This window comes from Simochromis diagramma, unplaced genomic scaffold (assembly GCF_900408965.1).
Source record: "Simochromis diagramma unplaced genomic scaffold, fSimDia1.1 OVJJ01000516.1, whole genome shotgun sequence".
NCBI lineage: Eukaryota > Metazoa > Chordata > Actinopteri > Cichliformes > Cichlidae > Simochromis > Simochromis diagramma.
Window position 1 is genome coordinate 693,817 of NW_024386938.1, and position 72,089 is coordinate 765,905.

The 72,089-nt window shown below is 42.4% G+C and overlaps 3 protein-coding genes across 4 annotated transcripts in view; all 3 read left to right on the top strand.

Moving 5' to 3' along the window:
• Positions 1-4,639, top strand: part of gspt1l (G1 to S phase transition 1, like) — a 17,492-nt gene extending 12,853 nt beyond the window's left edge. The window contains exons 10-14 of the mRNA XM_040037247.1: positions 115-195; positions 449-622; positions 856-945; positions 2,415-2,583; positions 3,979-4,639. Coding sequence (XP_039893181.1) covers positions 115-195; positions 449-622; positions 856-945; positions 2,415-2,583; positions 3,979-4,031 — 567 coding nt within the window. The 3' untranslated portion in view covers positions 4,032-4,639. The remainder of the gene's footprint in view (positions 1-114; positions 196-448; positions 623-855; positions 946-2,414; positions 2,584-3,978) is intronic.
• Positions 4,640-9,588: 4,949 nt separating this feature from the next.
• On the top strand, positions 9,589-12,707 carry si:dkeyp-72e1.6 (transmembrane protein 238-like). 2 transcript variants are annotated; one of them, XM_040037323.1, is made up of 2 exons: positions 9,589-10,455; positions 11,337-12,707. In XM_040037323.1, exon 1 carries the CDS (start codon positions 9,912-9,914, stop codon positions 10,425-10,427), a length of 516 nt encoding a protein of 171 aa, XP_039893257.1. In that variant the 5' UTR covers positions 9,589-9,911; the 3' UTR covers positions 10,428-10,455; positions 11,337-12,707. The 2 variants fall into 2 exon arrangements, with proteins under 2 accessions (XP_039893257.1, XP_039893256.1); XM_040037322.1 differs by having other exon boundaries at positions 9,598-10,439; positions 11,339-12,707.
• A 14,819-nt stretch (positions 12,708-27,526) lies between these two features.
• On the top strand, positions 27,527-48,935 carry rrn3 (RRN3 homolog, RNA polymerase I transcription factor). The gene is made up of 17 exons (XM_040037288.1): positions 27,527-27,835; positions 28,065-28,121; positions 28,194-28,283; positions 30,264-30,393; positions 31,187-31,246; positions 31,387-31,450; positions 34,274-34,343; positions 34,870-34,968; positions 36,463-36,558; positions 37,973-38,096; positions 38,506-38,636; positions 41,697-41,827; positions 41,927-42,114; positions 43,248-43,356; positions 43,662-43,814; positions 44,494-44,578; positions 48,291-48,935. The coding sequence occupies exons 1-17, from the start codon at positions 27,740-27,742 to the stop codon at positions 48,438-48,440; spliced, it is 1,833 nt and encodes a 610-aa protein (XP_039893222.1). The 5' UTR covers positions 27,527-27,739; the 3' UTR covers positions 48,441-48,935.
• Positions 48,936-72,089: the final 23,154 nt, after the last annotated feature.

Genomic DNA, 72,089 nt, shown 5'->3' on the forward strand with positions numbered 1-72,089 from the left:
GCCACATTGAACTTGGACATGATGTCCTGCTGCAGTGGAAGTGGAGACTTGGTCAGACTGATAGATGCACAGATTCTCTCTCAGCTGCTCTGTAACACTCTTTGTCTCCACCAGGACATGGGCACTGTGATTCTGGGCAAACTGGAGTCTGGCTCCATCAGTAAAGCACAGCAGCTGGTCATGATGCCAAACAGGGTAAGAGATCTTCTTCCATAAGCCGGAGCCAGGTGAAATTATTGCTGCTGCTCACTGGCTGTTTGCCTGTAGTTAAAATTATAATTAGAAGCATGTATTCAGATGCAGATGTAATAGGCTGCATGAAACTAACTGGTATAGAGTTCTTAAGGAAAACAAACTAGTGATATCCCACGTAGGTCCTTGCCAGTGTCACCTGTTTTGGTGTGGGGATGTGGATACACGTCTCTGTTCTGTCTCTTTATATGTGCAGCATGTGGTTGAAGTGTTGAGTCTGCTCTCTGATGACGTGGAGACGGACGACGCAGAGCCAGGTGAAAATCTCAAGCTGCGACTGAAAGGCATAGAGGAGGAGGAGATCCTCCCGGGCTTCATTCTGTGCAATGCCGAGAACCTGTGCCACTCAGGGCGCACGTTTGACGCGCAGGTTAGTGCACGTGGACGCTCTGCTGGTATTACAGGGCCCATCGACACAACATTCACAGCAAAACGCTACGTCCACGATGATTGAGCATGCATCGAGACAACGTGCACAGCAGCTGTTCACGTGGTGCGCAATGAATCTCAGGCTTGATGCCACAAGACAGTTGTTGATGTTAACGGTGAGAAAATGTTGTATGGGCAGCCTTATCCTGATCACCGGAACTCTTTCCTCTGCAGATTGTCATCATTGAACACAAATCCATCATCTGTCCAGGTTACAATGCAGTCCTTCACATTCACACCTGCATTGAAGAAGTGCAAATTACGGTAAAACCTGATGCCAGATTCACTTTCTCGATGGTCTTGAGCCCCGACTCATTTCTTTATATTTAAAATATGGTCTGGATCAGTAGCTCTCCAGGCTGATGGAACGTCTTTCAAAGTTTTGGACATTGGCTGCTTTTTCACTCAGTGTAAATACCTGACAGTTTTCACAGGATTTGTTTTTGCTTAAGCCGTTTAACACTGACCTATGAATCATTCAAGCATAACAAAGATTCTGTATCAACACAAACACCAGTGTAGTGGCCTCACAAAACAGGCAACTCACCAAGGAACCAATTTGGGCCTATTTAGCCTCCTTTTCATTAGTACCTACTTGGATCGATTTCAGGATTTTTCCAGTTGTACCTGTTTGGCCAGAGTTTCAATCGATCCAAACAGGTACTAACATGCGATGTCGTCAGACTGCACGCCACCAATTGGCTGGTCAGTGGCGTCACTGACTGCTCACAAGCCATGAAAGCATCTCGTTCACGAAAATCCAAACCGCCATTTTTTTTTTTATTCTTTAAACCAGGCAACAAAAGAACTGGCTACAAAAAATAACACAGAGGTCCTCAAGTGTGACAAAAAGCCACAGACCGGGATCACACCGGCCGTGTTGCTATAACGACAACTACGCACATTAAGTGGTACTCGATTGTAACAGGTAACTGTCAGTCTGAGTCGGGTAAAGGCGAGTGATCTGAGCAGGTACTAATGGAAAAGGGGCTTTTCTTACTAGCAGTCTTTAAAAAACCAAAAACCCACATAATCTGTTTCATTATGAAGAAGGCCAAAGACAGCACGGTTAGACAGGCTAACAAGGTGATCCCCAAACAGCTGTCAGCTGAGAGCTTGTTGTAAAAAAAAAAAAAAAAAAAACTGCCAATGATGAAATGCTGAACCCAAACTGTTGTCAGAGTTCAGGAGAGAGAGGTACAGCAGTGATGTTGGTTTGGGCTGCACTGGAGATCTGATCAAAGTTATTGGAATTGAAAAAAGTACCTTCAGATTGGCAGCAGCTTCTCCAGTGATCCCAGACACACTGTCAGTGCAGCAAAAGCATAACACACAGTGGAAAACCATCAGTTATGGACTGGCCTTCCCAGAGCCCAGAATTCAACTTTATTGAGGAAGTGTGGGATCATCTTGACAGAGAACAGGGGGAAAAAGGCAGAAACGTCCAAAGAAGAGCTTTCAATGTCCTTCAAAAAGTCTGGGAAACTGTTCTTGAAGATAAGAAATGACAGAGCTGCCTCAGAGTGCATGTGCTAAAGAGTAAAGGTGCTCACACCAAATATTCACTTACATTCACTGAAATTCTGCAGTGTGTTTGCAACAGTTTGTCTTTATCCTAGCAAAATCTAAATGAGTGGTGGCTCAAGACTTTTGGACCATATATCTTAATCTGTCCAAATGTTATACATGTGGTTTAAGATTGCTAAAAATCCACATATGCTGCTTGGGTGCAGGCCTTAATCTGTCTGGTAGACAAGAAGACAGGAGAGAAGAGCAAGACACGACCACGGTTTGTGAAACAGGACCAGGTGTGCATCGCCCGTCTGCGCACAGCAGGGACCATCTGCCTCGAGACATTTAAAGACTTCCCTCAGATGGGACGGTTCACCTTACGGGATGAAGGTGTGTGTGCATATATATCTATAGTTCTATCTGTCTGATAATGTAGACGGTAACGAGAAAATCACTGCAGCTTGTGACCAGATCGAAGTCATTTTAATGATTGAATGGTCTACAGTTGTAACTGAACAAAGTCCCAGTAGATGCAGTTCAACAGTGTTGAACAGCAGATTAGGTTCCAGCTGATACAAACACATTGCAATTTGAAAATCAAAGACACAAACTGTGCTGCTGTTACTGCACAGCTGGCCTTCATTCAGATACAACTCAGTATATGATCTCAGTAGAACCATACCACACTACAGAACACTGTCATTTAAAACATTAAAGAAAGGAATCTCTTTTTTAAGTCAAACTTTGAACACGCATGGTGGTCTGTGTCGGCAGAGAGAGAGCTTTGTTTGTTAATTGAAACCTTTGACTTTAGTCTCAGCTAACCTGGCTTTCTGGGCTGTAGAGTCTGTGGGATTAAGACAAAGAACTTTTAAACTAGGCCTTAAGCAGCCCTTCAGTTCAACCACTGTCTGAAAGACCTTTTATGGCGACATCATCACCAAACAGATGGAGTCGGGCACGCTGGTTTGTCCTCATTGGGTTGGGTACACTGAGTGGCACAATCGGTTCATGTCTGCATCATGTAATCGGCACTATGTTATGCAATAAAACACTTTTCACCACATGCACCCCAACAGGTGCATCACAAACATAAGTGATTGGGAGTCTGGCATTCCCTGATACGTCTGCAGGAAAACTAAATTGATATGTGCAAAATAAGTTTCAGAGAGAGACACCCCCCCCCCCCCCATCTATGAAGTGAAGCTCATTTGGGGGGGGGGGGGGTGGATGTTCCTGCTCATGCTTCAGAGAGAAACTGTGGTGTGATGTGCTAGTGACAACCAGCTATGTGGTAAACTGGTTGGATGTGCACAGAAAACCACTATTTTATTGCTGATTGCGTCGTGCAGACATCAGCTCTGCCATCTGATTTACTGCTCGGTCCAGCGAGGATAAATCGGGTGTCCCACTTCAGGGTGCGGGTTCGGTGATGCAGCTCAATCTGCATCCATAAAAGGCTCTGTAAGCAGCTGGTTTAAAGACTCATCAACAGTCATGCTCGTTTTTACTATTCGACTTGCAGCACAGTACACAGGTGTACAGATATACAGAGCATCTGTACTCGCAGTCAGCCCTGTGTGCATGAGGCAGCCACATTAGGATTTCTGCTTGCCTCAATGTCACTCACAGCAGGAATTACTTGCATGTATATGGAACTCATTTTTCCCGGTCTGAGCATCCTACATATAATGAAGCAGAACTCCAATAGCAGAGCCGTGTTAAGACTCAGATTGGTTCTCACACAATATTGAGGAGTGTTTTCTTTGTTGGTGTATGTTCCAGGGAAGACCATCGCGATCGGAAAAGTGCTGAAGCTGGTGGCTGAGCGGGACTGAAGATTGACGGCGAGTCTAAGAGTCTGAGTGAGGAGGAGCAGGCGGAGCTTGGTCTTAACCCGCCCACACTGTTATCAGTGGTGACAGCGCCTCCCTGCACGCCCCCTTTCTGCGTGCTGAAGATCAGCTTCAGAAAAATAAACTCATGTGAAAAAGAAACATGTTTTTAAGCAAATGACAAACCAAGATGATGTCCACACGAGTCGGCTTTCTCATATTGAGAGCTCAGCTATGCCATTCTGGGTTAGCCCTCCCTCCACCTCTCCCCACCTCCTTACTCTGGTCTGCTTATCATACATGATTTTTTTTTTTTTTCCCCTCCACTTTTTTTTCTTTCCATAAATGACAAATGGCAGAATTTATATCTGAAAACAGATGTGGACCAGGATTCTGCTCGGAGTGTAAAATGATTTTCACAGTAACTTGCAAAGGAAATTGAAAGAACTAAACAGTTGAAACCAAATGTTGATCTTGGGTGTACATGTTTCCCTCTGCTTTTACCCAGTTTTTGGTTTCTCATGTGGCGTTCTGGCAGTGTGCTTGAGCGTGTTCAAATGTTATCAAAGCAAACAAGTATGACAATAAAACCATAAATTGGGGAAAACTAAGCTTGTTTGTCAGGTGTTCAGTTCATGCCACAGTGGATTGTGTGTTCAGCATCTTTGCTATTGCTTGACTGAAACTGCTTTGAAAGTGTATATAGATAGAAAGATTTTATTTTGTTTAATTACTGCAACATGCAACACAAATCGACTCCTGTGGACCGAAACGTAGTCAGTGCTTCCAGTATGTACACAATGTGAACACAAAGCTCTGGGAATGTCGATGTGAAGGCTTGTCTGTTAAATTTGAGTTCGTATCATGGGTAACGGACGGATTTAAAAGCTGAACAGGCCTCTGCTGTTTTGCCTTAGCCATGGCTAAGTTTGTGTCGAAGAGTGAAATAACCTCCTTTTGTGAGTGTGCAGAATTCCTGGGTTAATATAGAAGCTTGTGATGGAACAGAATAGAATATGCCTTTACTGTCATTGTATGTGTACACCCAGATTGTCTGATCCACCAACTGTGCAGGTATAAAATATAAAAAGTAAGACAAAGGAGCAAGAGACACAAGAACAGGTTGGAAAGTGGTGCAGTGGATCTGGGCTGGGGGGGCGGGGGTCTGGAGGTGTGGGACCTCAGTGAGCTGTGGTGGGTGAGTACATTTATCATTTTCATTTTTAACCAGTCGCAAATCAGTAGTCTTTGATTTTGATGCTTTTTTTTTAAATCAGAATTCCCAAGAAATGATTCATCATTGGAGATCAGCTTCATAGTTCAGTCTTCAAAGTGGATTTTTAATCACGAGGTTTTAATCCAGCAACATGAATGTTGGTGCTGCCCTTATGAAGCACAGTGATAATGACAGTAGGTCACAGGAGACTTTAAAGATTGCAAAATTAAGATTGAATGCAGCAACTGTGTTTACAGAGAGTGAAGAAGAAACGCTCAGTACATCATAGGAAGGCCCCAGCAGCCTAAGCTTATCGCAGCAGGGATGGTCGCCTGATCCAACCCTGACTATAGTCAGGAAAACGCCCCACAACATGACACCACCATTAGCCTGACTGATATAAGGCAGGATGGATCCATCAGACCAGACTAGTTTGCTTCTATCATCCAGTCTTGGTGAGACTGTGGATCTGACAGGAGTGCTGCCCAGTGTGTCTCCTACTGCATCAAGGTAACAAGTGATCCTGTCAGTCCTGTCAGCTGAGCCGTGTCTAAATGCATTAGATTTCTGCCATATTATTATTTAGGGATTTGTGTTAGCTGTGACTAACAAAGAGATAGATATATAGAGATATAGATATAGAGATATAGATATAGAGATATATATAGATAGATAGATAGATATATATATATAGAGATATATCTAGAGATATCTAGAGATATCTATATATATATATATATCTATATATATATATATCTATATATATATATATCTATATCTATCTATATCTATCTATATCTATATCTATCTATATCTATCTATATCTATCTATATCTATATCTATCTATATCTATATCTATATCTATATATATATATCTATCTATATATATATATCTATCTATATATATATATATCTAGATATATATATATATATATATATATATATATATAGATATATATATAGATATATAGATATATATATGAGAGAGAGAGAGATAAATATGTATCACAACATAAAAATTGCATGTTTTGAAGCATCAGATTGGACTCTTCACTTCTTAAATACATTTTTTTAAATGCTGGATGTTACACTTCTGGCTCTGTAGAGCTGCCCTGCCACCTATAATATCTCAGCTGCCAGTGACGCTAACCTGAGGCACCATCTGAAGGGCAGTGGGTCAAACAGGTGGTGAGCGGGGTGCAGGGGTCACCTGTGACGCCCTGGTTTTCCTGAGGCAGGAGGAGCTGGCAATGGCCTCCAAGGGTGGCAGAAGGCAGCCAAGGATCTTTTAGGCAGCCTTCTTGTTCTCAGTTGTGGCCCCTGCGTACCAGCACCCAGGCAAGGAGCGTCAGAAGGTCAGCAGCAGCTTCTGGTCCTCAGCACACGGAGGAAGTGCAGCTGCTGCCAGGCCGCCTTTACTGGGGTGATGGTGTTGTGATGAGATTGGCAGAGATGTGGGTGCCCAGCAACCTGAAGATGGAGACAGATTCCACTCATTTTCTATTTACGATGTCAGGGGAATGACCTGTCTGTCTCCTGGAGTCCATTACGAGTTACATTCAGTTTCAGGTTGTTTTCTGCCCTGTGCACCGTCTCACAATTTTTAGGGGCGACCGTGGCTCAGGGGGTTGGGAAGCGCATCTGTAACCGGAAGGTCGCCGGTTCGACCCCCTTACTCTCTGTCCTTGTCGTTGTGTCCTTGGGCAAGACACTTCACCTACCGCCTACCGGTGTTGGCCAGAGGGGCCGATGGCGCGATATGGCAGCCTTGCCTCTGTCAGTCTGCCCCAGGGCAGCTGTGGCTACAACTGTAGCTGCCTCCACCAGTGTGTGAATGTGAGAGTGAATGAATAGTGGCATTGTAAAGCACTTTGGGTGCCTTGAAAAGCGCTGTATAAATCCAATCCATTATTATTATTATCACAATTTTTAACCATATTTTTGTGATTAATATTTTTATGCTACTTTGTAGAGTTTTGGAACACAGTTTTTATTCTGTGAATGATGATCCTGTAAGAACCTTAAAAGACGATAAAACATGGTGCGATGTGACTTTGATGGAGGCTTTACCTTGACCACCATGTGCTTACACGTACGTACGATACGTTTTTGGCCTGTCAAAGTTCAGGCGGATGGACGAGTGTCATCCTATCAACACCACTTATTTCTTGGCAGATGGCAGCCAAAGCAGTCTTGATGCTGAATCCCCATTTGAAACAATTTCAAACTGACTTGTATCATTCTTTTTTTATTATTATTTAATTGATTATATGCACTTGATTTTCTTCCTTTGTGCAGTTTTCTCTTATTCTGTTATTCAGACTCTTTCCAGCTCCTGTCAAAGTCGCTGCCAGTCTGAGCTCTTTCCAAAAAGATCCACTCATATCAGTCACTTCAGGGTTCTTTGTTTTCTTCTTGCCCTTTTTTTAGATGTAACGTGTTTATACTGTAGATAAAATTGTGTCTGAAAAGTAAAGCACGAGAGCCTTAAACTTGCATTTTCTGCGATGGTCATCAAGGGACGACTCATCTATCGAAAAAGCCCGTTTGGATAGATCACTTCCTCTGTGACTCCAGTAATTTACCAGTAATTAAATTTTATGGACTTGAGCTTAAGTGGAGAAATTTTATGTAACATTTAAATAATATGAAGGTCATTTTGTCAATTGTGGTTTATTTTTCAAAACTCAAAGAATAAGCAAGACGGGCACCTACCCAGCACTCAGCAGCACTGTACATTAGCTTTGAGGTGAAAATAAGAAGGCACAACCTCAGATTTTATTTAATTTTAAGGATGCACAGCAAACATGATGGGAGGTGTGGAATAATGGGTACAGGCTGTGGAGTGGATGTGGCTTAGATGGGAGCAGTGTGTGTCAAAGCATGGAACAAAGGTAAGATGGAAACTTTCTGTTTTCCCCCCCACAGCTAATTTTGCGACTGGCAGAAGAAAGAAAATCAAGAGCCAGCATTAAAAGTACTAGCATCCTAAAACTGATCCAGCTGAATGCAGCTTATTTTCAGTGAAAAATAAAAGTGATTTAAAATGATCCTCAGGCAGAACACTGAACAGCTGAGAACCCCTGACAGCACTCAGTGACTTCAGTCTTTAAGCATCAAGTGTTCAGCAGGTCACCCTGAGCTCAGCATGATTATGAATATTAATGTTGAGGAAGTTTTGATGTAGTTTCGGTCATTTGGGGCCATCTAAGTTCTTTTAGTTTAGTTTCATTTGACTAAACATCTAAAGTTGGTTAGGTTGCCTAAAGTGTTTTTACCAGTGAGAGTTGCTCCAGTTCACAAAGCATCTTATTTTCCTATTTGTCAGTAGGAGATCAAATCTACACATCTAACCTTATTGCACAAGGTTGTGTCTTCTGATTGGATCACTTCCAAACAAGTCCCACCTTTCAGCACAACACAATTAATACCAAGGTGAAGTGAAGTTTTTAGAAGGCGTGTGGTGACTCAACACTTTGTAACAATATTATTTCTGGTGGCACCGGGGTTCATCTCTTCATACCTCATATCACCTTCTGAGTTGTTTCCTGTTTTTGATGGACAGATGGGGAGAAGCTGAATTTAGGCTCATCTTCCTGACGCCGGAGACACAACAGCACTGATTGGCAACATGTAACAGTGTGAGACTTCTGACTGTATTTGCAAGCAAAAAAGGGGATACAGGCTCGTGTCTTCTCAATTTTTATTAGGTAATCATGTCAAAATTTGTATTGACAGTCTGCTCATACATTCTTTTTAAACTGTGGTCCTCTATGTTGCTATGAACCACAGAACTTGCTGTATGTTCTTATTTTCCCTGTCGTTTCTCATTATTATATTTATTTGATTTCTTTGCAAATGTGGATTGGATGGGATATTACTGACAGCTGGTTTCATGTTGGTAGCACCTTTTTGGTGACATGTTTAACATGTGCAAACAAGTGCAAAGACTAGGTGGGAGAAAACTTTCACCCATTGCACTGAAATCTCAAGTGGTGTGGTTAGTACATCTACTCAAGCAAAAGGTTGTTGGTTTAGTTCTAGACAGAGACACAAGTACTCTTTGGGGTTGTGTCAGGAAGGGTATCTTGCATAAAACTCAAACATATGGAGCTAATTGCTGTGGCTACCCCTTTGTGGCAAGAGGGCAGCTAAAAGTAGCAGCACACTACTGGTTAAGGGAGTGTTCCTGTGTAGCGATAGAGGGATGATTCACCCATAAATATAAATTATCTCAATCGATTTTGAAATATTGCAATTGTGCTTTTTTTTTCTGGTGGCCAGTCCTAAAAACAAGATGGCGAAGGCGGCATTGGTCAGGTCATCTGTAGTTTTTTTTTTTTTTTGTAGTTTATTAATGCTGGCCTCTCAGTTTGTAAAGCAAAGCCGCTCTCATATTCACGTTTAATGAGTCATACTTGCACTGCGTACCTGCACTGTAACGTCCGAAGTCTGGGTCCAGTAAGCTACACCCTTAAAAACGCTCATCATAAACGCACATGAGCGCAGCCGTCAGGTAGCGTCTACAGCCCCTCCTCTCAGGGGCAGCGCACCTGAGCGGACAGGACGCCACACCTGGCTCACATTGGAGCCGCGCTCAATGCCGCGGCACAGAGACGACGGGAAATAAACTGGCGTCGTGGGGGCCGACTTCTCTTTATGGGACATGGAGCCGGCCTATCGGGGTCTGGGTCGCTGTGTGTGCTGCTTCTGGCTCGCGGTGGTGTTTGACATTGTGGGACTGGCCGTGCTCCTCCTCGGCGTGTTTGTCAACGTGTTTTTCTACGACCTGCTCATCTACGCGGGCGCCATCGTCATCTTCCTCAGCCTCATCTGGTGGGTGTTCTGGTATTCTGGGAACATCGAAGTGCCCCCGTCAGAGCTGGAGGATGATGTGGGGTTACTGAAAAAGAACAAGGGCGGACTTGGGGGCATCAGCGGCGCCGTGAGGCGCCTCTCCAGCCGCGTGTCCACCGGCATCCGAAACTCGTTCCGCAGGAACGGAGAACCGTCCCATACGGCCCGCATGCCCAGGTCAGCCTCGGGGCCACCCGTGTCACCGCCGGAGCGGGTGACCGTAGCCATGGCAACGATGGGCAATACCACACAGACTGCTACCTCCTCAATAGCAGACTGTGGCGTAGAGATGCCCCACACCGCTACAGAGACATCACCTGCATAATGACGGGTACAGGTGAGGCCTGGCTCACAGTGCGGCGCACAGTGCGGCGCACACAGGCCCAGTTATTGTAGTGAGTAAAAAACAGTAAATTAGTCAAAGGAAATAAACGTAAAACCAAGACTTTGAATAGCGGGAACTAACTGAAACGATATTGAGCAACGACAAAGATGGCAAAAATTCAAATCGTATAAGAAACAACATACAGAAAATGGGTTTTAATACCTTTAGCCCTTTGATCACGTTTTTCCAACAGATTAGCGACACTGGGCTACTACACAGTGCGTGTGTGTTGGGGACAGGCAGGGATACATTTTTTTGTTAGTTTCTCATTTACAAAAATGTGAAATGTGAGAAAATCAGCTTTTTTAAAGCACTACGCTTTTCCCAAATCTTCTGTAGGTGTTCAGCTGACGTCATAGCATTCAATTTACATCTTCATCCCAATTTTTTTTTTTTTTTTAAAAGATACCCAGTTAGTGCTATTTGATAAATACAAAACATTATAAAACATATTACATTTTGGACTAGAAGTCCTTTTTTCAAATCTGTGCAATGATCCCTGGATTACAGTCGCATAAATGACCTTCACAGATGCTTTACGTAAGGGTAATGGTACAACAAAAGACAGGTTTCTGTCTAGCCGGGTATAGCTTTGTTTTTGATGGACTTTAAAAGCAGAAGTAAAAAAATGGCTGTAACTGTGGCAGTAAAACTCTTATCACTGCATAATCATTAACTACAGTTGGCTGGTCACTGAAAGACAAGCCCTTAGTTTAAACAATAGCAGGCTTACCTGAAACTTCCCTGTAACCTCGCCCTCCACATAATAACTGCTGCAGCATAATAAAACACACTCTTTGTGTACTACTTGTCAACTCAAACTAATACTTTATTCATTTTCTTCCCAATAGAGACTACAGACATACAGAGCCCTAAGCCATCTTCAGTGACTCCAGCTACTGCAAAGCCTCTTTATTCTTTGTTTTGATGAGAAAGTATTCATAAAAATGTGATGTCTGCATAGTTTTGTTTTGGGTTGTTGAGTCTAACATGTCTAAATGGATTTGTCTTTTTAATCAGTATGTTCAAATTGTGGCAGCCTGAATCCAGGTAGTTTGACATTGGTACAGATATTGTAGTTCAGGGGTCCAACCAGTCAAAGGGTCTAATCCAACCCACTGGATGGCCCTGCAGACTTTGAAATTTGAATGATAAAGTTTTTTATTATAATTCACTCCCATTCATGGTGTGATGATGTCAGGTTTAGTACACAGAGGTAGAAAAATGTGTTTAAGTTTCCACGTCTCATCTTCAAAGTTGTTCATATAAAAAAAAAAAAAAAGATTTCTTTTTTTGTGTCCATGTTAATATATCTTCTGATCTGTGAATAATAATATGACATCCATCCATCCGCTTCCATTTATTAATTTAAGTATAACAGGAGCTCTCAGAGGCAGTGTACACCGTGGAGAGGTTGTCAGTGCGTCACAGGGCTAACACAAAGAGACACACAACCATTCAGTTTGACAGCCACAGTCAGTCTAGAGTCACAGTTAACCTAACCCATGCATGTGTTTGGACTGTGGGAGGAAGCTGTACAAGCACAGGAGAGAAAGGCCCCAGACTGCATTTGAACCCAGGACTTTCTTGTTGTGAGACAGGACTTTAACTAGTGTTATGCCCTCTAATGTGACATATTAAATATAGATATATTTGAAAAAAGTGCTCAGGTTTAATTGCAGCACAAAACAAAAAAACACATGGTTGGGCTTACAAAAGGATCATAGATTGGGATAATATAGATATTAATATGCAGAATGAATCACTGATGATCTGGAGGCTCTCACTCCTGAACATCTGAGTAGAAAATAAAGACTATGGATAGACCAGCCAATCAATATCAAGCAGAAGCAGCTCCTGCTGTAAATTAGTTTGAATCAGGCTCTTGGTTCAGGCCGCTTATACGGTGACTCTTAATACAGACAGTGATCATGATTACTGTACATATTATGAGCTAGGATTTAGCAGTAGCCAGAATGTTACACTAGTGGAGTGTTTTTCCTGAACAAAACAGGACTGTGGAAAAAAGGTGTAACTGGCAGCTGGTCTTCTTGTTTCCACGCATGCTGATAGCAAGCCTTAGTGACTAACCTTTGGAACCAGCCTAGCTGTGTTTATGACACTGCTGCTTCATCTAACATTAGCTCCACTGTTTCCCCGTACATTATAGGTTCTCTAACCAGTACAATACAAAGAAATTAAATTAACTGGTTACAGCGTGAATGAAGAAAAGTTACTCCAAATATTGTGTTAAACTAGTATGTGCTATTATTATTTTTTTTTATAACTAAATTTCAAACAGTATGTCCCATGTTTCTCTGAATCATTCGTTAATGTGACTAACATTTTGAACATTGACAGTAATGTCTGTTTTCACAAAGTTGTTTCCATTCCCGTTTTGTACAAATGTTGTGCATTTCTATTTAACTGATATATATGTTTTCTCCATTTTTCTCTCATTGCTGTACAATGGCTGACACACTCAAATTAGATAAAAGATTGTGGGTTTAATCAAATAAAAGATTATTTTTCTTTTTTAAAATTACCTTTACTTTCAGTGTACTTTTCTTTGTTCTCTGAAAATGTGAAAAGCTCAATTTCTACATATTTGATCTTTTACTTTATTAGGTTTATTTAACTTTTTCGTGTATTGTGAGTATTTAATGTGACACATCATGGAAATATTACGTTTCCACAACTGTCAACATTGTTCATATTTCCAAGTACTACAGGTAATTATAGGCATAGAATAAGGTAAAGTGTGGCCATGAAAGCATCCACGTGATCAGCAACAGTTCTCAGGTTGTGGCATTCAGATCAGGGTTAAGTAGAATTAAAGACTACTGTGAGATTTGGTGGCACCTAGCAGTGAGGTTGTACAACCAACCAGATAGTCCAGTCACAAATCGGTCAGTTTCTTGACAATTAATAAGCAAATTGTCACGAGCACTGATCAATGGCCATGAGTACCATTCACAGAGAGGTGGGGAATGGCTGCAATCACAGCATTGTACGATGGTGACAGATGTACCCTTAGGCCCCCTCCTCCATTCAGAGATGGTCTTTCCCTTTTCACGTAAATGGCCTCCTTGACTCCGCCCTCAAACCAGCGTTCCTCCCTGTCCAGGATGTTACATCCTCATCATTGAAAGAGTGTCCACTGGCCTGTAGGTGTAAACAGACTGCAGAGTCCTGGCCCGACGAGGTGGCTCTCCTGTGTTGTGCCGTCCTCTTAGACAGAGGTTGTTTGGTTTCCCCGATGTATAAATCCTGCCAATCCTCCTTGCACTTAACAGCGTACACTATGTTACTCTGTTTGTGTCGGGGGACCCGATCCTTGGGGTGGACCAAGTTTTGGCGTTTTGGGGTTTAAAAGCCACAGAGACCCGGTGTTTAGAAAAAATGCGTCGCTGCTCCGATACTCCTGACACGGGATCACTACAGGTTTTCGCTTGGGCAGCGGTTGTCCTTCTCTCCTGGATCGGCTGGAGCTTTCTTTAGGAGCCTTTCCTGCTTTGACAAAAGTCCAGCTGGGATAACCACATTTACTCAGGGCCTTCTTGATGTTCTTCTGCCTCCCTGGCTGCTGTGTCTGTGGGGATGGTGTTCGCTCTGTGTTGTAGCGTCCTGATGACACCCAGTTTGTGCTCCAGTGGATGATGAGAGTCAAACCTTAGATACTGATCCGTATGTGTAGGTTTACGGTACACATCAGCTTTTAGATGTCCCCCATTACTGATGGAAATCTCACAGTCTAAGAAGGCTAACCTGCCACTTTTCATATCCTCCCTGGTGAATTTGATGTGTCGGTCCACTGAGTTAATGTGATCCGTGAAATGTGATATGTCCTGAGATTTGATTTTCACCCAGGTGTCATCCACATATCTGAACCAATGACTTGGTGGTGCTCCAGGGTAGGATAGCAAAGCCCTCTTTTCCACTTCTTCCATGTACAAATTGGCCACAATGGGTGAACCCATGGCACACCCATGTTTCTGCCTGTAGAACTGACCCTTGTATGTGAAGTAGGTGGAATTAAGTACAGAACAAAAGTGTTCTGGATGTGGTGTTTAGAGCTGACTATCATCGGTTTGAGGATCAAAGCCAGAAACTTGGTGATGTTATCGGTGACCATCCTGCATAAAGTGCTTTGAGAGCTCAGAGTAGAAAAGCGTTATATAAGAACCAGTCCATTTACCATTTACCAAGTTGTTCATATAGACAATTGGTATACCCTGTTTATGTATCTTTGGTAAACCACACAGACTTGATGTAGATTCCCCTGTGTTATGAGGTCCGGTCAGTAGCAATGTGTTGCTCTAACTGCTTCACACAACCTAACATCCTCTTCCTGTAACCACTTCCTGGGTCTCGTTTCAGGGGCTCATAAGTATTTTTATCACTAAGCAGTAACAAAATTTTCTCATGATAGTTGTGAAGCCTGGTAAAAACCTGAGACATTTGGTGTGTTTGTGTGGTTTCTTTATTACAAAATGCATTGGTTTTTACAGTTCCCCTGCTTACAGGTTCACCACTTCTCAGCTTTCCAGCTGGCTCCATCTCCAGGTCCCAGCATCACTGATATAGTGAAAGCATATGTGCTGAATGGCTTTCAGCTGCCCCACCAGTTTCCCTGGCACTGTCCCTCGAGCCCACTGCACCACCCCTCCTCAGACCACACCTCCAACACAATAGTCTTTCTTGTTTAGCAAAGCTGTGCACCTACCCTTGTTTGGCAGAAGGATGATAGTGTTGTTGTCGTTACTAAGCGATGCGAATGCCTTCCTCTCCTCCATGCTTATTTTGGATGCACTGCTGAGACAAGCCGAAACTTTCATTTGCAGTTACTCCGCTTCATGTCTGCTGTTGTTTCAGTTGCTGCGATCAGTTCCACTAGTGGGATTTTTCTCGGCGTCACAACAAAGTTCAACCCTTTTGCAAGGATGTTTTTCTCTGCTTGGGTGAGCTGTCTGTCAGACAAAATGTTTAACCCACTTGTCCCCATCCTCAGTGTGGCATACTTCTCTCTTAGGACACTCTCCATATTTTGGTGATGTTTCTAAAGCACAGATTTCCTGTTTCCTGGTCTTAGACTTCTCATGCTGTGCTGGGCTAACTTTGTCTGTGAATTCAAACACCTTTAGGAGTGTATTCTCATTTAGAAGCATTGTAAATTAATGATGAAGAAATGGACCTCCCAGCCCATTGTTCATAAGTGGTGTTAGTTTCAGTCATTATGCAAATGTACCGTTTATAAGATTGGGGAGCCCTGCAGTCAGCTGAGTCTAAAGACGTCACTTGGATGAGTGACAAAACATTTCTCGTTCTGAAAACGCTACGTCCAGATGAACAGAATCAACTTTTTAGGACAATGCTTCATAGTTACAAATTATTCTTCACTAATAAAAGCATGCTTAAGTAGTGCCAAGAAAACATTTCCCACACCAGAAACAGCCGGGACTGTGCCTAGTGTTATATTGACCCCAGTATCATTTTAAAATTTGCTCTGCTTGTAATGTCCACTACCTCTATTGCTCACTGGGATGCAACATATCTGATACATTACTTTAGTAATTTTCTTAGTGTTACCCAGTAAAACATAACTAATGGGGATTGAACACTTTTACACTGTTGTTCTAGGAGCTGTTTTGATGATTTTATTGTCGCAGCAATTTCTCCAGATTTCTTTACTAAAGTTCTGTTCCTTTTTCTGTAGTTTCTTTTGTTTCAACCCATCTAGGGGACAGGTCATAGCATGGATGAGGCACTTGCTGCCCCCAAGACCCAAGCAGCCACAGGAGACAATTGTCACACAGTGGAAATTTGTATTTATCTTGTATATTGGTTTTATTCTGAATTTTAGTGTTTATTTATGAGTGCAGTTTTTATTTGCATGATTTCATTCTGTTTGTATTGCATGTTTTTAGTGTGTTGTTTGACGTTGTTTTAATCCACTGTGGATTGGGTGCATGGGACAAATTAGCTGATAGAGATCACCTGCTGAGCTTTGGGTGTGTCCAGAGGTGGCCTATCAGCTGTTTAAAGACCTATTAAAAGGAAGCCAGCTGAGTACTGGAGAAGATAGGCCCCAGACATGAAGAGGAGTGCAGGAAGACCAGGTGGAAAAGAAGGACCCCGGCCAGCGTAACACGGCGACCCAGTTCCGACAGCTGATCTGTCAGGATTAGTTAACGGACTCAGGCGCAGACCAGGAATCCTTTTAGAGAAGACAGTTAATTTATTTATACAGACAACACCAGGTGATAATATATACAATGTGCTGGAGGTGGGGAAGGGGGGTCCAGGATCCGGGAGGGGAGGGAAGGTCTCCAAATCACTCTCCTCACTCCTTAACTGGGTCACACTCATTCACAGGATTGCAGGCAGGGAAAGGTCCGGGAAAGATCTGCGCACAAAAACTTCAATTAGAGGCAAACTGACGGAAAACGTCTCGCAGATTCTCAAACTACTGAGCGACTGATGCTGATCGCTCAACAATCCAGCAAGGAGTAGCACAGTGCTGCCATCTTAAGCAGGGCTCGGGATTATGAAGATAGGCAGCAGGTGTGGAGATGGCAGGTGGGTGGGGCAGGGGCGGGAGCCTGTAATGAGCACCGCCCCGGCAGGAGGGAGAGAAAGAGCAAAACAACAAAAACACATGTTGCCTAATATGGGTCAGCTGGTGAGGCACAGGCACCATGACATGATCAGACGTTAGGTGACGTGCGAGAACCTTTCTTGCTGGCAGCGGTCCAGACTTTATTTAAAAGGTGGGTCCTCCCGCTGGAACTAGTCATTCCGGAGCTGTACATTTGCGCACCAGCAGAGGGCCCCTGCCCAGTTAAATAACCATAACAAAGTGCACTGTTCAGACAACACATACAAGTGGTCGTAACACTTTCTTCAAACACCTTGCTTTTGAGAATGGGATTCATCACATATTTGCCAAAGATAAACAATCTTTAAATACAAATTTATTCATGATGTCTTTTCTATCCTCCTCTTATGACCCCTTGTTGACCTCATGCCTTGTAGGGGAATTCAGTTCAAGTTGCAGTTGCTTAGCAGTTGTCTGTTGCCCAACAACAAGTAAGTGATGAAGTTTGGCTGCTAACATTTTTCAAACACATATTATAAAAAGGATAATGGAGCCCCAGTTCCACCACTCCACGTGTTGAAGTGCACCTAGAGAAAATGCTGAAATCAAACTCCCTGACCTGGAGCGGGCACTCCACCCTTTTCCGACTGAGGACCACGCTCAAATTTGGAGGTGCTGATCCTCATTCCTGCCACTTCACACTCAGCTGCAAACTGCTCCAGTGCGAGCTGGAGGCCATCACGTGATGAAGCCAACAGAACCACATCATCTGCAAAAACCAGAGATGAGATTCTGAGACCAACTAAGTGAAAGCCTTCTGCCACTTGGCTTGGCCTAGGAATTGTCCATAAAAATTATTAACAGAATCAGTGACAAAGGGCGGCCCTGGCGGATACTGATGTGTCGGTCGCGAACGAAACGGGTTAGAGCCGGATCTTTGAAGTGAATGACGCGAGTCGGCACCTTATTGGGAGCTGTGTTTTTTTTTTTGTTTTTTTTTATAAACTTTATTTAACAAACAATGAGTATACAACATACGAACAGATGAAGTATACAAAACAACAGAACATGAACACACAAAGCCAGGGGTAAAAGAAAAAGGTAACAATTATAAGAATACACGCAAAAATTCACATACATATATTGTTTTGAGAACCTTTTTGTTGGTGGAGTCTGATATTGATTGTATGTACATTTCCACATCCTTAAAATAATGACAGAAATATGGTGTTTTGTTAGTAAACTTACATTTATGGATAAAAAATTTAGCTAAAAGGCTGTGAACAATGGTTGTGTGAGTTGGTGAAGAGCCTGAGAAGTTTTGTCTTCTACACAAACGGTTGTTTTAAACTTCTACAGCAGAGGTTCGAGGTACAGGCTGTTTTTCTTTTAGTGCTTTTTTAAATTCGTTGAAATGTATTTGATGTTTATTGTATTTTATGTTTCTAGTAGTGATTTTAGAAGACAAGCCAGGTGTGCAGCAAACAGTTGTCTGCTGGAGGTATGTTAACTTAATATATAGTTGACATTAAAAAAAAATTATATTTATGCGCTACAATCTAATTTATATTGTATTGCCTCCTGCAGGACAGGCTGCACATGTGAATTTGTCACTGTTTTTTCCTCCTTCTGTTTTTCGTTGAGTTTTTCTCCCAAGTTGGTTTTAGAGTAGGGTCACCTTTTAAAACTGTTTGTTTTTTATGCTGGGTTTGTTTTTATTTCCAATGGGCTGGTGCAATATTAGTCGGGCAGTGTGCAATCCCTGAGCTGGGCTCTTACTTTAGGGGAATTAGGTCTTTTAGAGGTGCTCTGTGTGGATTTGCGAGTGCATGCGATAAGTGTTCTGTTGGGCTCTGTGATGGCTGCACTTACAGCCACACAGTGGTAATACCCACCATGTTAGTGTAGAGGCTTATAAGTAACATTGCATTCACATTTGTCTTTCTTTAAATATAGGAATTAATTTACAGGACAAATAACTGGTTTTGGTTTAGAATTCATTCACATATCCACATAACACTGCATTCTAAAATAAGTGCGCACATTTTAGTTTACACTGTTATGTATGATTAATCTTTTGTTTTCTGAGTTACCATAGTTGCAGCTGTTCCAGTCCCTTGATTAAGGAGCCAAGAGGTGGAAAAGGGGCGGAGCAAGCTTTAAAGGAAGACTGCAAATTGGTTCACGCCATAACTCGGGACCATGGGGGGGAATTGGAGTTCATTATGTTAGGTTTAGTTAGGTTTTGTGTGTTTTACCCCTTCTCCTGTTTTTGTGGGCTGATCAGCCACTATTTAAGTTTCCCCTTTGTCTCCTTAAGTTAGGTCAGTTTGTTTGAGTTATCAGTAGTGTTGTCAACTTTGAGTAGAGTTTTGTTATTTTGACCTCTTTTATGGGCCCAAGATTTTGATTCTTTTTGCATGAGTTAACCAATTATGTTTTTTGGGTTAAATAAAAAAAATCATTTTTTTTGGACTTTAACCTGTGCCTAAGTTTCTTTCACTGCTTGGTCCATCACAGGCTTGTATTTATTTGGGGGTGGATTTGTTTCTTTTAAAGCAACGAGCATCTGGGACCGCCAAGGGAGAGCAAGACCTTAGGTGATAGTTGCATTGCTGGCAGGTTGCACCAATAAGACTATATTGTGGTCGTTAGTGACCTTTTCCATTTTGATGTTTTAGGCCTTTTGCAAACCCTTTGTTTTCTTTTAAAATAATAAATTTTAACGTATCTGACTGATATTTGACCCTCTTGTCCCGTTTATTCTGGGCTCGTTCCTGTAAGAGCTTTGGGCCTGAAAGTTTGCACGAGTAGTATAGAGGCCCTTAGCGGTTACTCGGTGGCTTTTACTCGCTACATATGAGTGCTTGTGTATAAATACACAAACCATACACATATGCTTTCAATTGTGTAATTTAAGTGATCTAGGTAGTTCTGTTTTGGAAGTTCAGTTAACGCTAGAAATGTGCTTTGGAGTTTGTACGTGCTTTCTCTAGGGGCCACCGCATATATTTATATATAAACATATATAATTAAAACCACTTTTTTTTTTTTTTTACATCAGTAATTCCTTTTGTGCATAATTTTATATTATTGTTGACAATAAATCAATTAAAGCAACAAAACACCCTCAAGAGCCGGTTGGGAGCTGAAAGAGCCGGCTCTTTTTAGTGAGCTGAGCCGAAAGAGCCGGTTCTCCAAAAAGAGACGGAAATCCCATTACTACTGGCGGAGTCCAGCACCCACCAGAAATGAGTCCAACATTGGCAGTTATTTGAACCAAGCTCTTGTAATGGATGTACATGATCGAATGGCCTGTAGCAATGGGCCAGACACCCCATACTGTTGAAGCACCTCCCACAGGACACACTGAGGGACAAGGTCGAATGGCTTCTCCAAGTCCACAAAACACAGCTAGACTGGTTGGACAAACTCCTATGCACCTTCAAGTACTACTACTGCACATAATACTTACTGCATAAAATGCTACTTACTTACTGTACAGAATTCACCTACTTGCTGCACACAATGTCCCCCATGTATATATTCACCTAATGTATAATGTTCTTCTCTCCCCTTTTGCACAGTCGAGGAGTGTCAGGATACATTTCACTGTGTGTTGTACTTGTATAACTATGCATGTGACAAATAATGAATCTTGAATCTGAATCTTGAAGTATCATGGGGAGGATAAACAGCTGGTCCAGTGTTCTACGACCAGGACATGCATTGTTCCTCCTCTATCAGAGATTCGACTCTCCTTTCCAGCACCGTGGCATTTTCCCAGGGAAGCTGAAGAGTGCGATCCCTCTTTAGTTTTAGCATACCCAGCAGTCCTATTTCTTGAAGATAGGAATCACCACCCCGGTCTGCCAATCCAGAGCTACTGCCCCTGATCTCCATTAAACATTGGCATGTGAGCTAAGACAGATCTTCAATATCCAGAGCCTTCAGGAACTCAGGGTAACACTCTTCCACCTGTTACGGCCCTTGCAGGGCCGCCTCCTGAAGGTGCCTGTGTGGGCGTGTCCTTCAATCTCTTCTGCCTGAGGTGCCCCCCCCCCCCTTGTTACGTTCCCCTAAAAGGGGTCTAGGCGATGAGGGGGGGAGGGAGTAACAAAATGTGTCCTGGTCAGAAAAAGGAGAAAGAGGTAAAATGGTTAAATTAAAGAGTTTTATTAAAGTTCCTATTAATATTCAACTAAAAGAGACGGACAAGCCGCTATCACCATTTATTATTTATTTTATTAGGAAACCAACAAAACTCAAGCATTGGTCAATAAAGTAAAACGTAAGTCAAAAAGAGAGAGCAGCTCACTAACTGCAAATACACCAAACACACCTAATAGTTGTTTAACTGCATCAGTGACCTCACCCCGGTGATAGATGAGTCGTCCCCCTCATCCTCTGACTTTGCTTCCTTTACAGAAGATGTGCCGGTGAGATTAGGAAGGTGTATCAAGTATCCCTTCCACCGCCCAACAATACCCTTAGTCAGCAGTGCTCCGCTGGCACTACACGCGGTGCAGGTAGAAGGCCGCTTTCCTCTCCTGAGTCAACTGACGGTTTACACGAATCTCTTTGAGGCAGTCAGAAAGTCTTTTTTCATGGCATCGCCAAACTCCTCCCACACCCAGGATTTTGCTTCAGCCACTGCCTGAGCCACCTTCCGCTTGCCCTGTCGGTACCTATCAGCTGCCTCAGAAGTCCCACAGGCTAACCAAGCCCGATAAGAATCCTTCTTCAGTCTGACGTTTCCCTTCACCTCTGGTGTCCACCATCTTGTTTCGGGGTTACCACCACAACATGCACCAACAACCTTGTGGGCATAGCTTCAGGAATGGAGGTTCTGAACATGGTCCATTTGGACTCATTGTTCCCCAGTCTCTCTCGGAATGCTGTCAAAGCTCAGCCGGAGGTGGGAGTTGAAGATCTCTCAGACCGGGACCTCTGCCCGGTCTTCCCAGCACACTCTCACCAGATGTTTACCTGATCCAACTCACCACCAGGTCAGTTGACAGCTCAGCACCTCTCTTCGACCGAATGTCCAGAGCATACTGCCGCAGATCCAATGATATGATTACAAAATGTATCACTGACCTGCGGCCTACAATGTCCTAGTGCCACGTGCACTTATGGGCTCTCTTATGTTCAAACACAGTGTTTATTATAGACAAACTGTGGTTTGCAGTGAAGTCTCTTAACAAAAAAAACCACACTCAGGTTCCGATCCAGCAGGCCATTCCAACCAATCGCACCTGTGCAGGTCTCACTTTCATTGCTCATCAGCATTGACGTCTTCCAGTAGGATGACAGAGTCCAGAGGCGGAGCATTCGATATTGTTGACTATAATGTTTTATTACAGAGATAAGAGTATGCTGTAGGTATTAAACCACTACAGCACAGTACCTGTAAGTCCTGTCATATCTAACAGATTCCAATTTGTGTATATAAATGGACACACCTCTCCACACACTAAGATTAATCTAGTTCCTAGGCTGTTTTATAAAAAAAAAATGGGAAGAAGTAGTTTTCAGTTTTATAGACTATCATCAGCAGTGTTGGTCAAGTTACTTGAAAAAAGTAATCAGTAACTAATTACTGATTACTTCCCCAAAAAAGTAATCCCGTTACTTTACTGATTACTTATTTTCAAAAGTAATTAATTACTTAGTTACTTAGTTACTTTTTAAAAACACGATTTACAACCTGAAGAGGTGATAAAGTGATAGATCTTTCAGCCCAATTCTACTTTTTCTGCATAATCCATCATACAAAATGTAATCAAATGAATAAATGGAATAAATTAGTTTAACATTTAAACCTATTTTCTGCACATTACAGCACATAAAATAAAATATTTTGTGTGTTTACACTCAGTCTTTCAAATAGATGCAAGTAAAACACAGCAGAAAATAAATAAAGTCAGACTCAGCGGTCCTGTTGCTCTATTTTCACCTGTAAAGCAGGAGTGGGGTAGGCGGAGGTTTACCCTGGTGCAGGTGTGCAGCGGTCAGTGGAAGAATCCGCGAGTTTCTCTGTGAATTTCCCATTACGTCGTTGCGCACTCGGTGCTTGCTCGGAAGTTTAGGGTGTTTTTTTCGCTGTAAAAAGAAGTTTTCTTCCCACGCACAGCGGACACTAATGTTTTTGTCACTTTTTATGGAATCAAACTCAAAGTAAGGTCAGTACTTCCACGCTTTAAACGCTGCACGCTCATACTCTCTCCCACAATCGATATGTGATCCATTGTTGATCTGCACACAGCTGTTGTCACGAACACTCGCTTACGTCACTGTCGTGAGACATTCTCGCAAAAAAATCACGGTTTTAGTAACGCAGTAACGCAGCGTTCCTACAGGAAAGTAACGGTAATCTAATTACCAATTTTGCAATAGTAATCCCTTACTTTACTCGTTACTTGAAAAAAGTAATCTGATTACAGTAACGCGTTACAAGTAACGCGTTACTGCCCATCTCTGATCATCAGTGATGCCCTTTGAAGCAAACTGCAGGCATTTATGGTCACAAGCCATTAAGTGGACTGACTGGACAGAAAAAATCATTAAAGCTTTAAGAATTCTCATCTTTGCAGTGCCCAATTATTAACAAGCAAGGACATACTTGAGCAGTTAATCAGCAGATATCTTACCACACAGCAAAACTAAATACTCTCAATTTGGAAATTCTTAAAAAAAACCCTGTAATGACATGTATGATTCTACATGACAATCACAAGCTCCTGCACTGAAGACACAAATGTAACATGTAAATAGCACTAAGTTGACCACAACAGCCAAAAACCAAAAGGATTACTCAAACACAGATACTATGACGCAAAAATTAACAACCAGTAATCCAACCAAGTGATCTGTTATCTCCACCACACAAGTCAATTCAATTTTATTTATATAGTGCCTAATCACAACAAAAGTCGCCTCAAGGAGAAAAACCCAACAATCATATGACCCCCTATGAGCAAGCACTTTGGCGACAGTGGGAAGGAAAAACTCCCTTTTAACAGGAAGAAACCTCCAGCAGAACCAGGCTCAGGGAGGGGCGGGGCCATCTGCTGTGATTGGCTGGGGTGAGAGAAGGAAGACAGGATAAAGACATGCTGTGGAAGAGAGACAGAGGTTAATAACAGGTGTGATTCAATGCAGAGAGGTCTGTTAACACATAGTGAGTGAGAAAGGTGACTGGAAAGGAAAAACTCAATGCATCATGGGAATCCCCCGGCAGCCTACGTCTATTGCAGCATAACTAAGGGAGGATTCAGGGTCACCTGGTCCAGCCCTAACTATATGCTTTAGCAAAAAGGAAAGTTTGAAGCCTAATCTTGAAAGTAGAGATAGTGTCTGTCTCCTGAATCCAAACTGGAAGCTGGTTCCACAGAAGAGGGGCCTGAAAACTGAAGGCTCTGCCTCCCATTCTACTTTTAAATACTCTAGGAACAACAAGTAGGCCTGCAGAGCGAGAGCGAAGTGCTCTAATAGGGTGATATGGTACTACAAGGTCATTAAGATAAGATGGGGCCTGATTATTTAAGACCTTGTATGTGAGGAGCAGGATTGTGAATTCTGGATTTAACAGGAAGCCAATACAGGAGAAATCTGCTCTCTTTCTAGTCCCTGTCAGGACTCTTGCTGCAGCATTTTGGATTAGCTGAAGGCTTTTCAGCGAGTTGTTTGGACATCCTGATAATAATGAATTACAGTCGTCCAGTCTGGAAGTAATAAATGCATGAACTAGTTTTTCAGCGTCACTCTGAGACAGGATATTTCTAACTTTAGAGATGTTGCACAAATGGAAGAAAGCAGTCTTACATATTTGTTTAATATGTGCGTTGAAGGACATGTCCTGGTCAAAAATGACTCCAAGGTTCCTCACAGTGTTACTGGAGGCCAAGGTAATGCCATCCAGAGTAAGAATCTGCTTAGATACCATATTTCTAAGATTTTCAGGGCCGAGTACAATAACCTCAGTTTGATCTGAATTAAGAAGCAGAAAGTTAGCGGCCATCCAGGTCTTTATGTCTTTAAGACATTCCTGCAGTTTAACTAATTGGTGTGTGTTATCTGGCTTCATGGACAGATAGAGCTGGGTGTCATCTGCATAGCAGTGTAAATGTATGCTATGTCTTCTAATGATACTGCCTAAGGGAAGCATGTATAATGTAAACAGAATTGGTCCTAGCACTGAACCCTGTGGAACTCCATAATTAACCTCAGTGTGTGAAGAGGACTCTCCATTTACATGCACAAACTGGAGTCTATTAGATAGATATGATACAAACCACTGCAGTGCAGTACCTGTAATACCTACAGCATGTTCTAATCGCTCTAATAGGATATTATGGTCGACAGTATCGAACGCTGCACTAAGGTCTAGCAGGACAAGCACAGAGATGAGTCCACTGTCAGAGGCCATAAGAAGATCATTTGTAACCTTCACTAAAGCTGTTTCTGTGCTGTGCTGAGCTCTGAAACCTGACTGAAACTCTTCAAATAAACCATTCCTCTGCAGATGATCTGTTAGCTGTTTGACAACTACTCTTTCAAGGATGTTTGATATGAAAGGAAGGTTGGAGATTGGCCTATAATTAGCTAAGACTGCTGGGTCTAGAGATGCTTTGAGTAAAGGTTTAACTACAGCCAGCTTGAAGGCCTGTGGTACATAGCCGATTAGTTAGAGATAGGTTGATCATATTTAAGATCGAAGAATTAATTAATGGCAGGACTTCTTTGAGCAGTTTTGTAGGAATGGGGTCTAAAAGACAGGTTGATGGCTTGGAGGAAGTAATTATTGAAGTTAACTCAGAAAGATCAATTGGAGAAAAAGAGTCTAACTTAACATCAATGGTACTAAGAGTAGCTGTAGATAATATTACATCTGTGGGATGATTACTGGTAATTTTTTCTCTAATGATAAAAATTTTATTTGTGAAGAAGTTCATGAAGTCATTACTAGTTAACGTTAAAGGGATTGTTGGCTCAACAGAGCTCTGACTTTTTGTCAGCCTGGCTGCAGTGCTGAAGAGAAACCTGGGGTTGTTCTTATTTTCTTCAATCAGTGATGAATAGTAAGATGTTCTGGCTTTGCGGAGGGCTTTCTTATAGACCTATAGAGTCTTCACATCTCGGCAACAACTACACATCCATCCCAGCAGGAGAAAGACGGAGACCCCAGATGGAGCGCCCATAGCCAAAGGGTGAGAATCACAGAAAACCAGAGGCAACGGGCAAGCTGAGAACAGGGCCCCAGGCACCCAAGAAACCACCCAGCGAAACTAGAGAGCTGTTAAAGTTGAGAGAGGAAAGTGAACTGTAATGACTGTAGTGTAATTTAACTCCCCTCTCCCCCAACCCCCTCGCAAGATCCTACATGTGTGAGTGATGTGTTGTATGAGGGAGTGTGTGTGGGGGAGGGGGGGGGGGTATATATATAAGACTGCCCCCACCACAAAGGGTGGTCTTGCAGATGAGTCCCAAATCTGACAGCATCAGATGTCATTGGAGATAACACTGTGATGAGTGTGAAGCTATATAAAAGTCTTAAGATTTATTTATTTGTTGAGGATCATAAGTAAAGTTTCCAGTCAAATCCTTTATATAATTAATAGCTGTTTTTCTCTTTATTTAGTTTTAACTTAGCAAAGAATTTTCCAGATTGCCTTGTTTAAAGCACTCCAAACACAGCCTTTGCATCAGAAATCGCGTTTTCTTGTTAATTACTTCATTCTAGTTTTAGCTTTCTCGGGTTGTTAATAATGTGGCAATCATTAGGCAGTTTTTAATGATTTTATTTTTTGTTCTAGTTCTATTTTTTTTTCTTATTTGAACAGTAAGATATTATTTAAAGTGTTAGAAAAAATACTGTTGTATCCCGAATTCAAACTGGGAGCTGTTTCTAAAAAGAGGGACCTGGAAGCTGAAGGCTCTGCCTCCCATTATATTTTAAATATCCCAGGAATCACAAGTAAGCCTGCAGTGTGAGAGCGAGTGCTCCATTGGGGTGATATAGAGTAGTATGAGGTCTTTAATATTCATACTGATATGTGCTTCTTTGACAGTGGTGCATATAATTTGTTGGATACATGAATTTTATCCAATGATAATAATTTGGCTGACTTGATAGAAATGTATGTAAATGGCTGCATGCTCTGTGATAGTGAGTTAAAAATGTGTTATCTTAGCTCTAACCTTGATTTAATCTGTTTACTCTGCTTTTCTTTCCTTTTTTGTTGGTTTATACCAGCTACATTTATTCTCTTTGTTTGTTCGTTCGTTGTATTTGTTCAGCCTGTGTTATTGTTACGGTGTGAGCCTGGACTCACAGCCTTTGTTTGTTTGTACATAAGCTCAATAAAGTTACTTCACTCAGGTAGGAACCTTCCTGAGCGAAATGGATTCCTCGAACGTCCCCCTTTAATGTGACGCTGCTGCTCCGAACAATCACTTCCGTAAACACGCAGTTCTCTTCCTGTTACTTTCGCGTGGTTTTGTTTTCCGGAAGCGTGATTCCTTTGATCAAACTAGTTAACGCCACAGTATCGAGAGCTGTACGGTGCGAGAGATGTAACGAGCGAGTCTCCTTTCCAGCTCTGTCTTTCAGCTTAACAAGCAAAGACCAGCGTTAGCTGCCTGGTGGGTTATGGAAATAGACGGTCGAGACTTTCTGAAGACCCCTTCTGTGAAGACGGTCAGGTTTGGAGGTAGTGTTGCGGAGACGTTAGAGAAACACAAACACGTGAGTTGTATCTTAGGGTTGTCATTCTTGGAAAACGATAAAGAGAGATATTAGGGTTGTTGATTTTGGTGACACATCCACGAGATGGTGCACTACGTTATTAAATGAATCTAGACCTTCCTGCTGGTCTGTCTGTGGATGCTGCTGACCTTCGTAAAGTTGTTTACAAACACCTCTACGTTTCCTACGGTTTTGGCGAACTGCTTAGCTGTTTCTCCTTGTTTTTAAGGGAGACTCGAGTGATTATGAACTCCTGAAACATCAGCTGGTTGATCCTGAGATAAAGGTAAGCGTCAGTGTGAGGGCACCCTGTGGTGTGGTGGACTTTGCTTCTCAATGAACGCCCTCTCCTCGACAGGATGCTCAGATCATCAACTGGCTGCAAGAATTTCGGTCTAGTGTGACCCACCTGACCAAGGATCATGAACAGCTCATTTATACTATACTGGTGAGTGTAAATATTAACATGATGCAAGGAGAAGAGTACTGTATTTACTCCACCGGGGGTCTGAGTCGATCTGAAACAAACATCACATCAACAAACTGCATGCTGCTGATTAGCCTGTCAGCATGGCAAGCAGACGGCTCAGCAGCAGGTGTACCGTTGCCTCAGTGTCCGCCATTGTTGTGTAGTGTTTAAATGAGCTCATTTTTGGGTGTCGCTGTAACAAACCCACGAACATTGAGGTGGTTCTCAGTTATATTGTAAAATGACCAAAACCGAGCAGAGTAGGTACGAGTGGAAAAGTGGCATAAGCTTTAATTTTTAAATGGATCAATTTTAAAGTTTCAGAGCTTTAATATGCAGCTTTAGACCTAAACAGCAGCACTGAGTGCAGGCAGTGCACTAAATGACCAGGTTAACCAGTTTCTGCAGCATTAATCACATGTTGCATTTTACCACTATATTTATATGTTCTGTCGATTTTTAAATTTATTTGATAATGTTTCTGTTGGAGCTGTGATGAATTTTCTGTTTACTGTGGGATTTTCACATGACATGTGAAATGTCCATTATAGTTTAGTTAGATACTGCCAACACCACCCCTGTCATGTGAGTGCGCAGGGCAAACCCCAAGTTAACTTACTCACACTAATCACCACAGTTACAGAACAAATGTCACCTGACACAAAAACATAGAGTCAAACACAGGATGAACTGTAGTCCTCATGTGTGGGGCCCACCTGCACACTGAGCCGTAACACCAGCCGTCCACTCCGTCAGCAACAGGCAAAAAAAGTGAGTGCAAGACGAACTGGCCTGTGTAGGACCTGCTGCCTCGCAACCCACCCAAACTGCCCCACAACTGAGAGAAAAAATGAATTTGTTTGATCTTAAACATGTAAATGTTAAAAAATGTATCCAAACAAAGTCATCAGGAATTTGGCAAATACTTTTTCACAGCACTATTATAGCCTAAAAACAGGACCAATGCTGTTGCTGGCATCTTGTGGCAGTAAATTCAAACTTTGAATGAGGCAGTCTGTCGTTATAGACTCATTCAAAAAAGAGGATGGAAATGCCTTTTATTTTGTTTTCTCTAATAAATAAATGCCTGTTGCAAGCCACACTGATAATACCTTGATTAGTATATTTTTATTATATTGTCATGACTGTGATCACATATTTCTTTGAAATATAAAATTAATATAACTTATAACCCAGCCCTGTTCCTTAGTGTGGGTGAGAGATCATTTGCTTTTTAAAGCAACGTCTTAAACTAGTGTGTATTAATAAAACAAAGAAGTTAAATTGAGCCAAGAGGGTAGATATACAAGATATGGAACATGTATGCCTTCACTAAATTTGTTACGACCTCATTCCAATATCAAATTCAATTTTCTTTATATTGCATCAAATCACAACAGTCGCCTCTACAGTCAACAGGGAAAGTATTATTGTGATCAGAGCTTAGAGAGAACAACACATCCAGAACGCTGACCCGTTGTTCTTAGTTGAAGCCACACCCATTTAGCCTTCTGCTCCTGTAGTAGCCAGACAATAACCCTTGATCACTGATTCCCCCACCAGTGTTCAAGTTTGAGTCAGGACCAATATTAGAGTCAAATATAAAATGAAAAAAAAATTCCCAGGAAAAGCCGTGGTTGATTTAACATGGACAAACCTTTACAAGCCTTTTGTCAGTATGATATGCTGCTGGTAATGTGTCATCTATTCTGTCATTTTGGTGCACATTTTAAACCCTTCAGTCCACTGATACGCTCAAAGATAAAGTACTTTCTAACTCTAGCTGTGGATTATTTGGCCTTATGTGTGTTCATGTGGTGTGAATCAGCAGACGTCCAAAAAGCTGATTGTGTTTATATGTGGAAAGACATATAAACACACTGTGTGTGTGTGTGTGTGTGTGTGTGTGTGTGTGTGTGTGTGTGTGTGTGTGTGTGTGTGTGTGTGTGTGTTTTATAGAGGCTTCCTTGGCTGGGCCGGAGCCAGGCTGTGGTGGACGAGTACCTGGCCTTTCTGGGTAACCTGGTGTCAGCACAGACTGTCTACTTGTGTGCCTGCCTTAACATGGTGGTCTCCCACTTCACCCCCAGTATGTTACTCTGATGGTATTGAATTAATCATGATTCATAAACGTGTTACAGTAGTAGGCTTGTGATGGTCGACAGGATGGAAAGGAAATACATGACCATCAGATGTATATATGTGATAAATAGTCACAAATTCTGTTAGATGTGGAGAACAAACAAAAGTCAAGACTATTTTCAGGTAGTGCTGTGCTTCTGGTGACTCGGCTCCATGTTTGCACATTTGTTTTGCTGAACCGTCTTCTGTGCAGTCGATGATAGACCTTTCCCAGCTTCAGTCTGAAAAAGAACACCGGTCACACATAATTGTGTTATCCTTTTAAATTAACACCAAACATTGCAAGTTTATGAGGAGCAGGACTGATAACTTTCACTGCTTAGCTCCTAAATTAATGTTAGTGTTATATTTTTAGCGATCGCCACTAACTTAATGGTAACTGAAGAGATGAAGGGTTAAATGATTAATGCTAATGTGTGTGCCGGCCAGGTTAACTTTTATGATAACTGTTTAATACTTCAGTGTTGTGGAAATGGGAACTTTACTAACCCTTGAAATTCTGCATGTCAACTCCTCCTCCGTGTTCAGGTGTAATGAGGGGAGGGGTTGTGTGCAGACGGGCAGCTGTGTGACAGCTGGATGAGGCAAAGACAGTGTCTGTACTGTAACCAATGAGTATCTGATCTGATAGTCACTTTTAGGATCTGATAGTCAGTTTTTGACAACCCTGTACAGTATTGTTGTCTTTCTTGTTGTCATCTCTGTTGCATGATGGAGAAACAACTTGTGTGTTTTTTCAGAGAGAGTGACCATCTGTGAAGGAGGAGTGGATATCTCCGATTCAGATGATGAAGATGAGAGTAAGTTTTTTCTCTTCTCCTATGAAGTGGTGGTTTCAGACATCATAACCTTGCAGTGGTTCACAAAGAAGCGAGATGCAGGTGTGCTTTGTAAAGCATCGTTATGTTCACTAAGAGCTTGTATGGCTTTTTTTTTTAAGATCTACCCAGAAACTTCGATCACTGTCACCAGGCGCTGCAGCTCATCATCAGATACGTGCCCTCGTAAGTCTGTGTCACCTGTTATTCTGCTGGCTGCTGTTTTTAATCTTTGGCCTTTAAACTCTGAATTTGTACACTTGAGCTTTGATTCATCACTGGACTTCTCTGTGGAGGACCCCGAGTGACAAAATAAATTAATTGAAGGCACCATTAAATAATTCATTAACATTGGAATTAATGAAACAAATATTTAATTACTTAATTAAATGCACATTGATTTCATTTAGAAGCATTTAATAAATTATTTATTTATTTCAAATTGTACTTAATTATTGACACATTTAATTAATTATTTAATAACATTAAGCATACTTGTTTCAGTCGCCCATTCTGAATCATAACTAACATTAAAAACATGTTTAAAGAGAAGAGAGCAAATAAATAATCAGTGATCAGTAATCTTTATAGAAAGAGACATCACTGGTTTCTGTCATGTAGTAACTGTTAGGTTTACGTGTACAAAGCTTGTGAGACACAGATTTCAAAATGTTTGACTAATATTTTAATTGTGAATATTAATCATGAGGCTAAACGGGCAGTCCAGCTGCCGCCATCACAGAGTGAGGTCAGCATATCCAGGATATCTTTCGGTTATCTGGAATCACTGACCCTAACACCGGGAGCAGGATAAACGGTCACATGAAGCTGGTTATCAGCTCTCTGAGTTAACTCAGCTTCACGGGCACATGAAAGTGTCGGCAGCATCAAACGAATCTAACGGTCATCTACGAATCGAATTCATGGGTCATATCGATATTCTTTTACTAAAAACCAACCTTGTTAGTGCCAACTATTCCAGAGATGTGAAACTCTACAGTAAACAGACAATAAAATATAGCAGTCTCAGGCAACACTGTTGTAAAAGAGATGGACACTTGAGTTTGTCGCAGATCAGAGTGGAATGAATGTGATTGGTTGAACAGGTGTTCATGATGTGTGTTATCTGCATTTCCATCAGTGTAAGAGACTCGGCAGCAGAACAACATTTATATATTTAACAAATCACCAGATTAATCCACGCATGTTCCCGTGACAATGCCACGCACTGTCTGCGCAGTGATTTTAGTACAGCATTTAAAACATGTTCCCCACATCATTCTTCAAACACTTCAAACATGCTGTAAATAAAAGACTGAGTGAAAACGTGGCGCTTCCAGCTGATTTATAATCGCAATGATCAAACCTGCTGTTTGAGTTTGTGTTGTCTCAGCTGCAGACTCGCTGCTGTTTAAAGGTTTGAGAGCAAAGATTTCATATAAAACACAGACTCAGTCTACGTACACATTTGACATGAGGTCAGTAATTAGAGTGTCTGTGTCCTGTTCTAAGATCATATATGTAAAATTGTTCTTGGCCAACATGAGAAAGTTAAATATAGTTGTGTCTGTGACTTTATATTACTGATAGCCATCAGGGAAACACAAAGACTGGAGGCATCATCAACACATTTCCATGTGTTTCACAGTTTTACAGCAGGACCCTGCTGTACATTAGACAGCTGGCACTTTTGTAACTTACTGGCGATATGAGTGTTTACGTTTTTCATTACAAAAAAGTTGTCGGACTTTTTAACTAAAGTTAACTTGGAACACCGGGGCTGTGAGCTCGGTACACTCTGTACACGGTACGCTCCGCTAACAGTCAGCTGGAACGTTGCCGGAAACATCATGTTCTATGTTGACAGCCTGACCAGAGATGTGAAGATTACGCCACTACATTTTGAAATGCATTCTGGGATACCTGCTTCCCCACACTACCACCAGTTCATAGTGATTGATTATCTAGGATCGACCTGTCTTGATTAACTTTGCACAGTAACCAATCAGATGTTAGACAAGCTGCAGCAGCAGCATTAACCCCGCCCCCGGGTTTGCTGGGTGAGGCTGACAGATAACATTGATTCAAGAACACAGCCGCAGGGCCAGGAGTGCCAAAAAAAATCATTAAATAATTAATTACATTTGTCATTAATGAAATAATTAAATGTGTCATGAATTAAATACAATTTGGAATAAATAAACACATAATTTATTAAATGTTTTAAATGAAATGAATGGGCATTTATTGAATTATTTAAACATTTATTTAATTAATTCCAATTTTAATGAATTAATGAAAGATTTAATTAATTATTTAATGGTGTATTTAATCAATTCCTTTTGGCACTCCTGGCCCTCCATATTCTTTCAACCCCTTTGTGTGTAAAGGTTGTAATGTCTCTAGTGCTGTAACTTCACAAAACCTCACAAAACCACGGGGTTGGTGGTACTGACCTTTAATAAACTGCAGTATTGTCCACATGTTCACATGCTAGGTATGTTTTTGGTAGTCATAACATGAGCAAGTATGATATAGATATCCAGCTAGCTTTAAATCTGGCAAAATCCCATTTCCAAATCTGCCCACGGATTTGATTTAACTATCTTATCTTTTCCCTTTAAGGTGGTATTCTTATCAGAATCAGAATCAGAAAGGGTTTTATTGCCAAATGTTGAGCAGGTTTACAACATTAGGAAATTGCTGCGGTGCTTCAGTGCAAATTATCTTGTAATTGCTGCAAGTGTATTTCTTCCCTTTTGTCTCAGCAGGCTTTATTATAGTATAACTTGCTTTCTTCTTCTTATTTGACATTAATTTACCTACTAATACAAACAAGTAGCCACTAGCTTGTTACTGTAAAAAAAAAGTTCTCTTGTAACTAATGTTGTTGCACACTTTGTTTTATTTGATGTCAGTCAGCCTGCATTGTGGCGTCACTGATTTTCACCCCTCGTGTTACATTTTTTTAATGTTTTTGTAATGTAAAGATTTTTCCTCTTCTTTTAGCACAAGTCGCTTTCTGATGCCCATTTTGCAAGAAAACTTTCCCTTCATACAGAAATCCTCAAGAACACTGGTAAGATACAGGCAAGACCTTGACGTCCCCGTACTATTAATAGGCTGTGGTCTATAATTTAAAGAGTCCACTCTGTCTTCTTTGTAGATCATTGTTAAAACTTCTTCCTTCCAGGAGATGCTATTTCCCTTTTCATTTCACCTAATTAAATGTCCTTACATAATTTCATCTTTTTTGTTTCATTATTATTTTGTTTTAGAACTTTTGCTAATAACCTCTAAAGTTGTATTTATTGTAGTTCATAACAGACTGGGATCTGTAGTCTTAATAACAGCTCTTTCAGCTTAATGTGTTTTTATTGATCCTTTGAGACGTCATTTTGTACCTCTGAATATTTTTGTGTTTAAATGTGTGTTTGTTTGTTTAATTTGGGTCCTATCAAAGGCTTTTTAATGTAACTTTTTGTAGATTAGACATTGAGGAGATTAAAAAGACTGTACAAAATGGGACGTCATCAGTTTTATCAAAAAAGCTTTTGATTCTTTTTCAAAGTGTACGTCTCTGTTAACTGATGGATGCTTTACAGGAGTGTTACGTCCATAACCTCCTGAGGATAACAGTGTACGTCCCCTCCATTCGACGAGACCTACTTGAGCTGATCATTGGAAAACTGCTGAAGCTGGATGTGAGTGGTGCACCTCCAAATTCTGCTATTTGTAGTTTAATTTGAACTTAACAGTAGTAACTCAACATGAGTTGTGTGGTAGGTGCTCAGGTAGGTTTATTAAGTTTTGGATAGTGATACAGTTTGTCTGATTTTGTCTCTGGTTATCGCTGTAGTGCAGAGCTTTCATTCAAGAGGTTTAACAAAAGAAGCTGCATCCATACAGGGAGTGATTCAGTCATCGCGCATCATTTTGAGGCTCCAGTTTCGTAGATAATCCTTTAATGGCTGTATCTCACTCAGCACTGTCCTACACTCTTATTGGTAGTTGCTTCAGCGCGTGGAAGTTCAGAGAAGTTTCTGGTCCTGCCCTCTTCACTTCTCCAGCTCAAAGATAAGAGACAGCGCTCATATCCCACTGATTTGGTGCCTGTCCATTGGGTTTCACCACAGTGGAGTCTGGACTGTTTTCTCTGCTTATGTGCCAAATACCCATTTCATGTCTTTTTCGAGTCTCGGGTGCTGTTTGGCAGTGTGACTGAGACCTGCAGTTTATGTCCATAGAAATCACCAGCATGACCATGCACTTAGTAACAAGACAACCTAGGTCACAAGTCAATAATTGTGTTATTAACATCAGATCTACCGCCGAGTCCTGTTGAACTTGTTAGCCCGTGGAATGTGGAGGTAGCTGACAGGCCAAGTCTCTGGGAATAGCTGAAGCAAAAATGTGGGTATGGGAGTAATTCACTGAGAGCCTGGAGCAATAATTTTGGTCTTCCTTGAGACGTTTCTGTCACATAACTCAGACGGGGGAACCACTTCCTGCTCACCGCATCACTGGTTCCCTTTTGAATTCAGAGTCCATTTCAAGATTGTGGTTCTGACTTTCAGAGCTCTTCATGGAGAAGCATCAGCTTACATCAGTGAACTTTCATAGCTATGTATCTCCAGCAGGTTCCTGAGGCCTTGTGATCAGGGCCCACTTATTGTACCTAAACTAAAAGAGACAGAGCTTTTGCAACAGTAGCCCCCAGACTCTGAAACTCTCTCTCCCTGAATTTGATATATGTGTACTCTGTGATTCCATCGAGTCACAAGTGGACTTGATTGATGTGGAATCACCGACAGTACCTCCGGATCAACACTTGCCAGGATACTGGAGAGGAAAGTCTATCAGTTAGTCGAATCTTGGATCCAGGAGGAACAATGCGGTTATGGAACACATGGGACTTTAGAGAGACAAAATTACACAAAAGTATCATCTTTCAAAAACTTATGGACCTTGTTGTATAGTCTCTTAGAGGCCTGTCAATACCAAAATATGTAGAAACGTATGCATGCAAATAAATGAGTCATATCTGACTTATCTGTTGCAGAAGGACATGTTCAGACATAAAATTGATCAATTCATTTTTTTCTGAACAAATAGCATCAGTTCACACATCACCTGCTGCTTTCTTCTGGAAACTGGTGAGATATGTCAAAGGTGCACATGTGTGTGGTACATTTTAGGTGAACGCATCCCGCACACATATTGAGGAGGCTGAAGAAAACCGAGTGCAGACCCAGAAAGCAGAGGAGCAGACTGAGGAGTGTCTTTTTGACATGGTAAGAGCCAGCAGGGTTTGATGATAGTAACGTTTTTCCACAGATAAAATAAAAATGACTTATTCCAAAGCATATGAATAATTGTCATGACAGTGAATAAATTAAATAACTTAAGAAGTCAACGTTTTCGGCCAGCATGTATGAGAGCTCAAATGAAACTGTAGTTGGGTTAGGGTTAGGTTATTGGACATTTTTGGCACATGTGAAATCTAATGTGCAGGAGGTGACATGTTGTTGATTGTTGTGCTGTTAAATCAGCGAAAGTTTTTTAAAACCAAGTTTTCAGGCTTTAAGGGAAAAAACACACCAGTATAGAAAATGTCAATAAATATACTTTCTGCGTAAAACATAACGTCACTGCACAAAATGTCAGGCTGCTGTTCTTTTAAAAGAGTCTGGGTGTACTAGTGGTGCAAGTGTCAGGCTGTAGTGGGTGAGTGGGTGTAGGGTTAGGTCAGTGCAGTGGTTAGTGTGCAGGTGATCTTGTTTAAAAAGTTCAGGGCAGTTGAGGAAAGATGACGAAGGGAAGGTCTCTGTTCCTGCAGTAACTCATAAAGCCAAATATGCAGATGATGGAGATGGCTGAACTTCACCGCAGTGGACCGGAGATGATACACTGCTTTCCAGTGGCCCATAGGCTGTCCACAAGGTGCACAAAGTCTCGTTTGAAGTTCACAGGCTGACAGAAGTCATTAGTATGGACAACGATTGCAAAGGCCTTGTGATGGGTTTTCAACAGCTGCAGATTAGTTGGAGCAATATCTGTCACACAGACACCAGCAGAGCACAAAGTACGGCCACGCGTCAGACCATAGAAGTACCAATACGAACCACCATGACTTAATGCAGTCTTGGGAGCCGATGAGGTTCAGCCAGGTGGCAGCAGTAAGGCTGAGTCAGTGGTGTCTGTGAGGCAGAAACCAAGATGGTGTCAGAACCTCCATACTGCTCTGGAGCAGATGATTGTTCCACACCTTGGCTGGTCTTTCAGGTGACCCCGAACTGGAGAGCGTGGTATGATCTACATTTTCCATTTAATAACATTTCTTGATCTAACATTCCTGGTGTTTCATGAGCACAGAGAGGTGTGTCACACTTCCTTTGCTCACATACTGTCCTCCTTTATACGTTAAAGACCCAGTAATTCATTCAGTCTTTAAGTCTGTGGTTGAACCCAACACCTCGCCACTGAAACTGCATGTGTAAGCCACCACATGAAGTCATCTGAACATGAGACCTGGGTGTGTTGGACTATAACTGAAACATCTAAGTGGACAGCCTGAATAAAACTAATTGTAGACATAAAATCTAAATAAGGAAACATGGGCAGCGTCCTGGACCCAAATTTAAATTTGTTCTCTTTATTCTTTCTTTTAATCCTGATAACCTCTGTGTGTATCTGTGTTTCTGTTAGGATGAAGACGTGTCAGCAGATGAGCCCACCAGGACGACTGTGATGGCCCATCCAGTGGCAGAAAGACTAGACACTCTCATGGCCGTGCTTATGGCTTACATCAAGGATGTCTGCTACGTCGATGGTAGATGCAGAAAAAAAGCTTTTTATACATTAAATCCATAAATATTTGGACAGTGACTATATTTTTGTCGTTTTGTCTTTATATACTACTAAAGTGCATTTAAATCAAGCAACCTTTGAAAAGGTTTTTTTTTTTTTTTAAATAAAAATGGCTCCTAATGCATTCATGCACTACTTTAAGTAATTGAATTGAAGCTCAAAGCCTGATTCAATCACATCTTTATTGATTGATTTTAGTCCAAATACTAACCATTGCTTAACCCTGACTTCTCAAGATTAGACCATCTTTTCCAGGCCTGACTGATACTGAATCCTTCAGTTTCTAAACTTTTGTAATGTAGGAAGATGGAGAATATTTATACTAAGCTGTACGTTAATATTTTTATGTATTGTATTGTCTCGTGTTTCAGGGTCTTTTCATGCGGAAAGGACAAAGGAGCTGTACAGAGATTTGTTGACTGTATTTGACAAGCTCATTCTGCCAACACATGCTTCTTGTCATGTGCAGTACACTCTCTTTTACCTCTGCAGCTTCAAACCGGTCAGTACTCCCCACATATACTGGGACCAGTTAACTTTGGTTTTTGCATTTTACTGGCAGTCTGGGTTTCAGCGACGAGATGTACAGGCACAGGAAAGTTTCCAAACTCTTACATCTTAGATAAAGATAAAATAGATAATTTGAGAATGATTTTAAATTCAATTCTGGAGAAGAGAAGCCATATATGAGAAAAATAATAATATTAATTGTGTCAGTCCTCTTACTGTAGCATTCTGGATCAACTCAAGGCTTTTAAAGGAACATTTGGAGCAGCCTGGTAATTAGAAATTGTAATATTCCAGCCTAGAAGTAGCATAGCTTTATCTGATGTAAACACCACTTTCTGCATCTGTAAGGGCTGCTCTACCTCACGAATGGCACAGTATGACAAAGTACAGGTGGTGTGGGTGCCTGTGGATTCAGGAGACAGACACTATCTCTACTTTCAAGATTAGGCTTCAAACTTTCCTTTTTGCTAAAGCATATAGTTAGGGCTGGACCAGGTGACCCTGAATCCTCCCTTAGTTATGCTGCAATAGGTGTAGGCTGCCGGGGGATTCCCATGATGCACTGGGTGTTTCTTTTTCAATTTTCTCACTGGGAGGTAGAGCTGGGCGATATAAGATTTTTTCATATCACGATATGTTTTTTTCATTTCAGGCGATAACGATATATATCACGATATCAGCCAAATAACTATATTTGTAAGATTTAAATGTGCCGTTGCTCACAAGTAAAATGTGAAATAATCAGCAGCTTGTTTTTATTTAAATATTTATTTCCCATAATAAGTTCAACAGGGTAGATGTACTTAAGGAACATGAGACTTTTTCAGATAAATAAAGGCAAATATTGCAAACTACACAAAAGGCAGCCGCTAAAGCGTTTAAGTTTCAAAATAGAACAAACGAAACAGACTAAACTGTCAATTCCACTTAGAAACAAAATATTAATTCTAAAAATAAATCTTAGTTTGTTTTACAGAAGAACAGACAAAACTGACTAACTTTTGTCAATATCAAATAAACTGAGAACTAAAAGGAAATTCTCAATCTGTCCTTGTTGTATAGCTGAGCTTTTCAAACAGTTTTAACAGTTACTTTAGTCTGACAAAAGCCGAATGACGAATTAGCGCTTCCAGTCAGAGACTGAGCTGCACCAGTTTATTGTATTTCCAGACTTGCTTTCGGCACAATTTACAGTGAACACTATTCTGTTTTTTGTCAGACTTGAAATAGCCGAAATACCTTCACACTACGGAGCTTCTGTGGCTCTTCCGTTCGACAATCTCTCCGGCGTTGGAACCATCATCTGTTTTCTCTTCGGTAACCTTCGGTCACGCTCTCGTTGATTTTTCTAGTCGGCGCACTCACTTCCTCCATTACCCGGGCGGTACGGTGGCTGGCTGCTTCCCAAACAAATACACATGTGCGGCTTGGCACTTGTGCTGTACGTAACAAGTCACGCGACGTGACGCTGCGGCTGTGATTGGTTCGGCTCTGCGCTACTTAATTTGGATTGGCTGTTCTTTTTTTTTTTTAAAAGAGGACAAGAGCGGTGAGGCTTATCGCGATAGTTTAATTTTTCTATCAAGAAAAAGTTATTTTGCAATACATATCGTTATCGTTCTATCGCCCAGCTCTACTGGGAGGGTTTAAAAAATTGATTTTCGGTTTCAAATCGAGTTTAGCTTGAATAAAGCCACATCGATTCATTCAATCCTAAATCCATTTTTAAACATAAATGTATTTTGCCAGAAACTCTGGATTAAAGCTCACGAAACTATTTCACCGCCACCAAACAGCTAAAGCAGTAAATGAGAGCAGGAAGACGGATTGTGCACAAAGATGTAAACACGGAGCGTGGATGGAGCCCCCGACAGCACGTATGCAGACACGTCGCTGCTGAACGCCGACACCTCACAGACTCTGATGCTGCAGGTTTCATCACTCGGACCAAAATTCACTGAACCAGCAGCAAAAGAAGATCAAACTACATGTTTGATCAACATCGTCATTAATTCACTCGGACTTTGGCTGTTTAGCTTCCACCACAATAAGATCTCACTTCCTGCACAGCTCTGTCTCTCTGTGTACTTCAGGAACAGCTTCCAGTGTCAGATCTCTGTTTTCTGCATTATTTGTACAGCGCAACTTCAAAAACGACTTTGCTGTTCAATACTGAAGAAATGTCAACTTTTACAAAACTCTCAGCTGTGTCTCTAATCAAACCTCTGTGACTTCAGCAGCATCAGGTCATGTTCAGATGCTGATTCGTGGTTTTCTTCAGTTTTTGTTCTACTGCAGAATATTTTTAAGGCTGCTGTAAAAAGTCGGGCCAGGAAAATCTGCTTCATGTTTTTCTGTTTTATGCTCACTTACTTTGACACAAAGGCCTCTGCTGTGATGAGGTCTCACAAGTGTCAACTTTGTTTTTATACATAGATATAAAAATATGTATCTGATATGGGTAATGATCAGAATTATAATATTTCTCTCTGAGTCCAAATGGAATCGAATTGAATCAATTATAGAAATGAGTGATGATACGCAGCCCTAATAGAGAGTGAAGAAGAAACGCTCAGTACATCATAGGAAGGCCCCAGCAGCCTATCGCAGCAGGGATGGTCACCTGATCCAACCCTGACTATAGTCAGGAAAACGCCCCACAACATGACTGATACAGGATGGATCCATCAGACCAGACTACAGTTTGCTTCTATCGTCCAGTCTTGGTGAGACTGTGGATCTGACAGGAGTGCCGCCCAGTGTGTCCCCTACTGCTGTTGTAGAGCTCTTCCATAGATTCAGGCTTTCGGAGTGCCCTGTCTCTTATATCTCAGCTGCCACTGACATTGCTACGTATATTATATTTACTCATGTTCACGGGTAGACTGGCTTTTTCTAAATCATCCTTGTCTTCAACATTCAGAATATATGATTTATAATGCATGTATTTATTTAGCTGGTTTATTCGTACTGACGTTTATCATTCATTACTTTGAGACTAAGAGCTTCTGGAGTTGTGTATATTATGTGTTTCCTGTGATGTATGTCACAGGCCCTGGCAGAGGCCTTCTTGGATCACCTGTGGAAGATCCTGCAGAACCCGTCTCTGCCTGCTGTCCTTCGCCAGGCTGCTGCTGGATACCTGGGAAGTTTCCTGGCCCGAGCCAAGTTCATCCCATTGAGGTGAGTTTATGCGACACCTGCTTAAGACAGCACAAATGCAGCAGGTGCAGGTTTTTAACGTGTTCTTCTCTCATTCTGTGTCAATGATGATTCCTATAGCACTGTGCGGGCCTGTCTTGATTTACTGAGCTCCTGGATCCATCAGTACATCTACAGCCAGGACAGCTGTGGGAAACAAGTCTGCTGTGACGTCAGCTTGCACGGGCCCTTCTACACTTCCTGCCAGGCTGTCTTCTACACGATCATCTTCAGACACAGAGCATTGCTAGAGGCCAACATGAAGAAAGGTAGAATAGAAAACTTTGAGCTAATATCAGTTTATTTGTTTTAATTACAGGTAAAAAAAAACCCCAATAAAATAGCATGGGAGCAAAAATTACCTCAGGCTGCTTGGTTTAATTTACTAAAATCAGTTAGATGTAAGCACAGGTTTCAGCAATGGGTCTGAATCATTACCTGATTTAACTGTCTCTAGTGTCACATTAAAGATGATCTCATTATGTATTTTAATGGCTTTCAGCAAGGCAATTATTTGAGTTCACTCTGTAGAAATCCCTTCATTTCTGGGATGGGTGCTTTCTCTCTTCCTGCGTGCCACAACAGTGATCCTTTTTAATTTTCATGAAGTAGATGGCTGTCAGATCTGTTGAGGCCACCAGATGGGGAACAAAGATTGTTTTTAAAGCACTGTGCTGACGCACCATGACACAGTGGCACACAGCATGGTTTAATAATAATAATAATAATGATGGTTTGCATTTATATAGCGCTTTTCGGGGCCCTCAAAGCGCTTTACAATGCCACTATTCATTCACTCTCACATTCACACACTGGTGGAGGCAGCTACAGTTGTAGCCACAGCTGCCCTGGGACAGACTGACAGAAGCCAGGCTGCCATATCGCGCCATCGGCCCCTCTGGCCATCACCAGTAGGCGGCAGGTGAAGTGTCTTGCCCAAGGACACAACGACCGAGACTGTCCGAGCCGGGGCTCGAACCGGCAACCTTCCGGTTACAATACGAACACCTAACTCTTTGAGCCACGATCGCCCGTTAGGACATTTCCTGTGACTCTTCTCCCTCAGATGCCTCAGGATGTTTCTTAGAACTTGGCGTTAACTAACTTTAAGCCTCTTAACTTGAAAACTGCTTGGTCATCACCAGAAACGATACTTTATGCAAAATTCCAGTCAGTTTGAGATATCCATGATAAAGAATAGCGCACAGTGTAAGCTGTCAGAATGAGGATTTTAGGGAAAATGGCAGACATGCTGGAATTCATTTAGACTGACTAGAACACATGAGCTTGATCAACTGTTTTTAAATCAGGTATGGTTTTTGTTTTTGATGCTCTCCGGACCTTTTGGTCACACCTTGTCGAATGTGTTCTGACTCCTCCTCACTGGGTGTGTGTACGTCAGGTCTGGAATACCTGCAGAGTCTGAACCTGGAGCAGGTGGTGATGTGTCAGCTGAATCCTCTCAGAGTCTGCCTACCTTCAATCACCAACATGTTTGCTGCCATCACAAGGTGCACATGCCCCCAAATACCATTGACCTTCCTGTAATCCTGAACCCTCTAGATTATTTTCCAGGAACGTTTCAAGAACGAAATGATTATTAGACATGCTAATATTGAGGGGGCCTCTGGCCGACTTCAAGTAAAAGTTCTACATTTGTTTTCTAACTGATGTAAAAACGCTAAAGTGTACAGCATTGTCAGTAGATCACAGTGCACGCACTAGTGTGTAGACTAGAAGAAAGTCTTTGCATCAGTTATAAAATGCTGGTATTTTTCCTCCTCGTCATTCCTACCAGCAGTTGTTTTTGTTGCAGGAAGTACCAAGTGGTGTTCTGCTACACCATCATAGAGAGGAACAACCGGTGTGTGCTGCCAGTGGTCCGCAGCTCTGCAGGAGGAGACTGTGTGACCGCCAACACCAACCCACTCGACAGTTTTTTCCCCTTCGACCCCTACCTGCTCAAGAGGTACACTCATTGTTTGATTTATTTCCATTTATTTTGGTTCGCACTCAGCAGCTAGGCTTAAGCGACATTCTTCATACTCCGATTGCTCCCTTTGTTCCCCATCACCAATACTGATACCAAAGTCTCTGGAGTGGAGGGGTCGAGTTAATGTGCACCCATGAAGATGGTGCTATCCATCCTTCACTATGACACTGGTGCTGGGGAACACCCCTGGGGGAGTTTATCTCCCACTTCCACCATGATGAGAAAAGAAAATTAGTACGAGAGTAAACAAACAGCTAAAATCATATTAGGTAACATTTGCTTGAAAGTACAAAACGTACACTTTTTGTAACTTGAATAAATCAGCCACTTGAAGCATGTGACTTCAGCTCCAGCAGAAGCTGGAGACATGGGGAAAATGTAACTTTTCTCACATTAAAAGAAACGAACGGGAAGCTCTGCTACGTTTCCATTATTTTCCATACATTCATTGTTTAAGTGCATCTCGCACTTCTATTATTCTGTTTAGTCCTCTTTCTACTATTTCCACGATTTAGCAGTGAAACCATTTTACTCTTTCCAATATGTTTATTGGAAATTTGATTCCTGATTATATGGAAAAAACTGAAGCATGATAGTTTTCCCAGCACCTATGTCTGCACAAACAGGATTGTAAATATAAACTGTATATTTACAGGTCTGGTCAGCTCATTGAACCGTTGTACCAGGTTTGGGATGATCTATCAGACACAGAGCCATTTCCCACCAAAAGAGGGCAACAGGTAAGATGATGATTGTAACAGATTTATGAGGTTTTTTTTAAAAGTAGGGGATTTGGACAGGACAAAAAAATAAGCAGGCCTATAACTTTTTTTTTTTTTTTTTTGGCCTGTCCCGTTTGGCTCTTCTGCCATCAGAATTATTGTCTAAAGGTGAAGAAAGATGCCCAACGGATTTACTTTACCAAATCCACCATCCCAGCCTTGCCGTAATGGTCTATTTGATTCACCTTTTATTGTTTATTTTATTTTATTTTATTTTATTTTCACTTGCTAAACATGGGACAGACTTGACTGGGGAAAAGAAAAGGGAGAAAGAAAGAGGGAAAGAAAAACAGAGGGGAAGAGGGACGGTGATAAAGGGCAAAAAACAAAAACCAACAAAACTAACAGACAAAATATACAAATATCAATCACCTGGATCACCTGCTGAGAAAGAAAAAAGAGAAAACAAGCAGAAGAAAAAAAAAAGAGCAACATAATAAACAACATCACGATGATATACGGGAATATAACAGTAAATACTAAATATTAAACATTATTGTGCAGCACGTAAGTTTGACAGTGCACAGTGTGCTTTAAATTTATTTATTTAAAAGGTTCCTTCATGTAATGATCTGCTAGAGCAGTGGTTCCCAAACTTTTTTTGCTGGTCCCACCTTTGCTTTACAAGAAAAATGTTTGTGCGCGCACGCACACATCCTCCAACCACACGCCCATATTTTGCTCCATTGCGGTTTATTTCACACCTCAAACATTTAGTAAACACATAAGCAAATACAAGTAATCTGCAATAAATTACAGGTAGTAAGAAAATAAACTACTAACTCTTTTACGCTGCGTCCGCACCTACACGGGTATTTTTGAACACGCAGCTGTTTCGTCCACGTAAACGGCGTTTCGAATCACCGAAAACGGAGATTTTTTAAAACTCCTTTTTTTGCGTTTATGTGTGGACGAGGAATACAGAGTTCGTCACGCAACGTCAAAGGTATGTGCCTTTTTCACGTCACGCTGTGGCCACGTTATTGTTTACATGAGATGAACTGCAGAATGGCAGATAGAGACGAAATACTGTTAATCTGACTGTCTGCAGGTTTTACACGCAGTTACTGTCCCTCCATTTACAAAGGCAGAGGCGTCACAGTGTCATTATTTTATGTGGTTGTTTTTTTCCTGAGTAATAATGTTCAACATTGCTATCAATACATTTTTCAAAAAATGCCTCTCTGTGCAAAATAGGTTTAAAAACATAAACAGCTGTGGGATCCTGTTTGTCCGTGATTTGAACTGAGGGAACAAATCGTGGCAGGATCAGCCTGATGTTATTTGTATCCTGCTGTAACTTTACTGTATAAAGAGCAAACATCTCCAAAATGTCAGGAGTAGAAAATCAAGAATGTGGGATCCTGTTTGTCCGTGATTTAAACAGCCCAGCGCTGCTCCCGACGAAGGAAAGACCAATCCTGCAGGGAGACCTACCTCTGCACTTGTGCAGGTGAAGCCAGATGTGCTTCACCATATTTTCTAGTCTTTGGCTTAGAATGAAGTTGGTTTGGAAACATATTCAGCGATGCTTCATCTCCTGCTTTGCGTTTCTGTGGGCGCCCCGTGCTAGCAGTGTCCAAGCGTTTTGTTTTTTTCCCCCCCCTTTCATCCCGCGCCCCCCCTGCCATGGCTCTGCGCCCCCCACACTTTGGGAAGGTTTGTGCTAGAGGGTGTGGGGGGGCCACAGCCCCGTCCTCCAGGGCATGAAGCAGGTATGGAGGAGATCAAAACTCCAGACATCCAGAGGCCCCCAGAACACAAGAGACCAAGGAAGACCAACAGAGGGGCAGCCGCGCCACTGTCCCAGAAAGAGCTGAGGAGAGTCCCAGATGAGGGCTCACTCAGCAGCCGCGGAGCAGAAGCCAGGGGGAGTTGCAGTGACGCGCCCGTGAGCTCCACCGGCAGTCAGCCGTGCCTGAGTGACCGAGCCCCAGGCCGAGAGGCTGAGGGCACCCCACCTCCGAAGTGGCCCGAGCGAGCCCCAGGCTCCAGGCCCCGACAAGCAGCCACCAAGGAGTGAGCCGGTGTGTACCTGGACGCCCACCCCCAGACACAAAGAACCACCAACGCACCGATGTCTGAGGGAGTCCGCCACTGGCAGGGGAAGTGGTGGTGGGGGGAGATAGGCCTCCAAACCTTGGAGGGCCTGAGATGTCCCCAGAGAGGTGGCGTCTGATACGCGACCTGAGAATCCAAAAGAAAATCCAAGCATCTTACCAGTCTTCCTAACCTAAACAAGAGAAAAGGTTTTAAACAATGGTGGTGCCACAAAAGCAGAAATTTCTGATGCACGATGGAAAAGCGTCACCTGCCAGTCTTGACAGGTCCCAAATTATACTCAGCCCTATTCAGTCTCCAAGCACTGATCAGCTGCCACCTGAAACAACAGACAAAATGAACAGTTACACACCCAGGTGTGGAGGCACACATACCATGCATAAAATTATAACTTGGTTCATAAACTTTTAAAGCACCAATGAACCCAACCCCACTAACAGTGCTAATCATCACACCACTGCGCTTCCCACTGCCTAACATGTAAAAGCAAAATAATGAATAGTTAACTTTTCTCTCTTTTACAGTTTAGAGATGATCAAGTTACATTTATGCTAATATGATAAATGGACTTATGGTTCTTATATAGCGCTTTTCTTTTGTCTACTCTGCTTGAGCACTTATAGCACTTTTTACAACTTTTTCACACACATTTCACAGACAAGCACTTTTTTTCAACATCTAAGGGCTAACATTCACTCTGAGTTGAACCTATCGAGAGCAACGTGGGTTTAGTATATTGCCCAAGGATACTCGGGCATACAGACTGGAGCAACCTGTGATGGACCACCAAATCTACCACCTCAGCCACAGCCACACTATATATGTCAGATCCACAAACATAAACCCACACCATCATCTTTTCTTTTGTACCATTCTCTGGTGGAACTTTTGTTCACTTGCAGGTGCAGTGAAAGTGCATGCCTCTGACTAGAGAGCACTATCTGCTTCGATCATAACACAAACTGAGATTATATCTCTATAGCCAGCAAGGTGTATTTGCACTGGCACAAGCATAAATTCTTAACAGCATAGAAAATGTAGACATGACAAATACAGGCTTTTAATATTTGTGTGGAAAAGACCTAAAAGCTGAGAGAAAACAATAAAAAGAAAACTAATAATAAATGCAGCTAAATTTGTCAAATAGCCAACATGTTAGCTGTTGGGCCTGCTGCACTGTGAAGAGTAGTACCAACAACTACTAGAAACCTGGCTGCACAGTCACAGGAGGCTGCTGTTGCTAGCAGTTGGAAGACCTGCTCAGGAGGTAGAGCAGATCATCTACTGATCAGATGGTTGGTGGTTCGATCCCTGGCTCCCCCCAATCTGCATGCCAAATATCTTTCATATTAACCCATTGGAGTAAGAATCTGTGTGAATGGTAGTTAGGGAGCACTTAAAAGCATAGAAGAAAGTCCTTGTGTGAATGGGTGAATGTGACATGTTGTATAGAGCGCTTTGAGTACTCCAGGAGAGTAGAAAAGCACTATATAAGAACTCAATACTGTTCCCCCTCAGACTGCAACCAACTGCAAGGGGAAATATTAAAACTCATGAGAACATTAAAATTTAAATGCCTGACTGTGATTGTTCATTCTGTGTGTTTCAGGGCTCGAAGGAGGATGAGGATGACTTCCTATGTGGAGAGACGCCTCAAGCCGAGGGCATTGTGGGACTGACGCCCAACTCCTATGATTCAAATTTCCACAGTCCAAGCAGCTTAGGCTCACCACCCAACACCCTCCAGAGGCCATTTTAGTTTCATTTGTATGGCATGTACTAGTAAGGGCTGTTGACTTCTTCAAGTTGTGAAGAAAGACAGCAGATCCTGTACCATATTATGCTTTTATAAGCTCCAACCACAGTCTGAAGAACACCAGCCCAGGACAACATGGTTGTGACTGAAGCCCTTTTTAGATCTGGGATAACATTATTTTATTAAAGTGACAGAATTCAGACATTGATTAGTTTTATGTTAATGTTCTTCACCACCCACAAATACTTATGGTAGTGACAGAGAGTGTGCACCAGTAGTAAAATGTTCTCTCCAACCTTGTTAGTTTGTTTAGGTGTGTGTGTCTGTGTCTCCGTGCGTGCGTGCATGAGTGAGTGAATCTTTTCAATTGGGAAAATGCATGACGCTGCAAGTTAAAGCAGACTTAGTAAGAAACCATTGTGTACAGGTTATTTATGTTTAGTCATTTTCAAGTAACCAATAAATGAACTGCGACTTATGCAGCACTTTTCTACTCTATTTGAGCACTCAAAGCACTTTTGTTACTACAAGCCTTATTCACACAAACACTTTGTCATATTCCTGATCTCTTTTAACCTAAAATTCTCATACTGACAGTCCGATGCATGGATCGGGGAAATTCAGGACTCAGTATCTTGCCCAGTGAGAGTGAAGTTGGCCCCCCCACCTTCTTCAAATCCAACAAAAGTGGTATCAAAAGTTTGTGGTTTGTGCCACTTTCATTTTAAAGATATTAAAGAAAATTTACAGAGGTCATCGGAGGTCAAGCAGCCCCCCCATTACCCAAATCAAACAAAATTGATGTCAAACATTTGTGCTACGTTCGTGCTGGTTTGTGCTGCTATCATTAGGTCTGTAATTTTTTTTTATGTTTTTTTTTATGTTTTTTGCCATTTTTTTCTGCATAAAGCTTTTAAGTAACTTCAGTTCTTTTCATAAATATAAAATAAATATTACTTTTTAAATTTTTAACCCTTTAAACACCAGTTTGTTTGTCCACTGCACTAGCTGGAAGACAACCTCAAATCTCGCAATTTTATATAATTGCATTGCTACTGAAATTTCTTGTATTATTAATAGTAGAGTCTGGGGCATGTAATTGATTCACATCAACATTGTTTATAATGCATTGTTATTTTTGTGCAGTGACAGAAAAACATAAAAACTCCCTCGCAGCTTGTTCGTGGCCAAAAGTGGCCACCCCTTGTTTACGTTTACAAAATGCTATAAAATTCATATGTATTAAGAAATAGTTCCACTTTTTTTGACTTGTTTTTTTTAGATTAGCATCAGTGCTGTTCATCAAGACCAAAATTTCAATCAAAACCATAATTTTAACCCTTTAAATACCAGTTAAATCACAGAATTTTAATGATTTACATAGGGATAAAAGCATAAAATCCCAAATGCAAACTGATTTATTTTCTAACCATGATGGAGGTTAGATGTGTAGCAATAATTAAAAGTATCAATGAGTTTTATGCATCTTTGTTTTGTTTTTTTGCAGTGACAGAAAAACAAAAACACTCCCTCTCAGCTTGTTCATGGCCAAAAATGGCCACCCCTGTTTATGTTTACAAAATACTATAAAATTAATATATATTAAAACATTTTTCTACTTTCATTGACTTGATTTTTTAAATTAGCACCAGTCCTAGTCATGAAAACCAAAATATAATTCAAATTCAGATATTATACCCTTTGAATATCAGTCAGATTATTACTACGCTCACTGCTCATCTGTGGGCTTTATTAAATGGAAAACTTCCACAACACTACAACTTTCATGTGTTGAGTTTAGAATGAAAGCAATTTTATCTAAATCGCACGATATAGTACTGTCAATAACAAGGGATAAAAAAGGTGGTTATAATGGGTTTCAATTGGCCAAAATGGCCACGATAGAGTCAAGAGGAACAATTTGGTGTATAGTGAATATTATTGACATTATTAAGGAGCTGATGTTGAAAATTAAAAAATCTGAAAAAAATACACACATTTGGGAAGTTTCATTCCATTAACAGAACAAAAATGGTTGAAAAAAGAAAAGTGACGTGGCCACAAATGGCCAGGATAGAGCCCAGAGGGTTAATCATCCAGGTAAGTAAATCCCAAAAGGTTGATTCTGTTCATCTGGACGTAGCGTTTTCAGTGGGAGAAACCTTTCTTCAGTCTCAGCTGACTGCAGGTTTCCCCAATCTTATAAACAGGACATGTACAGTGAAGAGAGACGTTATATCTCTCTTCACTTGCATCCCAGTCACGGAAGCGTTGGAGGTAGTCCGTAAGAGATTACAGGATCACCCCAACCTCAGCAACAGGACCACTCTCAGCACTGATCAATTGTGTTTGCTTTTGGAACTGTGTCTTAATTCCACCTATTTTGCATAAGGCTCAGTACTACAGGCAGAAACATGGGTGTGCCATGAGTTCCCCAGTTTCACCCATTGTGGCCAATTTGTGCATGGAGGAGGTGGAAAACCGGGCTTTGTTATCTGTCATGGCAAGTTACGTCGAAACAGGACCCAAAAGCAGATACTGTAGGAGACTGAACTCAACTTAAACCAAAAGAGAGCCTTTATTACGGCTGATGAAACAGAACAAAACACCATGAACGCTGAGGTAAAAACAGTAACTACTAAACTGAGGACAGGCTATGAAATGGTGACCAAATTATAAAAGCTATGACGAGACTATGGTGTAGGAAAACGGACGACCTGACAATGAAGCACAGAAAACAGAGAACTTAAATACACAGGAGGAAATCAGGGGAAGTGAGAACACATGGGGAAACAACTGACTGAAATTAAACATAATGATGTCACAGGGAAGTGAAGCTAAACACAATGACAAAAACACACCATACCCTTTCAGAATAAAACAGGAAACAGAGATAAATACAATAATCAAGGCAAGGCAAGGCAAGTTTATTTGTATAGCACAATTCAACAACAAGGTGATTCAAAGTGCTTTACAGAGACATTAGAAACAAGAACAAATAAAAAGCATGATTTAAAATTGATTAAAACAAGCAAATAAACTAACTAACTAATTAACAAACAAACAAACAAACAAACAAACAACAGTATATAAAATCAAAACAGATAAAATCAGAACAGTAGATAAAATCAGTAGTTAAATGTAAGTTTTGAAATTTAAGCTTAAAGTGTGGATTTGGTGCTTTATTCAAATGCAGCTGAGAACAGGTGAGTCTTCAACCTGGATTTAAATAAACTGAGTGTTTCAGCTGATCTGAGGCTTTCTGGGAGTTTGTTCCAGATATAAGGAGCATAAAAGCTGAATGCAGCTTCTCCGTGTCTGGTTCTGACTCTGGGAACTGATAAAAGACCGGATCCTAGATGACCTGAGGGATCTGGAAGGTTCATACTGGGTCAGGAGGTCACTGATGTATTTTGGTCCTAAACCATTCAGAGCTTTATAGACCAGCATCAGAACTTTAAAGTCTATCCTCTGACGGACAGGCAGCCAGTGTAAGGACCTCAGAGCTGGACTGATGTGGTCCACTTTTTTGGTCTTAGTGAGGATTCGAGCAGCAGAGTTCTGAATGAGCTGTAGTTGTCTGACTGATTTTTTAAGGTAGACCTGTAAAGATGCTGTTACAGTAATCAAGCCTACTAAAGATGAATGCATGGACTAGTTTTTCCAGGTCCTGTTGAGACATCAGATCTTTTATCCTTGATATATTCTTGAGGTGATAGTAAGCTGACTTTGTTATTGTCTTAATATGTTTTTCTAAGTTTAGGTCTGCATCCATCACTACACCCAAATTTATCAACAAAATAAAACAAAAATACACAAAACACTGGGTCTCAGACCCAGTACCGTGACAGTTATCCTACCCAGGAACACCACCAAGTCATTGGTTCAGGTATGCGGATGACACCAGGGTGAAAATCAAATCTCAGGACGTACCAAAATTTACGGATCACATTTGGTGGACCAACACATCAAATTCACCAGGGAGGATATGAAAGTGGCAGGTTAGCCTTCTTAGACTGTGAGATTTCCATCATTAATAGGGGACATCTAAAAGCTGACATGTACCGTAAACCTACGCATACGGATCAGTATCTCATCATCCACTGGAGCATAAACTGGGTGTCATCAGGACGCTACAACATAGAGCGAACAACATCCCCACAGACACAGTGGCCAGGGAAGCAACCCAGTACCATGTTGTCATGGTACTGGGTCTACGACACAGTGTTTTGTGTGTTCTAGTTTTATTCTTTGATTATTTTTATTTTCTCAGTGTTTCTTGGTTTATTTTGAAAGAGTCTTGAGTGGTTCTGACATAAACGGTAGTAACCAGACCGAAAAGCAGCGCACATTTCGGTGCTTTATTTCGGTGCTTTTTTTTCCTGAGCTGTGATACACATTAGATTCTAGCCAATCATTTTACGTTTCCGAGGATAGTAGGTGGGTCCAGGTACGTACGTTCTTTTAGAGCAGAGCTACAGATTAAAAATGCCCAAGGCGAAGCGGTCAAAAGTCTGGCTGTACTTCACAGCAAAAGATGCAAACTCAGCAGCCTGCAACAAGTGCTTTAAGCTGATACTGTGATACTGTCAAAGGAGGTAACACCTCGAATCCGATGAAACACCTGGCGACGCATAGCGTTTTTTTTAAAAGCCGAAAAATGCGCCGTATTTGATAGCTTGCTGCGAGACCTCACACCGTGCACATCTACTGCGGGTGTAGTGCCTGTTATCGGACCCGGAGTTAGCAACATCCCCCAAAAACACGAAGAGGAGAGTCCTGGCCCCTAGCCCTGCCAGTGTAGCAGAAATGATGAGGATGATGATGCAGCAGCAGCCGTTCTTCTCTGCGTGAGTAGCTTAATGTTGTTCGTGTGTAATTTACGTTGAGTAGGCTAACCACGTTATTACATTAATGCATGTAAGGTGAACTAGCAAACATCATCATAGCTACATGCGGCTGTCTTCTTGTTTGATGGCAGATACTCCCTTCACCCTGGCCAAAAAAGCTAAAATGACCAAAGAAAAAGTGGAAAACAGCTAAACATGAGAGGTTTTTGGACAAAGTTTGTGTTTTTTCCATTGTTTAAGCACTGCTTCCAGCCAAGAGTGATACCAAATATGCCCTATAGCTGCAGAAAAGGCTAACATTGTTACCTTTTTACAAAAAAACAGCTGAACATGAGAGGTTTTTGGACCAATTTTGTGTTCTCCATTCTTTAAGCACCGGTTTGAGCACCGTTTAAGCACCGGCAGCATTTCAAAAGTACCGGTTTGGCACCGGTATCGGATAAAACCTAAACGATACCCATCCCTAGTCTTGAGTGTCTTTTTCAATGTGTTTAGTTTCTCTTTCCCTGTGGTGTCATTACCGTATTTTCACGACCATAAGGCGCACTTAAAAGTCTTAGATTTTCTTCAAAAAGTGCGGCGCGCCCTATAGCGCGGTGCGCCCTATGTGTTGTAAGGAGGACGTAGTAGAGAACACCATGAGAACGTTAAAGTGTGAAGTGTGGGCGTTGATCGTATATACCGGGACAATCGCACATACCTGTATAAAAGAACAGGTATGTGCATTATGCAGGACATCGTTGTTTTAACAACCCTGAAAATGGCAAAGAGACACGCTTACGAAGCACAGTTTAAACTGAAGGCCATCAGCTACGCGGAGGAACATGGAAATCGAGCAGCGGCGAGAGAATTTAAGATTAACGAATCGATGGTTCGCAAATGGAGGAAGCTGGAAAACAAGCTCCGGCAGGTCAAGAAAACACAGCTGAGTTTCCGCGGACATAAGGCGAGGTGGCCCGAGTTGGAGGAAAGACTCGAGCGGTGGATCATCGAGCAAAGAGCGAGCGGGAGAAGCGTTTCGACGGTCACCATTCGGCTAAAAGCAGTTTCACTAGCTGAAGAGATGAACATTGAACATTTCCAAGGAGGTCCGTCTTGGTGCTTTCGTTTTATGAAACGGTGCCATTTTTCCATCCGGACCAGGACTACGGTAGCGCAGCAACTTCCAGCGGATTACCGGTATAAGGAAAAACTGGCCATCTTCCGCTCCTACTGCAGCAAACACATCGGCGACAAAAACATCCAGCCCAGCCACATCACAAACATGGACGAGGTCCCGCTCACTTTTGACATCCCGGTGAGTCACACTGTGGAGAAGAAGGGGACCAGCACGGTAGCGATACGCACAACGGGGTATGAAAAGTCTTCTTTTACTGTTGTGCTTGGCTGCCATGCTAATGGACAGAAACGGCCGCCTATGGTGATTTTTAAGCGAAAGACTTTGCCTAAAGAGAAGTTTCCAGCAGAAATCATCATTAAGGCAAATGAAAAGGGCTGGATGGATGAGGAAATGATGAAAGACTGGCTGAGGGAGCTGTATGTAAGGAGACCAGGTGGTTTTTTCCACGCATCACCATCGCTGTTGATCTGTGACTCTATGCGTGCCCATCTCACAGCCGATGTGAAAAAACTTGTGAAGCAAATGAACTGTGAGCTTGCTGTCATTCCGGGAGGCCTGACAAAGGAACTCCAACCGCTGGACATCGGTGTGAACCGCCCGTTCAAAGTAAGGCTGCGAGCGGCCTGGGAGCGATGGATGACCGGTGGAGACCACAGTTTCACTAAGAGTGGAAGGCAGCGCCGGGCGAGTTACGCCACAATTTGCCAATGGATTGTAGATGCTTGGGCTAACATGTCTGCTGGCACTGTTGTTCGAGCTTTCGCAAAAGCCGGCATCGTTTCCGAGGAGCCGCACGGCACGGAAAGTGACTCTGACGGTGAAGACGGTGAACCTGGCATGTTTGATGGAGATTTAGCGCAGCTGTTCAATTCAGACACAGAGGATGAGGACTTCGATGGGTTTGATTGATGATAAAAATGTGAGTACCAAACTTTGTTTTGCTCCTGCTTTATTTTTAAATACGCACACTTGTATGCTTGTGTGTTGTTGATGATGACGATTATTGGTAATAAAAATGTGAGTACCAAACTCAGTTTTGCTCCTGCTTTATTTTTAAATATGCACACTTGTATGCTTGTGTGTTGTTGATGATGACGATTACCGGCAATAGAAATGTGAGTAAGGTACCGAATTCAGGTTTGCTCCCGCTTTATTTTTAAATACGCATACGGTACTTGTATGCGCCCTATGGTCCAGTGCGCCTTATGTGTGTGTTAAATACAGTAAGGGCACACATAACTGAGACTGCGCCTTTTAGCACAGTGCGCCTTATGGTCGTGAAAATACGGTATGTTCATTTGTGTCATTGTTTTGTGGACAATGTTTTCACCACCCAGAGAGGAGATTACAAAGGCCTCTCCCTCCCCCACCTTGGTGCCTCTGATCACATCACTGTTGTGCTAATGCCAGCATACAGGCCCCTGGTCAAAGTCACCAAACCAGTTCGTAAGCAGATACGTGTGTGGCCAGAAGGGTCCTCAGAGGCACTGCAAGACTGCTTTTCCACTACAGACTGGGAGATCTTTAAACAGGCTGCGACACACAACAACACCACAGACTTTCAGGAATATACAGAAACTGTCATTGCCTACATCCCAAAATGCATCGATGATGTCACCTAGACCAGGACTATTACCAATCAGAAACCATGGCTCACAGGTGAGTTCTAAAGGCTCCTAAAGTTGAGAAATGCAGCCTTCGATTCCAAGATGGCGGCGCGTGAACAACGTGAGGCTCAGTGTCTCTCCAGAATCTGCTATTTAGCGGTTTTTTATCTACTTTTAACCAGATTATTCGTCCAGAATTGCTGTGCGTTGCTGACCTACAGCAGACAAGAGCTTCTGGACATCTGGACTCACAACTCCAACAGTTTTATCGCCGATCTCCGACTCATCCCAGAGATCTCCAGAACACCGGAGGCTGCCCACTCTCCCCGGCCGGGCGGAAGTACACGCAGACGGCGCCGAGATCGTAAACAAAGGCGAGGTAGGCGCGGAGGGCTACGGGCTAAGCTAAAGCTAACACCACACCGGCTGCCTTTACCCAGTATTTTTCTCGCCAATGTCCGTTCTCTGGCAAACAAAATGGATGAGATACGGCTCTCCATCACTAACAACAGACGGATTATGGACTCAAATGTCATGTTTTTCACCAAAACATGGCTGAACAACAGCTGCCCGGACAATGCTATCGAGTTAGCAGGACGCCACACACACCGAGCCGACAGGCTAGCAGATGACTCCGGCAAGACCAGAGGTGGAGGTTTGTGCATTTATATTAACAATGCTTGGTGCATGAACTCCACTACTACTGAGAGTCATTGCTCACCCAATGCGGAGTTTGTAATGGTCAAATGCAGACCTTATTATCTCCCCAGAGAACTCACTTCGATCATACTCACTGCCGTGTATATCCCCCCCGACGCTAATGCTAGGTTGGCCATGAAAGAACTTTCTGCAGCCATTAACAAACACCAGAATAAACACCCCGAGGCTGCTTTTATTGTTGCTGGCGACTTCAACCACACCAACTTAAAGACAGTCTTCCCCAGATTCCACCAACATGTCTCCTGCCACACCAGAGGAGACAAGACTTTAGACCATGTGTATTCCAACCTGGCTGGAGCCTACAAAGCCACACCCCTCCCCCACACTGGACAATCGGACCATCTCTCCCTGTTCCTCACACCTAGGTATTCACCACTCATCCAACGTGTGAAACCTGCTGTGAGGACAATTAAAGTGTGGCCAGAGGGGACAGACGCAGTGCTCCAGGACAGATTTAAAAACACAGACTGGAATATGTTCACCCACACAGACCTGGACCAGTACGCCTCATCTGTACTGGATTACATCTCCGAAACCACAGACAGTGTCACCACCCAGAAACGGATCACCATGTACCCCAACCAGAAGCCTTGGATGAACCGGGATGTTCGTCTCCTCCTGAAGGCCCGCAACACTGCCTTTAGGTCAGGAGATGCACACGCCTACAGCACAGCCAGGGCTAATCTAAAGAAGGGCATCAAAAAAGCCAAACACCATTACAAAAAGAAGGTAGAAGAACACTTCTCCAACTCCAACCCCCGACGCATGTGGCAAGGACTCCAGACCATTACAGACTACAGGACCACCAAACCCTCCCCCGCATCCTCTGATGTCTCCTTCCTCAACGAGCTCAACAACTTTTATGCTCGTTTTGAGCGTGGGAACCCCACAACCACAACCAAAGCAGACATGACGCCAGACCACCAACCTCTGACTCTCTCCCCCACCGATGTAGGAGCGGTGCTGAGCAGGATCAATGTCCACAAGGCTGCAGGCCCTGATGGCATCCCCGGGCGTGTTCTCAGAGCGTGTTCTGGGGAGCTTGCAGGAGTGCTCACAGACATATTCAATCTGTCCTTGGCCCATGCTGTGGTACCGGCCTGCTTCAAATCCACCTCCATCGTCCCGATACCCAAAAACTCCAACCCATCTTGCCTCAATGACTACCGCCCAGTAGCACTCACCCCCATCATCACTAAGTGCTTAGAGCAGCTGGTCCTAGCACACTTCAAATCCTGTCTCCCCCCCACCCTGGACCCCCACCAATTCGCATACCGCCAGAACAGGAGCACAGAGGATGCAGTCTCCATCACACTGCACTCTGTCCTCTCACACCTGGACAACAACAACACCTACGCCAGAATGCTGTTTATAGACTTCAGTTCAGCGTTCAATACAATCCACCCCTCACAACTCATCAGGAAACTGACAGACCTGGGCATCAATTCCCTCATCTGCAAATGGTTACTGGACTTCCTGACCAACCGCCCCCAACATGTCCGGCTGGATAACCGCTGCTCATCTACAATCACGATGAACACCGGTGTACCACAAGGCTGTGTGATGAGCCCTTTCCTCTACTCCCTCTTCACCCACGACTGCAGACCTGCTGATGGTTCCAACACCATCATTAAGTTTGCAGATGACACCACGGTGATTGGCCTCATCAGTGACAACGATGAGGCCACCTACAGGGAGGAGGTGGATCGTCTGGCTGAGTGGTGTGACACAAACAACCTGCTGCTTAACACCGAGAAGACCAAGGAGCTCATCGTGGACTACAGGAGGAATGCTGACCCACATCCACCCATCCACATTAAGGGGACGGCTGTGGAGCGTGTGAGCAGCTTCAAGTTCCTGGGAGTCCACATCTCCGAGGATCTCACCTGGACGACCAACTGCTCCAAGCTGGTCAAGAAGGCTCACCAGCGCCTCTTCTTCTTGAGGACTCTGAGGAAGAACCACCTGTCCTCAGACATCCTGGTGAACTTCTATCGCTGCACCATCGAGAGCATCCTGACCAACTGTATAACAGTCTGGTATGGGAACTGCTCTGCCTCGGACCGGAAGGCGTTGCAGAGGGTCGTGAAAACTGCCCAGCGCATCGCCGGAGCACCACTTCCTGCCATAAAAGACATCTACAGGAAGCGGTGTCTGAAAAGGGCTGGGAAAATCATCAAAGACCCCAGTCACCCATCACATGGACTCTTCACCCTCCTGCCCTCTGGGAGGCACCACAGGAGCCTCCGGACTAAGACCACCAGGTACCGGAACAGCTTCTTCCCCACAGCTGTCAGACTCCTGAACTCTGCCCCCTGACATCTGACCCACGTTAAACTCATGGACTGAACATACACACACCCACAATGGACAACTGTACCCTCAAACACACAATAATAACATGGACTGAACCACCACTCACAACCACTAGCACTTTATATAGCCTCTGTAGAAACTATCTACACCCTCACTTATCTTAACTGCACTACTGTATAGCTCTGTGTAAATAATCATTCTGTACATTCGATAATCTTTAATCCTACAACTGTTTACAACTTGCATAGTTCCCATTTCTGTATAGCTGTATATCTCAGATTCTGTAAAGTTATTTATTTCATATTCTGTATAGTTTTTCATATTTATATCCTGTTCATAGCCTGTACATAGCTTGTACTCACTACAGCCTGTACATACTTATAGTTATAGAATATTCACAACATACTTCATACCGTGTACATTATAACATACCATAATAGACCCATTTCTGTAATATACTCACATATCTATATTATTGCTAATATATATTGTAATATATCTATATCACTAAAGCACTTCTGGATGGATGCAAACTGCATTTTGTTGCCCTGTACCTGTGCATGTGCAATGACAATAAAGTTGAATTCTAATTCTAATTCTAATTCTTCAGAGCCGGGGATTAGGTGAGCCTAAGAACAGCAAGGACAAACCTGTCACGTGCCATCAGAGGCAATACAAACCATCACAGACTACAAGCCCACTCTGCAAACCGTGGCGACATAATCCCCAGACAGTGTGTGGAGATCCCTTGCCAAAATCAATACATGCAAAGCTCCAGGTCCTGATAATATCCTTGGACGAGCTATGCTGTGGAACTCACAAATGCCTTCACAGACATCTTTGACACATCATTAGGGTCAGGCTGTCGTTCGCACATGCACTGAAGCCTCCACCATCATTAGTGTACCAAAGAAGTCATCTATCTCCTGCTTTAAGGACTACCGTCCAGTTGCACTCACCTCCATCATTATGAAGAGCTTTGAACAGTTAGTCATGCATCAAATCAAATTATCTCTTTGCCCCAACCTGGATACCGGTCAAAACGCTCAACCGATGATGCAATTTCAACTGCTCTTCACTCAGCCCTCACACATCTGGACACCAGAGACTCATATGTTAGGATGCTGTTCATAGACTTCAGTTCAGCATTCAACACCATCATTACCTAGTAACTCATTCACAAACTGGATCTGCTGGGGATCAGCACCCCACTGTGTAACTGGATGCTGGATTTCCTGACAGGAAGACAGCAGACAGTACGGGTCGGCAGCAACATCTCCAGCCCAAGAACACTGAATACAGGGGCTCCCCAAGGATGTGTGTTGAGCCCCCTTCTCTTCACTCTGCTTACCCACGACTGCACACCATCACACAGCTCCAACCTTTTCATCAAGTTTGCAGACGAAACAACTGTGGTAGGTCACGTCAGCAACAATGATGAGGCCTACTACAGGAATGAAGCTAAACATCTGGCCGAGTGGTGCAGCAACAACAACCTGCTGGTTGACTTCTGATGACCTCTAGAAATTTTTATTATTATCTTTAAAATGATATCAGCACAAATGAAAATTTTTGCAGCACCAACCAGCACAAATGTAGCACAAATGTTTGACATCAATTTTGTTGGATTTAATTAATGTGGAGGGGGGGGGGGGCTGCTTGACCTCCGATGACCTCTAGAAATTTTCTTTAATATCTTTAAAATGATAGTGGCACAAACAAAATGTTTTGCAGCACAAACCAGCACAAATGTAGCACAAACGTTTGATACCACTTTTGTTGGATTTGAAAAAAAAAAGGGGGGGGGGGGGGGGGGGGCAGATGAGCAAATCAGCTTACCAGAATGATCAGGACACACAAAAGCCACAATCTTGTGATGAGCAGCTCTATATGAGTTATTGTTGGTGTTAGATGCAGCTCAGATTAAACTGGGCTGAACAGGGGTACAGTGGACTTCCAGCTGCCAATTCATATTAAGACAACGTTAATGTTTCACTAAAAAGCATATGTGACTTTTACGTGTTTAAATCTACCTCAACTGACAGGTAAAACCCTGCAAGAGCAGCTTTCTACAGACTGACCTTGCACCTATTCATAAAAGCACTTTTTTCTGCGCTTTTTGTTTTCTACCCTAACTGACACCTGCAAAGCAGGCCCTTGCTTCAGTGGGCAGACTGAGGGCTGCTATGACTTTACTCTCATGAAAGTGCTGAATGGTATATTACCCATCCCTGTATTTTCCTGGTCAGTCTTTTGGTTGCAGCGAAACTAACAAGAAACAAATATTCTTTGTCAACAATTTTTACCTACAAAAAGGTAAAAATTCTGACATTTGCCTCTTGGTAGATGCTAACAGATCAGTTTCCCATGTTTTAATTGTATTGTCTCACAGATAATACGTGATTTTAACACTTGGGTAATTATTTTTGTATCTTCACCTACAGTACATTTCTAGAACTTCATGAAAAAAACCTCTGTAATGGGCATTGGATCTGAATGTACTTTAGAATGTAGAGTAGAACTAGAATTTTAGATCAGTCATTTTAGGTATTTTGCTACCAAAGAGCCTGCTGATGTTAAAAAACATCACTACCTGCATTATATAACCTTATTACTTGTCACCAAACGTCAGGGAATTTGTTTTTAGTTGATTATTTCTTTGCTGGAACAATACTTCTTAGCAGTAAGTATTATACCCTTTGGAGCATGGCACTCCCTTCACCCCACCAGTAAGGAATATACTTTTTTCTCACATGTTCATCACTTCTACTCTCGTCTGGATTATTTTTTGGTCAGCAGCTCACTGCTGAACGACATTTCAGACACTGAGATTCACCCTGTAGCTGTCAGCGATCATGCTCCTGTATCGCGAACACTAATGCACAAGAATAATACTACGCCAAGTAAGAACTGGAGATTTAATACATCACTGCTTAAAGATGAAGACTTTATTAAATATTTTAAAAAAGAGTGGACTCTATATTTAGACTATAATGACGTTCCCGGAACATCAGCTTCTGTTCTATGGGAAGCAGGGAAAGCTGTGATGAGAGGTAAAATAATTTCTTTCTCATCACATAAAAAGAAAGAAGAAAACAAAAATATTCAGGAATTAGAAAAAACCATCAAATCCCTAGAAGAAGCCTATGTGTCCCACCAAGATCAGGAAACATTGAACAAAATACAGAAAACAAAACTAGAATTAAATGAGATAATTGATAAAAAACACAAAATTCTTAGTACAAAGACTACGCTTACAAAATTATGAACATGGTAATAAATCCGGACAATTTCTAGCAAACCAGCTAAAAATAAATAAAGAAAAAACAACTATATGTGCTGTTCAAGATTCATCTGGGAACACAATATATGAACCAAAACAAATAAACAACATTTTCAGGGATTTTTTATAAAACGTTTTGTTCACCACAAATAAACCCATCTAAAAAGGCAATTGATCAGTTTTTGGACAACATTACTCTTCCAAAATTATTAGACACTCAAGCAATGGCACTGGATTTACCACTGACACCAGGTGAACTCCAGGAAGCTCTGATAAGTATGCCCAATAATAAGGCTCCAGGTCCAGACGGCTTTCCTGCAGAATTCTACAAAGAATTCTGGACGATTCTGGCACCAGTTTTTCACAGAACGTTGTTGGAAATCAAAGAAAAGGGCAGACTTCCATCAAATATGAGTTCCGCAAACATTAATCTCCTGCTAAAACCAGGCAAAGACCCTGTATATCCCTCAAGCTATCGTCCAATATCCCTTATAAATGTAGACCTTAAAATAATCTGCAAAGCTCTCTCAAAGAGACTGGAGAAAATAACCCCCCTCTTAATTCATCCTGACCAAACTGGTTTCATAAAAGGTAGGCACTCATCAACAAATACACGTAGATTACTTAATTTGATAGACTACTCATACAGTAAAAACCTTGAAACTACAATATTCTCTTTAGACGCAGAAAAAGCATTTGACAGAGTTAACTGGAAATTTCTATTTGCAACTTTACACAAATTTGGTTTATGAAACTCTTTCATTAACTGGTTAAAAATATACAATTCCCCAACAGCTTGTGTCAGAACAAATGACCAAACATCCTTCAGCTTCTGCCTCCTGAGGGGCACCAGGCAGGGATGCCCACTCTCCCCTTCACTGTTTGCAATTTTTATTGAACCACTAGCAGCAGCAATTAGACAGAATTCAGTAATTAAGGGCATAAAATGCAAGAACGTGGAACATAAAATCAGCCTTTATGCGGATGATGTGTTACTCTTTCTCCAAAACTCACAAACCAATATCTCTGGGGTGATTGAAATGTCTACCCATATCACTTATGGGAAGGGTTGCCGCTATAAAAATGATGGTCTTACCAAAAATAAATTATTTATTCTCAATGATCCCAACTAAACCGCCACAAGATTGGTTCAGATCTCTAGATTCATGTATGTCCAAATTCCTTTGGAAAAATAAACCCCCACGTATAAGCTTAAAAACACTACAAAAGACCAAGGATAGAGGAGGACTAGAACTACCTAACTTTCAGCACTACTTCTTAGCCAACAGGCTTCAGTTTATCTCAGGATGGCTAAAACATACCCTCTTAGATGAACCTTGGCTAGATGTAGAACAGGCACTTTGCAATAATCTAGAGATTTCAGACCTTTATCAGACATTTATCAGCTCAAACATCCAACGACATGAATGCTTTAAAAGCATCAACATCAGCTCTTCTCTGACAGCATGGTGGGAGTTTCTAAAATTGACGGCGTCTTCATTAATCCCATGCAAACGTACACCTATCTGGAACAACCCTGACATATTACAAAACAATAATATGATAAACTGTCCAGATTGGAGTGGTAAAGGAATCAAATACTTAGAACATATATTAGAAGGAACAGAGTTTATTCCATTTGACAGACTAGTTACACAATATGGGATCAACAAGAAAAATTTTTTAGAATATCAACAAATTAAATCCATAGTAAAAAAGAAATTTAAACCGGGTCACGTTGAACTACAAACACCACCAAGTGTGGTTCAATTTCTTACTCTTAAAAACCCCAAATTACTATCCAAAATATACAGAATGCTTTCTAAAACAGATGAATCAATATCACTCCCTATTGCAAAATGGGAAGCGGATTTATCAGTTAACTTAGACCAAAACTTCTGGTCTCAGATTTGCTTAAAAACCTTTAATCTAATCAGAAATCCCAGTCTTCAATTAATTCAATACAAAATATTACATAGAGTGCACTATGCAGGTCATCGGATGTTCAAGATGGGCTTTACGTCTACCAACAACTGCTCACACTGCCAAACCAATTCACTGGGCAATTATATCCACGCTCTTTGGTTCTGTCCACCAGTTCAGAGGTTTTGGCGCGAGATATGTGAAGACTTATCAAAGTGTCTGAAATATAACATTCCAACTTCCCCTTAGTGTGTTTGTTGGGCAGCTTAGATAATGTCACTTCAGAAAAGAATATAGCCCATATGGTTTTCACTGCCCTATGCATAGCCAAGAAAACAGTCCTCATGAACTGTCCATCCATCCATCTTCATCCGCTTATCCGAGGTCGGGTCGCGGGGGTAGCAGCCTAAGCAAAGAGGTCCAGACCTCCCTCTCCCCAGCCACCTCCTCCAGCTTGTCCGGGGGAATACCAAGGCGTTCCCAGGCCAGCCGAGAGATATAATCTCTCCAGCGTGTCCTGGGTCTGCCCCGGGGCCTCCTCCCGGTGGGACATGCCTGGAACACCTCGCCCAGGAGGCGCCCAGGGGGCATCCTTGCCAGATGCCCGAACCACCTCAACTGGCTCCTTTCGATGTGGAGCAGCACATGGAAAAATAAAAACAATCTTAATTCTAACCAATATAGAAATTATCTATTAGATTACATTAGTCTTGATACAGCCTCTGCCACCACATCAGATCAATTGCTCTGGGCTCCTTTGATCAGCTCCATCACCTAGTGGGGGTGGGGGGTCATAGTTTGGTCCCACCTTTGCTGTTGTGATTGGTGTGGGGGTAGGGACAGGCTTAGGGCGTCGGGGGGTTCCCCAGGAGCATCTTCTATGGAGGGCTCAACCCGGGGCTGCAGTCATGGCCTGTTAAGGGCTCTGTTGGCTCTTAGGTGACGGTTTCATCGTGGTTGCGTGCAGCGGGGCTAGGGGAGGGTCTGTGCTGACGGACGTGGGTTACTGACCTGGTAGCCTGGCTGCCCCTGGGTGGGTCCGGGATGGGCGTGAGGTTCTGGGGGCGCTCCGTCTCTGGGCTGGGGCCCGGGCCGGGCCTCGGGGGCTTGGGTCCTGGTTGGTGTGTTGCCGGGGTTGTGGGCGGGTGGGTGTATGGAGGCCCAGCCCTAGCGCAGGGTGCCGCCAGTGCATCGAGCCACCTGGGGGTCTCTTCAACTGGTGGGGGAGGCTGTTACATCTTGCAGGAGGTCTCCTCTCTTCAGGAACTCAGTTGGCCGTCTGATTGGGGTCTGAAATGTGGGGCCTCCCTGCTGCTGCCGAGTCGGGGCAGTCTGCTTCTCCCCACCGCAGGGAAAAGGGTAACACTACCTAGGTTTGGGTGCAGTTTCCCCCTCCAGGGGCAAGGGTACCTAGACCTGGGGTATAGAGTACGCTTGGGGAGTGTGATCATGTGTGCAGTGTCTCTTTGTGTCTGTCTCCATGTTGGGTGAGTGTTGAGTAATTGCATATGAGAGCATGAGGGTGGGAATGGATGTTTGTGTCTGTGTGTGCCTGTATGTCTGTGTCTATATGTCAGGTTGGGTATCAGGCGCCACCTCTCTGGGGACATCTCAGGCCCTCCAAGGTTTGGAGGACTATCTCCACCTACCACCACTTCCCCTGCCAGTGGCAGACGCCCTCAGACATGGGTGCGTTGGTGGTTTTTTGTGTCCGGGGGTGGGCGTCCAGGTACACACCGGCTCACTCCTTGGTGGCTGCTTGTCGGGGCCTGGAGCCTGGGGTTCGCTCGGGCCACTTTGGGGGTGGGGTGCCCTCAGCCTCTCGGCCTGGGGCTCGGTCACTCTGGCGCAGCTGGCTGCCAGCGGAGCTCACGGGCACGTCACTGCAACCCCCCCTGGCTTCTGCTCCGCGGCTGCTGAGTGAGCCCTCATCTGGGACTCTCCTCAGCTCTTTCTGGGACTGTGGCGCGGCTGCCCCTCTGTTGGTCTTCCTTGGTCTCTTGTGTTCTGGGGGCCTCTGGATGTCTGGAGTTTTGATCTCCTCCATACCTGCTTCATGCCCTGGAGGACGGGGCTGTGGCCCCCCCACACCCTCTAGCAGATCATTACATGAAGGAACCTTTTAAAAAAACAAGCGCGTCCATGCTCACAGGTGTACACACGGGTGATCACACCCACAAACTACACCCTTTTTGGCTCCTACCTCAAAGCACACTGTGTTCTGTTGATCTTATGTGCTGCACAATAATGTTTAATATTTAGTATTTACTGTCATATTCCCATATATCATCATGATGTTGTTTATTATGTTGCTCTTCTTTTTTTTTCTTCTGCTTGTTTTCTCTTTTTTCTTTCTCAACAGGTGATCCAGGTGATTGATATTTGTATATTTTGTCTGTTTATTTTGTTGGTTTTTGTTTTTGCTCTTTATCCCCGTCCCTCTTCCCCTCTGTTTTTCTTTCTCCCCTTTCTTTTCCCCAGTCAAATCTGTCCCGTATTTAGCAAGTGAAAATAAAATAAAATAAACAATAAAAGGTGAATCAAATAGTCCATTACGGCAAGGCTGGGATGGTCCATTTGGTAAAGTAAATCCGTTGGGCATCTTTCTTCGCCTTTAGACAATAATTCTGATGGCAGAAGAGCCAAACGGGACAGGCAAAAAAAAAAAAAAAAGAAAATGTTGTGGATTCTACAACTCATCAGACTTCGTGGGGTCTCCATACTATAAAAACACAACAATACATTTCCACCATAGTGCTGTTTGAGCAGTGTGGTGGAAATGTATATGTACTAGCTCGGTAAGGAGAGTTCAAAGCAGTAGAAAAACTAAAAAGGACATTTTATTCTTTATTCAAAATACTTTTATAATGACGATATCGCTTAATCTGCACCTACTAAATATTTTCTTTAGACAATCATTGGTTGCTTCCCAAAGATCTGGAAGCTGATTTACGATAAAACCACTGGTATTATGGGAGTGCTCTCGGGATTGCAGCTCTGGAGGTATGACACCGATGTTATATTAAGATGAATGTGGTGAATGCATGTTTCATTTTAGCACCTTTTCTTACCTTAGTTTTGAAACTTTTCTTCCCCTCACTTATGTGCCATGGCTGTCCCAATGATCCTTTTCTGCAGGATAAAATCTGAAAGTGTCTAACTACAAAGGACATCTATGCATGTATAATATCTACTTAATCGGCTTAGCACACTGTATACACACACACTGTGTATTGGACCAGTGATTATTTATTGTGGTCTGTTAATGAGGAATTCAGTGATAAATGTATTCATTGTGATAATGAAACAAAAGCTGTCGTCAATATTGGCCACTGAATGGACTGCTTTAAAAGGAGCAGTTTTTTTGTTTATTTGTTTTTGTTTTGCACAATTCAGCTTTTAAATTAGCACCAACATTGATACATGATATGTTTATATGGTCTAAAAATGACTGATTCTTAAATAAAGTCCACATTTCTGGAAGTTTTTGAACTGGCTGCAAGCATTAGTGCCATTTTACAGAAGCTCTGATGGTAAGTACAGGTAAGAAGTGACTAAAATCCTTTAGGGTTCTCATTTATTACACTTTATTACACAAGAAAACACATTGGACGCAGAGGTTACATTTTACTTTTTACTACAGAATTTGTAGTAGCACAAACCTCGAATACAGGAGGAACAATGTGGTTTTCGTCCTGGTCGTGGAACACTGGACCAGCTCTCGAGGATACTTGAGGGTGCATGGCAGTTTGCCCAACCAGTCTACATGTGCTTTGTGGACTTGGAGAAGGCATTCGACTGTGTCCCTCGGGAGGTCCAGTGGGGGGTGCTCCAGGACTATGAGGTGCCTGGCCCATTGCTTCGGGCCATTCAGTCCTTATATGACCGTTGCAAGAGCTTGGGCCGCATAGCCGGCAATAAGTCAGACTTGTTCCTGGTGGGTGATGGGCTCCGCCAAGGCTGCCCTTTGTCACCAATTCTGTTCATAATTTTTATGGACAGAATTTCTAGGTGTAGCCAAGTGGCTGAAAGCTATCACTTCAGTGGTCTCAGGATCTCATCTCTGCTTTTTGCAGATGATGTGGTTCTGTTGGCTTCATCAGGTGATGGCCTCCAGCTTGCCTTGGAACAGTTCGCAGCTGAGTGTGAAGCTGTGGGAATGACAATCAGCACCTCCAAATCTTAGGCAATGGTCCTCAGGTGGAAAAGGGTGGAGTGCCCACTCCAGGTCAGGCACGAGTTCCTGCCCCAAGTGGAGGAGTTCAAGTATCTCGGGGTCTTGTTCACAAGTGATGGGAGAAGGGAGCAGGAGATCGACGGACGGATTGGTGCAGTGGCTGCAGTGATGCAGACACCGTACCGGTCTGTTGTGGTGAAGAGAGAGCTGAGTGTAAAAGTGAAGCTCTCAATTTACTGGTCAAATGCAAGCGGCGGAAATGAGCTTCCTCCGAAGGGTGGCTGGCCTCTCCCTTAGAGATAGGGTGAGAAGTTCGGCCATTTGGGAGGGGCTCAGAGTAGAGCCACTGCTCCTCCACATTGAAAGGAGCCAGTTGAGGTGGTTCGGGCATCTGACAAGGAAGCCTCCTGGGCGCCTCCTGGGTGAGGTTTTCCGGGCATTTTCCGGGCATGTCCGGATGTCCGGAAAACCTCACCCAGGAGGGAGCAGGCCCTGGGGCAGACCCAGGACACGCTGGAGAGATTATATCTCTCGGCTGGCCTGGGAACGCATTGGTGTTCCCCCGGATAAGCTGGAGGAGATGGATCGGGAGAGGGAGGTCTGGGCTTCTCTGCTTGGGCTGCTGCCCCCACGACCCGGCCCCAGATAAGCGGAAGAAAATGGATGGATGGATGGACTACAGAGTTTAACTTATCTGAAACCATTAAGACAGGAAACATGAGCTCAAATGTAAAATCCTACATGTTAATTTATAACCTGGAGCAAATGGCAGCTTTAATTTGAGATAAGAAGGCTTCTGTGTTTGACTATGTTATAACAGTATCACAAAGTTGCAAAAAAAGCTGCAAAACTGCAGATTTGTCAGCTGCACATTCACGATCCATGAACCTCCTGTTAAACCACATCCCAAAGATGCTCTATTAGACTGAAATCTGGTGAATGTGGAAGTCATTTATGTTCAAGAAAGCAGTTTGAGATCATTTGAGCTTTGTCATGTGTTGCATTGTCCAACTGGAAGCAACAGAAGATAGGTACACTGTGATCTTGAGGGGCTCGACATGGTCAGCAATAATACTTGGGAAGGCTGTGACGTTTAAACAATGCTCAGCTGGTATTAATGATCCCAAAGTGTGCCAAGAAAATATCCCACACATTATTACACCACTATCAGCCTGAGCTGATCAGGATGGTTCTGTACTTTATGTTGTTTGCACCAAAATCTGACCCAATACCACAAATGGAGACTCATCAGACAAGGCGATACTTTTCCAGTCTTGTATTGTCCAATTTTGGTGAGCCTGCACAAATTATAGCCTCAGGTTTCTGTTCTTAGCTGACACGAGTGGCACCCGGATAGGTCTGTGTTTGGTGTCTGAAAACAGCTGCATTTTTCCTGAGTACAAAAACAAAACAAGAAGCATCAATTGTGTCCCTTTGAGCAATATGGCTCATTTGAAAGAACCAAATTTAGTATTGCGGTCTAGACAACCCAAAATGGGATGTCCCCATATGTGGATGCCAGGTCCTAGGAGGTTAAAATTTATGACGGCTCAAAATTGAAACCTGACAAATTAAAACCCTGAATCATCATCACTAGTGTGAACTAAAGGGTGTCATCTTTTTTCTTTTCAATCCATTAACTGCCACATTTTGTAGACTGAGCAAGAAAAGAAGTAAGCTCTTCATGGTGACCCCAGAAAATTTCTTGTATGACGTTCTAGCATACAGCTGACACTGTTGGACATCTTACGGAGTCCCGCCACAAGGAGGCAGTACAGGCTTTCAAACCAACTGTTTCTGTTTCCAAAGCGGCGCAAACCATCACCACCGACCATAGTATTCTAGCCTATGGATGTATGTTTGTGTTGATACATAACTTAAAGCCACCGCTGTGAAGGCATCACATTACAGGGGTTGAAAAAAAAAACCCTTTGCACTGACTATAGAAGTACTACAACCCGGCCTTTAAAAAAAAAAAAAACATTTTTTGCAGTCCTATATTTTAGAAATGTTGGTCTTTATCTGCTAGAATAAGGATTCGGGCAAACACTTTTGATTGTTTGTTTTTAATCAAATATGTTTTATTATTGATATTGAAATGGGTGTTAATCAGGTTGGTACAATTATTGTTGGGTTATTTCTTAGTTACACCGTAGCAATGTTACAATAATTAAAAGCTACACTTCAACTGTGGTGTGTCAAACAGCCCACTATGACCTTAAGTGAGTCGCACCAGTCAGTCAGTCAAAGTCAAATTTATTTATATAGCACGTTACAACAAACAACAAATGTTGATCAAGGTGCTGTACAATTAAGATAATCAAAAGCAATAAAACATGATAAAACAGACATGATAAAAGTTAAGGAAACAATCATAAAATAAGAAGATTTGAGCAAGAAGTAAGATAAATAAAAGTAAAACAAACTCATTCTGATTTAAAAACCATGGCGTAAAAGTATGTTTTCAGACGGGTTTTAAAAGTGTCCCGTGTTGGGGAGGTCCTGATGTGAAGGGCCAGTTCGGTTCACAATTTAGGAGCAGTTACAGCAAAGGCCCGAACTCCTCTGTGTTTTAATCTGGACCTCGGGACAACCAGGAGCAATTGATCCGCAGACCTCAGTGATCTTCAGCCTCAGTAAAGATTTTTATATTGACTGAAGATCCCAGTGATCTTCAGTCAGTATAAATAAGTTACATGTTTAACTGTTTTTCCACAGGACAAAGAAAAAGCTGCTGCAACAAAGAAAGACATCTGTCAGCACAACTCTTTGGGCTTAAATTGTAAGAAATAAACGTGTAAAATTACAGAAAAAATTCTGATAGCTCAGACTGTCCAGTTTATAACTGCTCCTGAAGGTAATTCTTTTTGATGTTTGGAGTAGAATAAAGGGCCATGCTCCAACTTATGTTTAACCAGTATTTTAATCTTCTTTTCACCAGCAAACACCGTGAAAATATACGGTGAAATAAGAAATGAAAACACTGATATTATGTCAGCAAAATAAAATTACAACATAAAACGTACACAAAGTAAAATATACAAACGTACTGTGTGCGCCTTTCTACCAAACATCCATGGGCACTTTCAGTCCACAATGTCGGTACCAGCTTGCTCTTTCCGGCTCAAGTCCTCAGTCTCTGGCGGAATATCCGCTTAATTGAACATCCGCCAAAAGCATGCACACCACAAGCACTCTCAACTCTCAAGTCCACCAGTAGGTGGCAACAACACAACATGCAACCAGATAAAACACCCAACTTTGAACATTGCAGTCACATAATAATTACATTTCAAATCGACAGCTACACAGTTAATTTCTTTCTTGTTCTTTTTAAACACTAGTCGAAAAAACAAACAAAAAACACCCCCTTCATATATTTTATTTACTTCATCTATTTTTAGTTTTTTTTGTTTGTTTGTTTTTTATTGTTTTTTGTCAGCTTTTCAGCTCCACTTTTTCGCCACTTCTTCCACACTAAAACTTTTTGACAAGCTGCATGAGGACAGTGAAGGCATAGAAGGGGCCGGTCGCATTAAGATATTTGATTGGCCAATCCAGTGTCAGTAATGAAGATAAATGGGCTGTTGTATGCGTGTACAGCTATGCTGTCGAGCAGAAGGCAAGAAGCAGAAGAAGAGACGGGGAGCAGTAGA

Coding starts and splice junctions, on each gene's coding strand:
- si:dkeyp-72e1.6 (XM_040037323.1), top strand. CDS start 9,912: ATGGAGCCGGCCTATCGGGGTCTGGGTCGCTGTGTGTGCTGCTTCTGG.
- rrn3 (XM_040037288.1), top strand. CDS start 27,740: ATGGAAATAGACGGTCGAGACTTTCTGAAGACCCCTTCTGTGAAGACG. Junction 31,451..34,273: donor ATCATCAGATACGTGCCCTC/GTAAGTCTGTGT, acceptor CTCTTCTTTTAG/CACAAGTCGCTTTCTGATGC. Junction 38,637..41,696: donor ACCTCTGCAGCTTCAAACCG/GTCAGTACTCCC, acceptor TGTATGTCACAG/GCCCTGGCAGAGGCCTTCTT.